The sequence below is a fragment of the Lactuca saligna genome, chromosome 1 (genome assembly GCF_052625555.1).
Source record: "Lactuca saligna cultivar CGN05327 chromosome 1, ASM5262555v1, whole genome shotgun sequence".
Lineage (NCBI taxonomy): Eukaryota > Viridiplantae > Streptophyta > Magnoliopsida > Asterales > Asteraceae > Lactuca > Lactuca saligna.
Window position 1 is genome coordinate 81,266,953 of NC_136417.1, and position 72,089 is coordinate 81,339,041.

General features: G+C 35.1%; 2 protein-coding genes across 2 annotated transcripts; both read left to right on the forward strand.

Moving 5' to 3' along the window:
• The first annotated feature begins 27,861 nt into the window (after positions 1-27,861).
• LOC145040456 (NAD-dependent malic enzyme, mitochondrial) lies at positions 27,862-34,082 on the forward strand. Its single transcript, XM_078988381.1, has 19 exons — positions 27,862-28,171; positions 28,399-28,495; positions 28,692-28,810; positions 28,907-29,074; positions 29,179-29,307; positions 29,532-29,592; positions 29,701-29,804; positions 30,414-30,497; positions 31,328-31,434; positions 31,516-31,627; positions 31,724-31,837; positions 32,540-32,605; positions 32,700-32,772; positions 32,862-32,948; positions 33,036-33,090; positions 33,181-33,252; positions 33,382-33,444; positions 33,531-33,645; positions 33,775-34,082. Exons 1-19 carry the CDS (start codon positions 28,016-28,018, stop codon positions 33,847-33,849), a joined length of 1,857 nt encoding a protein of 618 aa, XP_078844507.1. The 5' UTR covers positions 27,862-28,015; the 3' UTR covers positions 33,850-34,082.
• Positions 34,083-44,589: 10,507 nt separating this feature from the next.
• LOC145040464 (phragmoplastin DRP1E-like) lies at positions 44,590-50,965 on the forward strand. Its single transcript, XM_078988388.1, has 15 exons — positions 44,590-44,871; positions 45,174-45,237; positions 45,321-45,425; positions 45,488-45,589; positions 45,685-45,735; positions 45,823-45,884; positions 45,971-46,061; positions 46,157-46,221; positions 47,296-47,490; positions 47,555-47,674; positions 47,767-47,837; positions 48,557-48,782; positions 48,893-48,943; positions 49,425-49,892; positions 50,692-50,965. Exons 1-15 carry the CDS (start codon positions 44,731-44,733, stop codon positions 50,818-50,820), a joined length of 1,941 nt encoding a protein of 646 aa, XP_078844514.1. The 5' UTR covers positions 44,590-44,730; the 3' UTR covers positions 50,821-50,965.
• The last annotated feature ends 21,124 nt before the right edge of the window (positions 50,966-72,089 follow it).

Below are 72,089 nucleotides of genomic sequence, written 5' to 3' on the forward strand. Positions count from 1 at the left end.
ACTTGTTGTTACTTCTTGAGGTTGAAGTATAAACCAGTATTTGCTCAAGTTAGGGTTATCACTACTTTTATACAACATTTGTGATAAAATAGTTTTGTTATGCAAAGTTAACCAAAAAAACACAACTTATATTATGTTACAAATATCATCAAGAAAGTATGATTGTAAAACTACAAGGTTTTGGAAACTTTTCACTAAAAGATAGTTTTTCTAGCAAAAATAGTTACATTGTAGTCATTTACTATTTTGGTGGGTTTCAACCCAAAGATATCAAGTTTTACTTTCATATTTTGACACTATACAAGATAACATCTTTATATTTATATAAAAGATTATATCAATAGTCTCAACAAACTCACAAGATAAACTATAATTGGTATAGTTTGGAGAGTCACAAAACTACACCTTCATTTCAAAGGAACCATTTAATTTTCAAAGGTATAATTATTTTACAAGAAAAATGAGTCATAGTTCATGTAAATCTATTGATGCTCTTGTGAGACATTCCTTCACCGTACCTACCTAGTGTACACCTTAAGTCCTTCATTATAACCAGAGTCTCCTTGAGGGAGAATGAGATAGTTGTATATAGATCTATATGGGATTGACAACCCCACACCTCAGATGTTCGCTACAGTTAGACCGGCAAGTCTAGGGTGAAAAAAGTCTATCGATTCTGATGCCTGAAGAACTTCGTTCAAGCATATAAGTTATATTAAGCATGTTTATAATAACTCACATACGGATTAACAAAATGACTTGGTTTACAGAGTAACTTACACTTCATTTGTTTTATATAAAGATAAAAACAACATACTATTTCCTAGTACAGTATAACTTACATTTTTGGTCTTAGGGTTTAAGACTATACAATTCACGTTTAAGAAAATATTGGATTTTCTGGAAAACATTACGCTATCAATTACAAGGAAACGTTACAGATTTTATTCATACAAAAACACTTATGAACTCACCAACTTTAATGTTAACGCTTTTAAAATTTGCTTGTATTCTCCAGGAACCAGTGAACAGGTATTACGAAAACATTTTGAGGACAGACGTCACTACATCATGATTTCTACTTTTTAATTATTTGTACTTAACTTTTGAGTAAACGAAGTTTGTACACAATGTAAACTTGTATTCTCAATGTATGAATGTTTCTGATGCTATGATTCATTTGTATTCAATTGTTATGATATTATACATGAAGTCACTCCATCCACCCCCAAACGTTTTCTTCGTTCTGTTTTGGGGGTGTGACACATTAGGACTCAACCAATCCATGCCCACGATGACCTTGTTCCCACGCAGAGGAATGGGAACCATATCTACCCGATACCGGTCCCTGAACAACTTGAGATTACAACCCCAATGAACTCTCACAACCCTAACTATCCTATCATCAGCAATCTCTACATCAAGAGGAAGATCCAGCTCGTCCAGAGCTCCAATAAATCTCTTGCTAAGCTCAAGCGATACAAAAGATCGGGTATCCCCCGAATCAAATAATACCAGAGCAGAGATACCATTCACAAGGAACGACCCTAAAATAAATCACGTAAACATAAGCAATAATTCAATATAAATAAAGAGATAAGGAGAAGATCGCGCCTCCTCTTCCGTCAGATGGAAATCACTGCTCGTCGCCACAGGCACATCTGCCCGACCCTGACGACCGTCAGTAATGCTCAAAGTCGCAGGAGCGAGTGTCGACACTGGTCCTGCTGCAGCCAAACTTAGACATTGGGACTTCTTGTGGCCCCTCTAATTGCAATGAAAGCAAATCAAATCTGATCCCTAGGTTGTGGTAGCAGTACAATACCTGTTATAATGACCGGTCTGGACGCACTTGAAGTAGCCAGAACATCCACTACTACCATTCCTGCACGCACCCTTGTGTATCCTGTCGCACTTGCCACAATGCCTACGACCCTGATGGCCCCTCGATTTGGAACCCGATAATTTAGGCCTTTTGCCTGAACCCCCTAATGTTTGAACCTCATCTGGCTTCCTCTTCCTCTCCATCTTCAGGTCGATCTCCCTCTCCCTATCTCGAGCGATCATATCCTCCAACGTCTTGCAGCTGGATCGGCTCATAAACTATTGGATGTCGTTCCTCAGCATCTCCTAATATCATTCCTTCTTCATCTCCTCGTCTACCACATACTGCGGAGCCATAAGTGCCCACTCCCTAAACATAGCGGTGATCTTAGCCATCGTCTCAATAGTCTAGTGGAGATCCTGCAACACTCGCGCCAACTGTTGCACCTCAATAATTGGTGTAAACTCAGCTCGAAACCCGTTCAAAAAAATCATCCCAAGTCATCCCATCCACAACATCATCACCCATAACACTACCTACCTCTTCCCACCACTCTCGAGCCCTGTCCTTCAGAAGGCATGAAGCTAGTCTGACCTCGTCTCCCTCAGGACAACGACTGGAGCGGAAAGCATTAGCAACATCTTCTAATCAACACATACTCGCAATTGGGTCCTTCACCCCCATGATATTCTAGTGCTCCATAAGCTCGGAACTCCCTGAACATCAAAGATCGAGCTCCTGTTATAGTCGTCCTCTCAGAATGAAAAGAGCTCAATCGCTCCTCCAAAACCTCCAAGATACCCTCCTTGACCGAGTTGAAGATCATTGTAGTCTGATCGAGAATGCAATGAGTAATATCTGACGAGAGAAACTCCCTAGTCTGCTCATCGAGCTACCAGCCTCCAGGTCATGAGCCTAAACCTTCCCTGGCACCAGAACTGCCAACTGGTCTGCCCCGCAATACCACCATACTGAAAAAATAGACCACAAAACTATCAGAATACACATCAAAATATACTGGGGAATCACAATCCTACAAGCTTCCTGATTTATCGCAGCCCACCTTGAATTGAGTACGGATCATTTGCTTCCAATAGTACTGACCCATACTACCTTTCACATATATCCGTACATTCCTCGAGAATTGCTTTGACTCAACTAGGTTACTCTAAATCCATATATCCATCGCTCATAGATAAGGCTCCCATCGCTAGATATCCTCCTAGGTTTTCCTAGGTCCTCTCCATACCACTCTCCTCCATCAACTGCAGAAGGAACTCCCGCTATATCCCTCTAACTAGATCACGAATACCATCACATATCACTAAAACTAGATAATTCTTCGAATGAGAGGTCTCACACTACAACAGTTGGACTCGAACAAGAGTTGTGCAATTGGTTTAAAACCTAACCTTCTAAAATTATTTAGTTCCCATGATATGTAAATTAGCATATTGGTTTACAAGTTTGTTGAAACTAGTTAGAACTCCTAAAAGCACAAAAGAAGGAGCATTCGAGCCTCAAGTATCAGAACCAAGCATAACCTAATCAAGCCATCCTATCACTGACTACCAGTACTATCATTCAAGTCTATAAGCTCATACAATAGGCATACAAAGGAATCTCTCCTAGCATTCTACCATGCAAAACTAAGCAGATCTTTATCCCTAACTAGCATGCGATTCATAGATTCAAGCATATCAAATAACATGTATGGGTAATTTCGGAAAACTTACTTGTGCTCGATCGATTGCATGCACCACACCCTTTATCTCTTTTTAGAAATCCTTTTTATAAAACGTTTTTCTTTTGAAAATTATACCAAGTCCTTAGTTTGAGTAAACTTGTAACATCCCAAAATATGGTCCCAAAAATTTCATTTTTAAAATGATTAAAATAATATTTCCAAATATCATCCATACATCTCAAAATATCCAATGGATCATATGTCATAAAAATCAGAGTAAAATATCATATGCGGAATCCTAATGGTGTGTGCGATGCAGTCGACCTGAGCTCTTCCCTTTGCAACCGGAAGTACCAGAAACATAAACTAAAAAAAGTAAGCACAAAGCTTAGTGAGTTCCCCAAACTACCCCATACCATACATAATAAATCACATACTAGGCCCCCAACCGACATCAAGCCCTACTCGGTTTACGTATATGTTATTCTTAGGCATCGCCCGTCATTTAGCCTCGCCCACTATACACATACAATATATCACATAACCATGCCAACACATATAATGATCATAAAAACTAGCATATGTTCCAGTCCTCCAGCCTCGCCCGACATCGAGCCTTGCCCGGGATACATAGCAGCACATAACACATGCAAGGGTCACGCAGACTCCTAGCATCCTAGCATAATTAAAAAGGGTCAGAATTAGTGTCTTCGACCCACTAAACCGAGTGAGGAACCTCACCTCAAATGCTAAATCTAATAGAAAGAAATCCCTAGTTACTGCCCAAACGACTCCCCGAGCTATCAGAACAAAATAACTCCCAATCAGTACTTGGGTTTCAATCAATGTCCAATACTCCATACTTGGGTTAAAATGACCATTTTACCCTAAAGCCCAATCATATCCTTAGTCCAAAAGCCTGATTTCAGATTGCCCACTAAGGTCTAAAGCAACAAGTTTCAATAAATGGCCCAAACCGAAGCCCACATATGAGAAGCCCACTCTGACTGAGTACGCAGGGTGTACTCAGCTGTCCACAACGCGTACTCACTAGATGGCTTGTACGATGTGCGTACAGACTTGTATGCCCAGCGTACTCCTCTATTAAGCCACTTTTTATCATTAAGCACTTAATGCTTATACCAAAGGTCCAAACAACAGATCTGGGTCCTAATCAACGTTTAGACCCATAAAGTCACTGACTTGGTGACTTTGCATGCCTCCAATGAACCCAAACTCAAAATAGAACATTCTATTTCCATGAAAATGTTCCTAACTAATGTGTGAATAGATTTCAACCTCAAAATGACAAATTTACGACTCAAGGACCCAAATAAAACCAAGAGTGGCAACTCTAAGCTTCATAAACAATGTGGACTCATAAGATCCCATCAATGGGACCAAAAGGGTCCATAAACCCAAACCAAAAAAGATCTAAGCTAAAAAGAATCAAGTTCAAGACTTCATACCTCAAATGAGTGCCCAAAGGTGATGAGGTTCTGGATCTATAAGCGTTCACTCCTTCAATGAAGCTTCAAGGATGGACACATTCCTTCAAATCACCAAAATACTCTTCCAAATGTCCTTCTAGGCTCCAAAATCACACAAGATGGGATTAGGGTTCGAATGTAGGGTAAAGGGGACAAGGAGGCGGGTGAAATGAGGGTTTCAAGTCCATAAGGATTCTTATATAGTGGCTAACCCCTAAAATTAGAGTTTTCATTAATTATTACGTATACCCCGCGTATGCATTCGGGACCCCGATCACACCCTCGCATGAGTACGCTAAGCATACCACTAAGTACGCCCCGTGTACTCACTTCATCACTTGTACGCCAAGCGTACCTTGTTTTACGCCTCGCGTACAACTCAAGGGTCAAAAAATGGGACAATTTGAATATAAAAGGTCAAAAGAGGAAGTTACCGAGATTCAAGCGTTACATCAGGACACCTAGACAAATTGCAACTGTCAATTATAACAAACTAACAACTACAACTCCAGGTAAATCAATATAGTTACAATCACATCAACACAAAATACAATATTGTTATGAAATACATTTTGCTATAAAAACTCAAATGTGACACATTAAAGTACGATCCTATGAATCTCCCTCTTTGTATTAAGTTGCGAAATGTGACTTCACTTTTGTTCTTCAATCACTCCTCTTGCAACTACCATAAGAACAATTATCACTCAGATCCACCATCTAATTACTTCCGATACCCACTTAAAGTCTTCTTTGGTATTTGCTTTACACATCTCAGCTCTTAACAGGACAGTATTCAAGCAATCAGAACTGTAACAATGTTTGTCATCCATGTACAGATGCTTGTTTTACACTTTTGCTTCTTCAAGTACCTTGTAAACAATTATCCAAGGCTCTTTTTGAATGAGTCCTTTTGTTAATTCTTCTAATCCTTCAAGTTTATCTTGAGGTTTCACAGTGGATTTTTGTCTTCATACTCTTCGACACCTCAACATCCATCGTGCTCGCTTCCATTCAATAATTTCAGATCCTATGAATAATGTGCAAAAGTTGTGAACCAAATTTTGATTGATGCTTCTTCATAATTCCATAAATTATGATCCAATCATGAGAATTCATGAAATGGAGATCAGCAAGAGTATCCACATATCGATCTTTGTTTTCACTCCTTAAGATTGTGAATCTATAGTTGGGAAATTCATCAATCTTAACTTCTTCAATCTTTTTAACTATCATGATCCGCTTCAACGAATAGACTTCATACCGAGGTTAAGAGTTACTGAGATAAAAAGAGAAAAGATTCTTGTTGGAAACATTTTTGTACAAAGGAAGTATGGCCATATGATTGAAACTTTTAAACAAAATACTTTTCCACACATTGGTAAGTCCAATTGGCATTCTACAGTGTTCTCAAACAACATCTAATGAGTTTGGTTCAAGCTAATATTTCGCAACCTTCTTAATTACAACATCTTGCATTCTTTGCGTATCCTACTTAGGTCACAAAAGTCTTAGAGTAACATCTATTTATTCTTTATCACTCTTTTCGGCATTGATTCTATCTAGCTTAATCTGCATTTGTCACATCTTCACAATCTCTTCATCCTTTTTCATTTGTTCTTCATTCACTCCTTAACTAGTCCCACACCATCTATTGAAAATTTATGTGTAACACCCTTTCCCGAATCACTTTCCTAATTCGGGACTGTGGCCTGAGGATAGGTCATCATAAGGCTTAGAACCTTTGGAAAAGAGAGATCTAGACCCATTTAGGTACGGATAATTTTAATTGATGTGATCCGGGAGTTTGGGTTGTGCCTTGGAGACAAGGGGTATATCGGTAAAGTGGCAGTTCGAGCTCTTAATGAATTCTGGATTTTCATTCGGAAGGTTTTGAGGTGAGGATAAGTTGATAGATGTGTAGAGCTTCTTGCCACCTTTCCGTGGATATAAAGAACGTCAAAAATGGAGTTGGAATGAAGAAGTCATGGCCGTTTGAAGTTGCAGTAGTACGGGTGAGTGATCGTTGACTTGTTGATCAAGCCCATTTAAGGCTCACGACATGAGCATGAAGTGCTCACGACATGAGGAGCGCCTGATGCTCCAAAACCCTAATTTTTGGGTATTTAAAGGTATGAGATGATTAAGGTTGCTTCTCCTTAGCCTCTTTCACTCCGAAGACCTATGGATACCCTAATCCCAGCCCTCATTGAAGTCCTTAATCATTCTTGGTGTTATTCATGAGTTTTTGGGGTCTTTGAAGCTCATTAAGGAAGAAGGAGATCATTGTGGTGCATTTGTTGGCATCTTAGCTTCATCATCAGCTAGTTGCGGAGCTTTTGGACCTTTTTACGCACTCAAGCTCATGACTTTCCATTCCTTGCTTATTAGATCTAAGTTTCCATGCAATTTATGACTTGTATTATTGGCTAGCATGCATCGGATCCATAAAGTTGGCAATTTTATGGATCATGGTGGTAGCTTAAGTCTTATACGTCTCAAATCTGGATTTTGGTCATGGTTTTGGACTCCAAATTTGATTCGTGGACCTTTTTCCTTCATTTTGACATAAGTAGGTGTTTAAGTCATGTATTGGACATACGTGACTGAAAAGCTTCGATTTTTATGGTCCTTGGGGTCAAGGAAGACCTTCTAGACTGTCCCATGTTAAAGCTTAATGGATTAGGAGCTTAATGCTCATTTTTGGTCAGATCTAGATTCACGACATCAGGAATGAAGCCTCACAATGTGAGAGCGTGTTCAAGGAAGTTTCTGGGCCAAATTCACGACCTCACGATGTGAGCATAAGGTGCTCACAACGTGAGCATCACCTATGCAAGTTTTAAACTCTTTAACTGTTGACTAGCTTGGTATTGGACTTATCCTTTGGTTTGGGCTCGTAATGAACTAAGGATTTTTGAGTAATGGACTTCTAGTTGGGCTTGCCTTGTTAGGCTTGTCCTAATGGGCCTTGGATGATGAATTGGGCCTTAGTAGGCCCAATGTAGTTAGGCCTTAATTGGGCCTCATGGGCTTGTACCTTTGGGCCATTGGAAAATCATTGGTTTAGAAAAGTAAATGGGCTTTAGGGAAAGGCATATGTAAGGGTTTAGGCCCAATTTGGAAAATTAGGGTATTGATGGGTTTTATGGATTTGATAGTTTTGGGCTTTGGTTGTGAATCTTGTTGGGCCAGGGGTGAAACAATTATTTCACCCCAAGTATGGATTATGGATCATGGTTTGGGACCCAATTGCTAATTGGTTGATATTTTGGTAATGATAGCTCGAGGAGTTACCAGGACAACAACTAAGGATTTCTTGCAGTGCACTTCAGCAGTGTGAGGCGTGTTACCTTCAATGTATGAGTGGGTCGAAGGCACCAATGTCGGCTCACTAGCAGTTGTTTACAGTAGAGATGATTGTATTTGTGATAATTTCCATGTATGTCACTACCTGTTATGATTTATGTTCTTATTGTTATGTTATTGTGTGGTAGTGGTAGGGGTGAAATAGACCCCGTAACCGATTGGAATACACTGAAAGGTAGGTCGGGCACCCAGATATGCCTGACAGTATGTTTATGTTATATTATTATGTGGTAGTGGTAGGAGTTAAATAGTCCCCGTAACCGGTTGAAATAAACCGGAGGGTAGGTAGGGCACCCATATATACCTAACAGGGTAGGTCGAGAACCCATATATGCTTCATAAGATAGGCCAGGCACCCATATATGGCTGGCAATATGTGATTATGTGGTATGATGGGGGAAATCACTAAGCTTCGGGCTTACAACTTTCGGTTTTGGTTTCAGGGACTTATTCTTCTAATGGAAAGGAGTCAGTCTGATCACAGCGCATCACACTATGATTCTCTGCATATGAGATCTTTAGGAGTTGTACTCTGATAATATTTTCTATGACATGTTTTAGTCAATTAACATACCGATTTTGATATGGATTGGAACTAATGATGTTTCAGACTACTGGTTTTTATAATTACTTGTTTTAAAATTAAATTTTTGGTCATGGATTTTGGGATGTTAGATTATGTTTATCAAACACACGATCATCCATTTTCCTTTTCATTGATCTATGAACAATTTGAACCTTTGATGCATTAGAACCCTTGATCAATTTTGGAACAACATATGGACTTTTGATACGAATGGGTTCGGTTTTAATATTCTCAGTTGGTTTTGTCAAAATAACATTTTCTATCTCATCTCCCCCTTGTTGTGAAGGAGTATTGTTGCACGCAACACCATTTTTTATTGTAGATAGAAATGGAGCCACTTTCGCATCCAATAGCTATGATAGATAATCAACATAAGGAGCACCATTATTTTCCATAATTTGAACATGCCTTTGATTAATCTCAAAGTTTCTTTATTTGATCAATACCATATATTCTTATACCTTCTCAAACTCCTTCTTGGTTTGCTTTAATTCCAATTTCAAAGAACGAAGCTTTAATTCCTTCACAGTCAACTTGTCAGCCAAATTGGTTTCATAATCATAATGCGAAACAAGAGTTTTAATAGAGTTAATAACATCTTGATTATGTTGAGTATTGGTTGCGATAATAGAAGTCTTAAGTTCCTTTACTTAATTCACAATAGAATCAACGTTGGATAAGGCTTCATGAGATGTAGTAAGAGCAGATTGAAATTTTGTAGTCTCATATTCAATCAGTTTGATTGAGCATCAAACAACCATTTACTTTCACTAAGAATCATTTTTAAAGTGCTCTCATGAGTGATCATCATATTCTGAAACTTTGTAGGAGAGAAAGAATCGTCCATAGTAACCAAAGCATTAGCTTACAATTCAATATTTGATAGTCTTTTCTTGAGACAGAAGTTGCGGCAGTTTCATCATCGAGATCACTTTCATCATCTAGCAAGGAAGCAACTAGAGCTGGTTCAACAAAAGTTTGAAAATATCCAATTTCCTGAACATCATCATCATCAGGAACAAGAAAATCATCATTATCTTCATATTCATGCTCTTCATTCTAAATTAAAGGTGAATGAGGTATTGTAGTACTAGAAGTAGTGGTAATGGTTATTGATTGGGCGAAGATTGGTGGAGGTAATGGAATTAAAGTTGCAATGGATGAGACGGGTGGAGGCAATGGAATTAAAGTTGCAATGGATGAGACAGGTGGAGTGTAAATAATGGTTGAAATCGGAACAGTTGTAGATAGAGTATGTATTGATGTTGGAATTTGTGTAATAGTGGTAGTAGGAAGGAAAGTTGGAACAGTTGGTGACTGAGACTGCGATTGAGAAAGATTGATAATGGGTTCTTGCATAATGTTGTGATAAACCACCTCGTCGGCTTGAACAAGAATCAGATCCTCAGTTTGAATAGGAGTCGTAGTCGTAGTCAGAATAGAAGTATTCACTTGAGAATGCACATCAAAAGGCTTACTCGTATCTTTAATCACTATATTATCATCATTCTGATTATCACTAATTGTAAACTCATCATCCTCATTAATAATAAACACTTGTTTCTTCTTTCACTTTTTTTTCTCTTAGAAGGTTTATCAGAAACGATTTCCTCAACAGCTTTTCCTTTTCATTTACCGCCAGTTCGCAACTGTGGACTCCAAAGTGGCTTGCATCGATGGAGAAATAAATCTCGCACTAGGTTTGGGATTTTTCATGTATATCGAAACAACCTCATTCTCTGTTGGAACCTCCTTGAGCATTACTTCTGGAATTTCTCCAATATGATGAAAATATTTCACATTAGGAGATCATAACGTGGTAGTATTTATCACAACAAAATTGGCCATATGAACATTAGCCATGGTAGGAACCTTGAAGTGATCACAAGCGTTGCGTACCACAATAGACCAAAATATCACAGAGGAGATATTAGTATTATTAGTTGAAGATGAAATACTTTGGGTAAATTGAACCCATATAATTTGACCAATGTCAATCTTCTCACCAGAATAGAATGCATAAAGCAAAGTATGAAACACTTTGTTTGCATTGTCTGAACTAGTAATCTTCTCAGAAAGACAACAAAACAGAATGGTAAATAGGGCATTCCATACAGGTGGTAATAGTGACCTTTTAAACTTAGAGAGCATGATCACATCATCCTTATATCCCATTTGATGATAAGATTTGATAATCGAAACAAAATTAACCAATTCTAGATTTGAATATTCTTCACCAAAACGTAACCCTAATAACTTGCAAAACGATGATTTAGAGATCTGAGTGTTATGACCTTGAACCTCAAAGTTCATAACATCGAGCACAACATTGTAATTTGTAGAAGTATAAGCAAGTATAAGAGCATATATTGGAACCTATGAATAGGATGTTAGGGATTTCCTCATAAATGAATTCTTTAAACACACACTCATCAGTTTAACAATAGTAAGATACTTTCATTCATCAACATCCAAAATCAAATTTTGATTAACTTTCACCACCAAATGTGTTGATGATATAGATTGATCCATGAAAGATAGATGATCACTAGAAGACTCAACTAGTGATTCAGACAAACACGTTATTGATTAAGAAAATAAGAGAGAAAATTTTCTGCTAAAGCTTGTGAATCGTCTAAAAGTGTAAAGAGCTTTAGTGTGGTTTGAATGAAGTATTTATAGTTAAGAGAAACCAAGTGTCGACTTTGAATTTCGAATGACCAGTAAATTAGGAAATATAAACCACCAACACATCTCATCCCACTTCAAATTTCTAAAAATTGTAGTTGTTTCGTACGTAACGACTGAGTCTACACTTCAAATTTCTAAAAATTGAAATAGAATCCATTGGAATTACTACTAATGTTACAATATCTCCAAATATATCAAGGCTAAAGAAGAGTTTCATCTAATCACGGGAAGAATGACTAGAATCTTTAACTAGACTTGGTAGAATCTTGGCATAAGTTGGTTTTACTCATAACCTCAAGGATTCTAACGTAAAAGTGTTCCAAAGAATAAGATAGAATCAAATTATTATTTTTTTGAAAATCTTGTGATATCAAAATTTATTTGATATGAAAGCAATATGATATCAGGTAAAGATTATCTTCCTTCATAGTCAAGAGAGACTAAGAAGTGCTTGTATGGTTTCCCATTGAATTATAGTCGTCAACTTGTTAAGAATTTACGAAGGGCTTCATTTCATAAGGTTAAATGGGTAGGATCATCTCCAATCATATTTGCAACTCAAAATAAGTGTAGTGATACGAAATAAAACACTTGATTGATCGGTGTAATCAAATTCAAGTAATCATAGGCTTCGATTAATATTTAAGTGATAAGGTAGAAATGAATGTTCAGACGGAAATCTTGTAATTTAGAAGAAAAAAAATGAACCTATTTGGGTAGAAATGATCCGGAATCAATCAATTTCATTAAGGTTTCACATCATGAAAAATTGTGAGATTTTGAACATTAGGAAGTTCCGTAAATCCATGAGTGAAAAACTAGAGCAATAAATTATTCCCCGTTAATTCCTTATAATGCATTGTTTGGTGAGTCACTCTCCTCATGGTGATTATAATGATAAGATCATAAACACATATTTTTGGCACACCTCAATTCTAGTAGGTATTTACTAGAATCATGTCTTGGGATATGTATCATTATGTGTGCAAAGTGTAAAAAATATGAGATAAGAAGATAGAATCGAGTTTCTCATAATCTCCCGGTGACAATGAAATTGATCATAAAAATAATTTTTGAAATACCTTACTCCAAGTTGGTATTGACTCAGAATGTCAAGGGTAATCAAAAATCATGTTTGGTTTATAAAGGAACCCTATGCTTGGATTTGTATATATCCAAGACATCATCAGTTTCCAAGATTGGGTAAAGAATCATAGTACATCTGTTGTAAAATAAGGACCAAGCATACATCTCTAAACTCCAAAATGAGTAGAGAAAGGTAGCTCGGTGACTTTTGGTAATTTAGTCTAATGGGAAGAAATCCTTAGAAGATTTTTTTTTCATTAAAGCTTCATAACCTAAGAATCAATGAGGCTTCAGGCAACATGTTTCTAAAGACACCTAACTATTCAAATTTGGAAACAAAAATACCCGATCCTCCTGAATCCCGATGTGGTAGGCACTAACAACAAGTGGTCACAAAAATTTTGATCTTAGAAAAATTGAAAGAAATACAAGTGCTTTTGGATTTTTGAAAAATTTTATAAAAGAAAAAATATTTTTGGATTTTTGAAATTTTTTATAAAAGAGAATATTTTTGGATTTTAGAAAACTTTTATAAAAGAGAAAACATTTTTGGTTTTTTGAAAATTTTTATAAAAGAGAAAATAGAATACAACTCGTTGTGATCGATCACAGCTAGTCGCAGTTAAACAATAAAAGATAAAGCTATAAACAGAGAATATTTACCTATTACGACTCGATATGATTGATTGTAGTGAATCACAATTGAACAATAACCATTTGCAGTCACTTTCTGTTATGAGCCACTATAACTGATCGCAGTCAGTCGTAACTAAACAATAACTTTTCGCATCCTTATTTTCCGATAGAGATCGTAACCGATTATGCCTCCATCATTCTCAATTAGGGGTGAGCATGGTGCGGTTCGATGCGGTTTTTGGTCAAAACCGAACCGAAAACCGCAACTTCGGTTTTTTAAAATTTAGAAACTGCACCGTTTGGTTTTATGCGGTTCGGTTTTTGTGGTTTTTTTATTGCGGTTTTTTGCGGTTCGTTTTTTTTTTTTTTTTTTTTTGTGGTTTTTATTAGTTTTTTTTTTTCGTTTTGTCTTTTTATTAAAACTCAAGTAACTCAACGAGTTATTTTGACTCAGATGCAGAGTGCTAATTTTTTATTGGATATAAACCGATACCACCACCTTTTGGTTCGAAATCAAATTACATAACTACTCATTCAACATGTTTCTAATGCTTTAATATAATACGAATTTAATATAATATTTGTTTCACAAGTACATAGGATAATATCAATTAATGTATTCTTAAAAATGATACTATATCACTAGTACTATTCATATTTAAATGTTAAAAAAATGTCATAAACATTATTTGTTATTATAAATACCATTGAATGTATGCTTAAAAATATAAAGTCATCCTCCGATATATATATATATATATATATATATATATATATATATATATATATATATATATATATGCGGTGCGGTTCGGTTTTTTGCGGTTTTTGCGAGACTAGAAACCGCACCGCACCAAGTATTTTCGGTTTATGCGGTTTTTTCGGTTTTTTTGGTTTGCGGTTCGGTTTTTGCTCACCCCTATTCTCAATCATCGCAGTCTTGACAGACCCAAACATCTTCGGGATCGCCTCCCTAACAACCATGGTCACCTGAGTGGTGATTATCTCACGAATCTCATCATTGGTCAATCCTAGCATCGTCTGACCGCTAGCTCCTGATCCTGAACCCTTAGTGATCAGCATACTGAAAATAAACCGGGAAAACATCAGAAAAAAGATTCATAATCCAAACTACTATATCATCACGGAACTACTAACCCCTCGGGATTTGTGACTTCCTTGATATACGTACGGGTCCTATACTTCCAGTAGTACATGCCTATACTAACTTCCACGCCTACCCAAAATTGTTTTAAGGGATCATCATAGACCATCCGCCCTAAAGCCCAATACTAGGACACGCATACATCCTATACTCACTCTCTCGATAGTGTCTTATCATTCCTTATGTTGTTTTTCTTCAAACCACACTCACACATGAAACTTTCACTAACCTTGTAATCGCTCGTGAATGCTAATCAGCCATAACATTGGATTCGATAGACACACGAATACTTGATTCTACCCTAAGACCACAACCATACAAGGAACATAAATAAGGATAAATAAAACATTATTAGACTATACAATCTTAGTTATGTACAACTATGATGCATACACTAAGCAACACAATAATAATGATAGTTCCATATAGTATATCAATAAATTCTCCTAGGCTATCATGCATCATAAATCACATAATTCTATCATACAATTCCTGAAGATCCTTAGCCTATAACTAACATGCAATTATATCATATCATCAATTCACATAACAAGTGTGGGTACCTTGGAGAATACTTTCCTTTGCTACAACTCATTGTACACATCGCTTCCTTTTTGTCGTTCTTTTAAAGGTTAGTCTTGAAAAAATGTTTTGCTTTGTTTCTTTTGAATCTTTATATTTGAGTTTTGAATCCGTAGAATTTATATATGAAATTTCAGATTTTATATTAAAAAATTTAAATTTTGAATTTTATTTTTAGCCTTAAAATTTGATCAATATTCGGTTTTCAAACCAAACCAATTGAATTATAATTTGGGTTTTTGGTTAGCAACCAAAAAATTACAAACCCATAAAAAGCTTTAAAAAATCATAAATCGCACCGATTATCACCTCTTATTTAGACAAACATAATTATTTACATGCAATATAAATAAGTAGAAAATATTGTTTTATTGACTAATGCACTCTTACACACTATGTATAAATAGATGAAACATGATTAGTCTATTATACATGTATTAAATTAAACCAGATTGACTTGTTGCCCCACAAATAATCATAACTCAATTTAGATTTAAGATTGATAATGTTGTATATTTTCCTAATTTTGGCCTACTTCTTTTATAACATTATTTTTTCCTTAAATATCCAAGTGTGCTAGCTTGTTCATTGTCATCTCCAAATACATTGTATTTACCAGGAGTATCGGGCCTTCTACTGCTAGCTTGTTCATTGTCCTCTCCAACGATAGCCTTTTCATACAACAATGTGAAAAAGAAGCATGCAATCTTATCAAGTTGTCTATTCATTAAGATTTTTTATGGGTGCGATTATAATTAAATCATGTTGCTTATAAAGTATTATTTTTGTAAAAATTTATATTACAAATGCAAGAAAAAAGTCTTGGTAGGTATGAACAACTTGTGTTTTTCCAATATATAGAAACCTTTTTTAATGAAATGACGATAAATTTACAAAGAGGAAATAGGAATAATAGATTGTAAAACCAAGCAACCTAATTGATCTTACATCAAGTGTTTTTTTATTAAAAAGTCAAAAGTGAGATTGAGAAACAAATGATGTTGCTTTCCTTGGTTTCTTAGCTCCAAAAAGTTTTACAAAAATCTCCAACTATTTTTTTTCTTAATTTTATTCATATTTGTTTTAGAACTTCTTTTTTTCGAAAAATAATTTTTATAATTTATTTACATTTTTTACAACTTCATTTTATACGAATTTATGTTCACAAATTAATTTTTTACTTCTTTTAAATATTCGTTTTTATGTTTGTTTGTAATTATTATTATTTTTTACATACTTGTTTGTTAATATATACAATTTTTTCGCAACATTATGTGAGGTTTATCTTTAGTGAAATGACAAAATATAAGTATTGTTTACGTGATACGTGAGACTTATGTATTACATGGGTTAATTTTTTTAAAAAAAAAATAAATAAAATATAAATGTTAAAATATTTAAAAATTTTGAATTTATAATAAAATAAGAAAAATAATGAATTATTATTGGGAAGTGATTTTTTTAGAATTGTACAATACAACACTTTAATGTACAAATTGTTTATACACAATTATTTTTCTCTATACACAACAATTTATGTTTTATAGAATTGTACAATACAACACTTTAATGCACAAATTGTTGTGTATAGAAAAATTTTGTTGTGTACGAACCATTTCCCATTATTATATTATATTTTAAATTTAAACGGATAATTTAAATAAATAAAGAAATTAATGAGCTTTAATTTTAGAAAATTTGAAATTAAAAGGTAAATTCATTAATGAAATTCATATTCATTTATTACTATATTTATTGCAATTATTATATTAAAATATTATATAAAATTTAATAAAATATAAAAACTTATAAAATGATATGTGGAAAAAAATACTTCAAAATAACCATAAAATAACATTTGGTAAATTGAATGAGAGTGTGACAAATGATAAAAAAAAATTAAAAAAAAAAATTAAAAATAAAAAGTGTTTTTTATTAAAAAGTCAAAAGTAAACAAATGAAGTTGCTTTCGTTGGTTTCTTAGCTCCAAAAAGTTTTACAAAAATCTCCTAACTAATTTTTTATTTAATTTTATTCATATTTGTTTTAGAACTTCTTTTTTTAGAAAAATAATTTTTATAATTTAGAGTAAATTACACGAATGGTCCCTATGGTTTGGGGTAATTTGCACGTTTGGTCCCTAACTTATTTTTTTAACTCGGAAGGTCCCTACGGTTTGTTTTTGTTACGTGCTTGGTCCCTACAGTTTGTTTTTGTTACGCACTTGGTCTCTGTCTTACCTAAAGCGACTTTTATTTAAATAAGAAAAAATGGTGGGGTAGGTAAGGTAAGGTGAGTGGGGTGGGGTTGGGGGTGTGTTTACTTAAATAAATTAAAATATCAAGGGAAAAATAGTATATTTAGGTAAGACAGGGACCAAGCGCATAACAAAAACAAACAGTAGGGACCTTCCGAGTTAAAAAAATAAGTCAGGGACCAAACACGCAAATTACCCTAAACCATAGGGACCATTCGTGTAATTTACTCTATAACTTATTTACATTTTTTACAACTTCATTTTATACAAATTCATGTTCACAAATTAATTTTTTACTTCTTTTAAATATTCGTTTTTATGTTTGTTTCTAATTATTATTTTTTTATATATTTGTTTGTTATATATACAAATTTTTCGCAACATTATATGAGGTTTATCTTTAGTGAAATGACAAAATATAAGTATTGTTTACAAGATACTAGTTGTGAGATCCATGTATTAAATGGGTTAATTTTTAAAAAAATTAATAAATAAAATATAAATGTTAAAATATTTAAAAACTTTGAATTTATAAGAAAATAAGAAAAATAATAAATTATTATAGGGAAGTGATTTGCACACAATTATTTCTCTCCATACACAACAATTTATGTTTTATAGAATTGTATAATACAACACTTTAATGTACAAATTGTTGTGTATAGAAAATTTTGTTGTGTACGAATCAGTTCCCATTATTATATTATCTTTTAAATTTAAACGAATAATTTAAATAAATAAAAGAAATTAATGAACTTTAATTTTAGAAAATTTTAAATTAAAAGGTAAATTCATTAATGAAATTCATATCAATTTATTACAATTATTATATTAAAATATTATATGAAATTTAATAAAATATAAAAACTTATAAAATGATATGGGGAAAAAAATAATTCAAAATAACCATAAAATGACATTTGATAAATTGAATAAGAGTGTGACAAATGACAAAAATAAATAAATAAATAAAAAATTAAAAAAAAATAAAATTATAAATAAATAAATAAATAAAAGAAAACTTCATTTATCTATTAGAGAGGATTAAGTAAAATTTATTTACACATATGTTTGGAGTATGTGGATACTTGTAACAAATTGATAATATCATCATCGTCATATAAATCAAACGGATCGCATATAAGGATAATCTGTGGATAGTATATATTTCATGATCAAAAGCTAAAATAAAACCTGAAGTGTGGCATAAGGTAGTAATCCTTAAAACGAGAAAGGTTATAGACATTAATTGGCCCATATATATACTTATCGATTTGGACTATAATGGTTGATCTATACGAAAATATTTGGTTTTAGTACTTTTTTGTTATGTTGCATGTTTATAATCATTACGTGTCAAAGATCAATTGATTCTAAAAACATTTAATAAATCAAGCAATACAATAGAAATTTTAAACCTCAATAACGGCTACAATTAGAAATATAAAGATCAACAATCACAATCATAAGATGTTTAAATTTCAATTATAGACTTTTGACGTTGGAGAATAATAATCATGAATGTATTACCTCTATTGGTACCCACATAAAGCTTGAAAACAAATACTGTTAGCTAATTCAAGTGGTCAAATATGACCCTCTTTGTGGTTAGAACAACGTTTAATTACATCAAAGAATAGGAGAACGAGCAGACATCGAACGATTAATTTCTATTTCTTGTTATCGTGGAATTTGTCATCAAGATGGATCACCCTTACGCGGTCAACGAACTCATACTAATGCTAGGACTTGTTGCAAGCAAATTCGGAAATGAAAGAAGTCTACCGAAAGCTTTGGTACTTGTCTGATCAATCACACTGTTCAATAGTTCACTTCAATTTTGATTAGGGGATTTCACCGGTTACTAATCCAGTATCGGTATAGTAGGCCTCCTTGGCCACTCTATTATATATATATATATATATATATATATATATATATATATATATATATATATATATATATATATATATTAGTTTATAACCCGTGGAACCACGGTAATAAAATTAAAATTGATATATAAATCAAAAAATTGAGAAAATCAAGTTGTTAAAATAAACATATATTATTAGAGAATAAGGAATTATAAAAGAAAATTTTACAAAGTATTATTAAAAATAATAATAATACATATTAAAAAAAAATATTTTATAAACAATTTACAAATTTCTAAGAACTTCTTTCTAAACCACATTAGAAGTTTTATTTGTAAGTCTATCATTCTTATCTAAAATTTAACAATTTTAATTATTCTCTACTTTGATCTCTAAATAGGACAGCATACAATTGACAATGTGTAAAAATTAGACCTTTCAAAAACAAACCAACATTAGATTAGGATTGTCATTGGGTCTTGTTAATTGTCATTGTAAAACAAAGATATTGAAATCATTCTTGATGTTGTACATTGGTGATATGGAATGTAATTTTGATATGAAAGGTACTCAATACATATTAAAATTAGTTTATCATTACCGTATTTTAGATTTTTGAATAAGATATTATGTTGATTTGGTCAATGATGTTTGTTAATTTTGATATATCATTAATTTCTTTGAAATTTTGCTAGTTTTCAGGAATTTCGGGGTTTTTATATGAACTTATGATGTTTTTTTTTCATACGAAAAAAAAATCTTGTAATTAAAAACTTATAAATTCATAAAAAAAAGTTAAAGCATGAATATTTTAATACATATGCTGATCTAATATATCTCTGGTGGTGTTGAAAAATCTCAAAATCAACTAACATTAATATTTTTTTGAATTTCTTGAAAATGTAAACATAATAGGTGTAATAAAATTTGGTAAATATCTCTTAATTGCGGGATAGGTGTTTATGGGTAATATTAACATATTTTGACATATTTTGTTGTCATATAAAAATTTATGAGTATTTATGGATATGAGTTGTAAAATGAAATTCAAATTTGAGAATAGCTTGACACATTGCAAAATAAAATTAATCTTATTCATTTATTAAATAGGGGTATATATATATATATATATATATATATATATATATATATATATATATATATATATATATATCATGCTGATGGATACAACAACTTAAATTAGTTTAAGATTCACTAAATAACGTTGATCCATACAATAACATTTTAAGATGGGACAATCTAATATTCATAACAATGAATGCATGTGAATTTTTCTTTTTCCACGATACTTCATATTGATCTCCATAAATGTTATCAACTATGGGATATGCTCGTAAGAACATGGACGCAAGGATATTGAGTTTGAAAATAGCAAGCACAAATACGTATGTATGAAGTACTTCTTAGACATAAAGCAACATATATTATTTATTTATATTTAAAAAAAATACAAAACATTTCATTATTTAAAAAATGAAATGAAAATATCGAGATGTTTTTTCTTCTTCAAAAAATACTAAAACCTCTTCTGTAGACCCAATAAGAGCATTGCTAGTAGACTTTTATTCAGAATAAATGTTATTATGAATCTTATGATCTTAGAATGTGTTTTATCCTTCAATGTCTCAAGTTGTATCCATTTTCTCTGTTGGTCGGATTGAAATGTCTCAAGTTGTATCCATTTTCTCTGTTGGTCGGATTGAAATAAAGTTCTACTATCCACTATCAACATGGCGTGATGCATCAGTTTCTCATTACAAGATTCTAAAACAAAGCCATACTATGTTTGTAATCTGTCTCTGGAATTATGTTAGTTGACATAGTGAAAGAGGGACAAAACGAAAGAGGGAGAAAGTGATAGGGAAGCAAAACAAATATTAAATTGGTATAGAAATGAGTAGAACGAAGGGATTGAAAGGGGGTGGAGGTAAGGAAAATCAATTTAAACAAAAGATGGTCCTTAAAGCCACCCAAATGTCACGTATTAAGTAAATGGTTCTCACAAGTAGTAGTTAATGCTTTTAACAATTGCATTTAATCAACATGTTTACACTTTCGAACAATGAAGACACCACCACGTCTCATCTAAATTGAAATTTGTAGATTTGGATGTCACACCCCGATCGGCGGCGGAATCACCGAGCGGTGTAACTTCATCTTTGTATCACAGTTATATAATATACATTGAATAGTACAAAAGAATTTTATAAATCACATACCTTTATTGATGATAGAAAGTTACATTATTCATGTTTCCTAATGATTATTACATAGTATCTGAATTATCGCATACGTCATAATATATATGTTTCATATGAACAGAGAGGATAACTGTAAAACTTCTCCTGTTCGAGTAACATTCCAGCTTATCAAGTTTTTGAAAACACATGCGTTTTGAAAATAAGTCAACATAAAGTTGGTGAGTCCACAGGTTTTGACTCTAAGTAAAATAACACTTTTTCCAAGTTCAAAAGTATAAAATATAGTTTGAAAGTGACATTCTAACTTATATTTATCTCCAACATTTAGTATATATCCTATGTATAATAGTTACTTATTAAATAAGTAATATACCTAAAAATTCCTCGTACCTAGAGTATAAGTATTTGAGAAACTTATACTTAACATTAATACTTGTATAACAACAAAGTATAATGGTTCTAACAATTTGCTATCATGAGTCTATAACCATTGTTGTGACATACAAGACCTCTGACAAAAACCCACCAATGGTTACACGAAGGATTTCCACCATTGATGTCATAAAATTGGGCTACCACGAAGGGTACCACCCTTATAACGGGCTACCTTGAAGGATACCACCCATATAACAAAACATTGTATGCTTCATCAACTCCGGATCAATAAACAAATAAAAGGACAGTTCGTCACTCGCAAAAATTTGGATTGTAGCTAACAACCACAAGTGGGGTTGTCGACCCGTATAGTTTCATACACGACATTCTATCACGTGTCATGCTCTTAGACCGCTACATCTTCGGAAAATCATAATTGTTGCATACGAACTTCGTTTTTGATGTTTTTTATATCCACACGTAGGTATTTTCGAGTACTACAACTATCTTTTAGATTCCAAAAGTAAATTCTCACTATATTTTAATTTCTTCTTATTATAGAGATTTATAGTGTTAGAGTTTATCATAACTTCTTCACGCGAAGTCAGATTTAGATGTTCTATATATGTATGGACAGGTACTTTGATTTATACTATAAGGTAGGTATGAAAGTTCATATTTTTATTAGAATACTCCATGAACTACAAACTAAGTTTATTACTGCAACACCCATAAAAATCAAGCCAATTTAAAACTTTTTTAACCAATTAAAATCATTAATTATTACAAAGTGTTCAAAATAGTTTCATGTCAGAGTATCCCAGAAATCAAAATCATAAAGTGTGAGGAGCTGTACGATCACACCTTTTCCTTCCCGCGATCATCCGAAGTACCTGAAACTAAAAACTGAAATTGTAAGCCTGAAACTTAGTGAGTTCCCCCAAAATACCCATACACACAACAATATACACATAATCACAAACAACATAATATGGATCCAATCAACCATCAGGTTGGAATACCTTAGGCCCTCAACCATCAGGTTGGAATGTCAGCATACTATGGGTCCAGTCATCCTCAGGATGGAATATCCCATGCCCACAACCATTGAGTTGGAATGCCCACATACTACGAGTCCAATCATCCTCGGGATGGAATACTCATGGCCCACAACCATCGGGTAGGAATGCCCATGTATATTGGCTCTCGCACAAAGCAGATAAGCCTTAACCACCAATCAAACATGTGAAAATATATCAGATAGCCGCATAACAACCTATAGACAGACAAACTGATCTAACTGATCATAACAGCATAATAACATCCTACCTACCAGGATACCGATCTAACATATCTTACTAGCATAACATCATCCTATCTACCAGGATACTAATCTAACAGACCATAACAACATAACATCATCTTATCTACCAGGATACTGATCTAACAGATCATACTAGCATAACATATCAGGATAACAATCCAAAAGGGTTGTCGTTGGTGCCTTCGACCCTTGAGTATAGTGAGGAAGACTCACCTCACAAACGTCGAACTATAGTGATAAGATCAAACTCTCGAATCACAGCCGCGAACTCCACCATCTATATTTACCATATGACCACTTCCCTAAATTCCGAATTTACTAAAATACCCCTAGAAGTCAAACTGGTCAACCATTGGTCAAAGTCAAAGTCAACGGTCAAGGTCAATAGTCCATGTTGACCCAAGTCGTCGAGTGCAGCTCATTGACTAGGTCAGAGTTTGTCAGCGTCTTTTAAGAGCTACGATTGCTAGTCGGGATTTTAGAGTCGTACTTGCAATAATAGTTATTAGACTTATCCAAGTGGGAGACTGTTGGATTATGTGTCTAAGCCCATAACTATAATTGGTATGTACTTGACGCAAGAGTAACATGGTCTATTTCGGGTTGCATATCACAAGGACAATTTGATAGGATGGATACTTGAGTAAGACGTTACTTCTGATTTATTAATATATTATAAGTTCTAATATATTAATATGAAATCATATTATTTAATTAGTATTGATCAAGAATTAATTTGAAATTAATTATGTGATCAAAAGAGACTAATTAAATATATGGGGATTGATTTGGTAAATCAATGATTCTTATAGTGTGGGCCATTTGTTATTTAGGATGGGCTAAACCAATATGGTAGTTCATGGAGGTTTAACCCATGGAACCTAAGTAATATTAAAGGTCATGGGCATTAGGGTTTGCATGGATGTAACCCTAGACTTTTCCACACTATAAAAGGACTCCCTTAGAACCCAAAATCAGCCACTGGAGTTCTTGGAGTTCATTAGAGCTGATTTTGGAGCTAGCGACATCTCTCTCAAGTTCTCCTTTGTCCTAAGTGTGTTGTGAACTGTTTGAGGCATCACAATTGGGGTGCTAAGTTCTTAAAGGCCAAATACAGTTCTACAATCTACATAAAGAGGTAAACTCCTAACTAGTATTTTATGTTGTTAATGTCAATTGTATGCTAGTTGTAGGCTTAATGCTTTGGAAACAATATTGCATGTATAATTAGAGAAAACATAGATCTAAAGCATTTAGGATTGTATGTGCACTATAGGATGTTGTAATATACTAAAACCCAACAAGCATGGCGCTTCACATGCCCTAAACCCCCCTGAAGGTTAGAGAGCACGTCCCGATCAAAGCCACAATCTCAACGCGAAAAGCATTCAATCTCTCATCAAGAATCTCCAAAATACCCTCCTTGACCGTGCAAAAGGTCACATGAGTCTGATCAAGGATATTGCGCATAATCTTAGATGAGATGAACTCCCTTATTTGGTTATCAAGCTGCCCGACTTTAGAACCTGAGGTTGAACCCTCTCCAGCACCGGAACTACCCACTGACCTGCCTCGCAACACCACCATACTGAAAATAGTCCATAAAAACTATCAGAATACACATCAATACACACATCGGGGAAACCACAACCCAAAAGCTTCCTGATCTTATCGTAACCCTCCTTGAATCGAGTATGGATCCTCTGCTTCCAGTAGTACGAGCCCATACTACCTTCCACATCTATCTGTACTTTCCTAAAGAATTACTTTGACTCGAACGTATGTTGCGCATACCTCCTCATACGTTAAACGTACGTGAAATGCCTCTGCATTCCATAATGGACCATTACGCCCAACGTACACCATGCTTACGCCTAACGTACAACCTCAACAAGCCCAATTAAATAAGGCCCAACACCACTAAGCCCATACAATTTGCATAATTAAACAATTAGATAAAGGAAAAAGTTAAATAATACCTTGGAAGCATCAGGAGTTACAAAGAAACTTGAAGATTTTGATTGATGAATGACCAAGCTTGTGATGCCAAGAGAGAATTGACTGATGTGAGCTACTTGTGGAGGTTATTTATGTACGAAGAGAACAAATGGAAACATAGTAGATATCATTGATGTTCAATCCTTGCATAAGTGGCGCCCCCGTGCGAATGTCCTTAACCAAGAAATAATATGGAAAAAATACAATAGAAACTTGGTTAGATTTATGGATTTTAGCCACATAAATAAGATTGTTTCATGATTGAGGGACGAATAAGACATTGTGTAAGTTTAAAGGACGAGAGGAAGTAGGAAGAATGGTGTGACCAGTGTGAGAAATAGACAGTCCTTTACCATTTCCTAATATAAATTCATCCGGTCCACCATATTCTGATAGGGTATGAAACAACACGGGATTAGATGTAACATGCTGAGATGCACCGTTGTCAAACATCCAAGGTGGTGTTTGAGATGTTGATCTTGCTGAGGAGGTGTTCACCATTAGGTTTGTTGGTAGGTTTATGGATATGGTGATGTTGTTTTCCTTAAGAAAAAGTGCTAGCTTTCTGCAATTTTTAGTACTCTGCTCATTAATATTAGAATACTAACAATCACTAGTATTATGATTATCTCTCTGAGTGTTGTTTCCACAATATTGTCCAGAAGGATGAGATGGCTTACCAAAATTATTGTTTTTGAATTTGTTTGGAGTTCAATTTTCATTGCCTAACCTTGGGGGATAATGATGTGAGTATTTTTGTGTATTGTTAACTGTAGCAATGATGGGGGTTGACTAAGTTTCTTTCAAAGTTATTTCATGATTGATCACTTTGTCAAAGGGATCAGGAAAAGTGATAGGTGTATCTATGATTTTGAGAGCAGAGGAGACATGAGTGTAGTCATCACCCAATTGACCCAAAATATGAATAATCAAATCTTCTCCATGGACAAGACTTTGTGATAATGCAAGTTCATTAGCAATGGACTTCATGTCGTGGAGAAATTTAGTGATTCGTGTACCTTTAAGATTATTTACAAGTCATGATTTTAATGAGATTATGCGAGACCTTGAAACACTTGCATAACTTTCAGTTAGATATTTGAAGGCTTGGCATGGTATCTCTGCAGAAAAGACAATTAGTTGAATGGTTTTTGAGCAATTTCCAAGTAAAGCACCAAGAAAAATTTGATCTTGACGAAACCAAGGAAGATATGCCAGATTGGGCTTTGTGATTTTAGAGGGTAGAAGTTTCGGTGGGGCTTCAGTGGAGTCGCCGATATAACCATTGAGACCTAGCCCAGTTAGGGTTGCAAGGATTTGCTTTCTCAAAACAAGAAAGTTATTTGAAGTGAGCTTGATCGGAAAATGAGTATGTGCGTTGACTTCAACAATGGTTGACATGGCAATTGAAAGTAGCGTAGGACCGGAGCTGAAAAACTCAAGGGAGCTATTTGAAGCTTGGATACCATACAAGAAGGAAATAAATATGATTGAAAGATTTGATTTCATTCAGTGATTTACATGCCATATAGAGGCTGGTACAAAGTTGGAAGAGATCGATTCTACAAGAATATATTTAGGATCTATTTTACCTCTTTAACTAGACATTTAAATACATTTAAATATGCATTTGCATAAGATTTCTTCTACACGTGTTATATTGATGTCCTCGGTTGTTGTGTTGAGTCAATAGACTCTATATTCTTAATACAAACAACTTTGGAGAAGGTCTTGATGATGCTTCAACATAGAGTTAGTTTTAATGTATCACTAGTTGAGAGGCTCATGCAAATACAAAAAAAAAAATGCCCGGTCGTAATATAATATGTTTGGTGGGAATATTTTTCTTTTGGACACACTTATATATATATATATATATATATATATATATATATATATATATATATATATATTCAGTCATACATGCAGTCGTCAAGCAAATCACACATTTCCAGTAAACCGTGACATCCATGTAGTTTAGAAAAAACACTTGGTGATGTAAAGCGATGATGCAACACAATCAAAATCCTTACTATAATGGTTTAAAATAGGTTAGTCTGATTCCATTAAACTATCTACTATTGATGCCGATCTACTGGTGATCATGTTGTGTATTCCGATTCTGATATCTCTAATGTTTCTGCTTGAATCTCGTCATACTTCTGAGTATGTACCCAATGTAACAACATCACAAACTCACCTCTACCCCCACTAATTGGTGATGAATTCAAAAGTCTATGTAATTTTTGAAAGTCCAACTATCCTCCACGCTAAAGTTGTACTAGTTTTTGTTGTTGTTTAGCTATACACTTCTTAACTACATACAATTATAACTAGAATGCTAAGAAGAATGAAAGGCCGAGAAACATCCAAAACATTTTCAACAAAATCAAGAAACATTAAATAGAAACCGACATCTAAAACAACTACTCTTATTTTTCAAGCCAACCTTATTATTATCTCTTAATTTTTTTTAACAAAATTAATACATATTTTTTCTTTTTTACGATTTTAACACTCATAATCATTAGTTTGTAATGCTTTGTTACAATATATATCTAGCTTCTAATAATATAGTAACAACATAAAAAAAATCCATAAATAATAATCAGATTTCTTTGGACTCGACCCGACCCGACGGTTGGAAGAGTAAAAGGGCCTTCAAATTTGCCGACACCGAAAATTGTGAAGTCAAACGCGAAAATGTTTCAGCTTCCATGAAGGGAAAGTCTATGGTTAAGACTTGATTCTACCAAGATCTCCCTTCCCTCAATTATTTAGGGCACACTATTCGGACACTAAAATCTCCTTCAATCTTACTCTTCTTTCTTGCTAATTCGACGCAACAATGTCGAATTTCTCTCGCCAGATTCGTTTCACCTCGTCCATGATCAGAGGCTTACAGTACAGGATTTCAAGATCTTTCACTACGATTGAAGGCCATCGACCTACCATTATTCATAAGCAAGGTCTCGATATTCTTCATGATCCGTGGTTTAACAAGGTAAAGTTGCATGTCATTATGAAGTTCGGATCATGTTTTGCTTGTAATGCGAGTTGAGTTGCCGAGATTGAAGTGTTTTTTAACGCAGTTAGTGATGGATTTGTAACTTGGAACTTGAAGCTTAAAGTTTTAGTTCCTTATTGGTTACTGTGATAGTTTTGATTAGTTTATACACGAACTATGATTTTCAGTAAATGTATTGTTAACCAAAGCAATTTTGTTATCAGGGAACAGCATTCTCCATGACTGAACGAGATCGTCTTGAACTACGAGGACTTCTACCTCCAAATGTCATGAGCAATGAACAACAAATTGAACGCTTTAGTAAGTCACTAAAACAGTAAAACTTCCTTTTTTTTACATTATTACTAGATATAGATATGTTAAGCCTTCTATTGCACAGTATTTTGGTATGCCTAATTATGATACCAGATAATCAACCACTGAATTACTTTACCATAATCAATTGAACTACTTCTTTCATGGAGTATAAATCAAAACTATTTTGTTAAAATTACAGTGGCAGATCTGAAGAGACTTGAGTTGAATGCAAGAGATGGTCCATCAGATACAAATTCATTAGCCAAGTGGCGAATACTTAACAGGCTACATGACAGAAATGAAACAATGTACTATAAGGTGAGTAGTTATTGAGAGCTTAAATATATGCACTTTTTTGGAATTCTTGAAAGTTCTCCTTAACAAATGTCATATCTTTGTTATGACTTATGACAGGTTTTAATAGCTAAAATTGAAGAATATGCTCCTGTAGTATACACTCCTACAGTTGGACTTGTTTGCCAGAAATACAGTGGATTGTTTAGAAGGCCAAGAGGGATGTATTTTAGTGCTGCTGATCGTGGAGAGATGATGTCAATGGTTTATAATTGGCCTGCAGATCAGGTTTGTATTACACACAAATACACTTTCTAAGATCATAAATTTCAAGTTTTTATAATTGAAACACTTTTAATCAAACCTTCTCTCTTATTCAAAAATTTAATCAGGTTGATATGATTGTTGTTACGGATGGAAGCAGAATATTGGGTCTTGGTGATCTTGGAATCCAGGGAATTGGAATTTCAATAGGGAAGTTGGATTTATATGTTGCTGCAGCTGGAATAAACCCTCAAAGAGTAATTTTCACACTGGATTAATCTCACTACTTTAGTGTTCCTCTGAATATATATATTTATGAGTTAAAGGAGGATGCTATAAGCCACAAATAAACAAAGATATGTTGTTATTTCTTGAAAATAGCTACATACTTCTACTTATTTGTTTATTATAACATTATACTTTTGTTTAATCCTGTTATTTTTCTTTAATACATAATCATTTTTTCTTTTTATCAAAACAGGTGCTTCCTATTATGATTGATGTTGGAACCAACAATGAGGCCCTTCTTAAAGACCCTTTGTGTACGATTCTTCCAATACTTTCCCTATTCTATAATCTTCACATATAATTGTAGTTATTTTAATATCTTATATTCAAGATAATGATTAATAGTTCCATTTTTTTTATAGATTTAGGATTGCAACAACATCGTCTTGATGGTGAAGAGTACATTGCTGTTATTGATGAATTTATGGAGGCTGTGTTCACACGTTGGCCCCATGTGATAGTGCAGGTAGTCTTTTCCATCATGAAAATGGTTTAAATTGCTTTTCAAATTTCAATAATGTTAATGAAAATGGATTTTTGTGGGACAATGAACAAATAAGTAATTTTAAAACCTTGTAATTGCCAATTGCAAAATTGATATGTACTTTAATAAAATTTACCAACTGAATTGTACCTTTGATCTTATGCTATAATAACGTAATGTTAGATTAACTTTTGGAGTAAGTTACAAAAATGGTCCCTGTGCTTTTTGATTTTTATCGTATGCAGTCCAAAATCGAAACCTTTTCCAGTTTTGGTCCTGATTTCTAGGTTTCAATGTTTCATATGGATTTTGATACCTGGAACCTAGAAATAAGGACTAAAATGGATATAAAACCTTAAAAATAAGGAGCAAATCAGAAGTTCTATACACCAAAATTGATATGAAACTTTGAAATAAAGACAGAAATTGAAAATGTTTCAGTTTTGAACTAAACATCGTAAAAATTAGAAAGCACAGGGACTATTTCTGTAATATACTCTTTTTTTTTTCACCAGATGTTCTTGAATTCATCAATTTTCTGATGAAATGGTATAAAAAGATGCTAATCACTTGTATTTTTTTTTTTTTTAGTTTGAAGATTTTCAAAGCAAATGGGCCTTCAAGTTACTACAACGATATAGAAATAGCTACAGAATGTTTAATGATGATGTCCAGGTAAACACTTGATACAATTTCATCTTTTTTGTGAAATATATTCTTTAATATAGTTATATAAATAAAATGATGAATCTATGTTCTTATTTCTTAGGCCAAATTCCATAATAATCATTGTAGTGTTTTTTTTTTTTTTAAACCATTGATATAATTTTTCTTTTTCTGGTTTAACCACTGAGAGTTTTTTTTAACTTTATTTATTTTTTCCGGTAATGAATTGCAAAAGGAAATTGGAAGAATATTTTTCTGCTTAAAGTTGGTTTAAAAAAATCAAAGTTTTAATTTTTAAAGCATAAAAAAAATAGGTTAATCTCAAAAAAGACCTTATATTTTGTGTTTTTTCCGGATTAAACCTCAAATTTATTTTTTGCCTGAAAAGACCTTGTATTTTTTCATTTTTTCCAATTTGGTCCTTTTAGTCATTTTTTGCCCAAAAAATTGCAAAGTATGAGGATTTATTTGGAAGCATTTACAAGGCTGATTTTTTTTTTCTTCGGAACAAATTACAAAGTTGAGGGCTTTTTCGGAAAAAAAAAGTGAAATAATACAAGTTTAATTCAGGAAAAAATAAACTTGAGGTTTAATCCAGAAAAAACACAAAATATTATGTCTTTTTTGAGATTAACCCTAAAAAAATTTCAAATTCCAAACGATATTTGTTTTTATAGACTTCAAAGTTTTATGTACTCTTTTTAATGAAAAAAAAAATTTATATCAATGGTTACACCGGAAAAAAAAAAACAAAGTAGAGTGTTTTTTTTTATTATTATTTTTTTTAATAAATAAAATTTGTTATATTTCTTATTATATAATTTGATTTTGCTGAACAGGGAACAGCTGGAGTTGCAATTGCTGGTCTTCTTGGAGCTGTGAGAGCTCAAGGAAAGCCAATGATTGACTTCCCAAAACAAAAGATTGTTGTTGCTGGTGCCGGAAGGTTCTAGAATCTTCTACACATAACTTTCTTTACTAATTAATTATTTAAAAAAAAAACACTGAAATTATGCAACAACTTCAGTGCAGGGATCGGGGTTTTAAATGCTGCTAGAAAAACAATGGCTAGAATGTTGGGAAATAACGAGTTAGCATTTGAGAGTGCTGGAAGTCAGTTTTGGGTGGTTGATGCTAACGTGAGCCACATTTTTATTCATCAATAACTACTATTACTACTAATAATAACAAATATTCTATTTGATTGACCTTTTTTGATTTGATGGATAAATTAGGGTTTGATTACTGAGGAACGTGAAAATATCGATGATGATGCAAAACCATTTGCAAGAAAAACCAAAGAAATTGGGCGCCAGGGTTTGAGAGAAGGAGCAAGTCTTGTAGAAGTGGTACGATTTGAATTTCCTAATTGTACTGTATTTAACATGCATTGTACTGTTACTGATACTCATACTGATACTGATACTGATACTGATGTCAATAAAGACAAAAAGTTGCTGACTTTTTTACCCTACCCAAAAAGTGGGACATGGACCGGAGTGATGTCAATAAGACAAAAGTTGCATTTTTTTTTTTGTCTTATCCAAAAGGGTTAATTTCATAAAAGACCTTATATTTGTGTTTTTTCTAGATTAAACCTCAACTTTATTTTTCTTTTCTGAAAAAAGACCTTGCACTTTTTCATTTTTTTCGATCTATCCATTTTAGTCATTCTTTCCAGAAAAAACTTGTAAAATGTGAGGGGTTTTTCTGAAAAATACTAAAAATGTTGAGGGTTTTTTTCAGATAAAAAGACAAAGTTGAGTGTTTATCGGAAAAATGAAAAAATACAAGGTCTTTTTCAGGAAAAAAATAAACTTGAGATTTAATCCGAAAAAAAAACACAAAATATAAGATCTTTTATGAGATTAACAAAACAACAACACAAAAGTTATAGTTTTTTTATAGGAACCGAGACTTATGCCAATAAAACAAAAGTCTGTGCAAAAGACAAAAATGCCCTCCTCACCAATAATCCAGTCTTGCATACTATTAACTTCAAAATAGCAAATTTGTATACTTATTGATTAAATTTGGCTTTTATTAATCAGGTGCGTGAAGTAAAACCTGATGTACTCCTTGGATTATCTGCAGTTGGTGGTTTGTTTTCTAAAGAGGTATACTTTACAATATAATTAATAATCACTACCCTAAACCCTAAACCCTAATTTTTTTTTTCTAAATTTTATTTAATTTGTGCTGAATGTTCAGGTATTAGAAGCACTTAGAGGGTCAACTTCAACAAGACCAGCAATATTTGCAATGTCAAATCCCACAACCAGTGGTATGCATTTTGTACTCTGGGAGATAAATATAATATTAATTTTTTTTTAAAAATTAATGTATATTTTTATTTTTATTTTATTATGATAGCTGAATGCACCCCTGAAGAAGCATTTTCTATTGTGGGAGATAACATTATTTTCGCAAGTGGAAGCCCATTTTCTGATGTGAAACTTGGTTTGTTTTCTACTTAATTTCTTATATTTTTATTTTTTTCAAGTAAAAAAATCCCATTTATTTATTTCTATATTTTATTATTTACAGGAAACGGACATATTGGCCATTGCAACCAGGGAAACAATATGTATCTCTTTCCAGGGTTAGTTTTTCCATTTAAAAAAAAAAATCACGTATTTTTATTTTTTATTTTTTTTAAAATTACTTCTAATAATCACTAAAATTTTCACAGCATTGGCCTCGGTACTCTTCTTTCTGGCTCTAGAGTAGTCTCCGATGGCATGCTACAGGCTGCTGCTGAGTGGTAATTTTCTTTAATGACAAGGGCATTCACGTCTTTTTACACACTTGAGTAATTAATATATATATATATATATATATATATATATATATATATATATATATTTTTTTTTTGTGTGTGTGTGTTCATCAGTCTGGCTGCATATATGACTGAAGAGGAGGTACTTAAAGGAATTATATACCCTTCAATTTCAAGGTATATACATTTATTATTATTATTATAATAATAATTATTATTATAAATATAAAATAAAATTTGTATTTTTTGTTGTTGTGTTGAAGCATACGTGACATAACAAAACAAGTAGCTGCTGCGGTTATCACTGAAGCAATAGAAGAGGATTTAGCAGAAGGATACCGCGAAATGGATGTTCGTGAGCTTCGTAAGCTAAATAAGGTATTTTTGAAATTAAAAAAATTATATATTTTGACATATATATATATATATATATTTTATAAAAATAGTTTTTTAAGTCTTGGCAAAGTCAATAAAATAATCATTTTGAAATTGTATCGTTATTTACAGGATGAGCTTCTTTGCTACGTGGAGAACAGTATGTGGAATCCGGATTACCCGACGCTAATTTACAAAAAGGATTAAAAAAAAAAAGGAAAATGATTGGTGAAAGTTTGACCTTTCTGTTTTGTATTTAGAACTCTATATATTATTTTGTTCATTTGGAAACACGTGTAAAATAAACGAGTTTCTAATCCTTTATGTTGGTGAGTGGTGACAATGCTACATCTTGTTCTTGAAAATCGATGCACACATGTAATAGGTTTTGCTTTTTTACCTTTTTAATTTAAGTAATCGAGTAAACTAGTGTTTAGTTATGATTTATTGTTGGAAATTGAGGTAGAAAACATGGGTTGGTAATAAAAAAATTATGGATATAAATCATATAATATCGTATGATCACTTTTTGTATTCATATTTCTCTGTTATATGTTTGGGTTATTGGAAAATTCACCTAAGGAAATTTATATTTTATGTTTTTCGTTTGTAATTTCCGTGAGATCATGCGTTGCACTTGCACTTGCAATGTATAGGTATATGCGTTGGGAAATAAATGATTAATATTTTGTCTAAATGTTTTGAATTAGCAAGTTCATTATTGATTTAGACTTGCTTTATGTTTTAACATATTATTATGAAATGGTAAACTTGACAAATGGCTTGGGGTTTTGAAAAATGTATTGTGATTTGAAAGAGAGTCCTTTGAAATGTTAGTGTGTGAAAAAGAAATGATTCTGAAAGTGAAAATTTTGGAAAAATATATTCCATTATGATATTTAAAAGCATATATGGTGTCTACAACGCTCATGAGACATATATCTTACGTATTTTTTTATGACGTGTTTCAGGTGCTGAGTCGAAGTAAACGGATTATATCCTTAAATTGGATGCTTATGATGAACATAGATGATTCGTGAGTTACCAAGGAGTAAAGTAGTAGTTTATGCATTCGAACTTAGGTCGCTTTTGTATTATTGTGATTCACTATAGCTTTTGATGCTTCTGTAACCCCCATATTGAACATATTTATACACGTATTATGATTTTGAGACCTTGTTTCATTTCATTTGAACATGACATTATTGGAAATAATGTCGATTAATTAGGCTAATTTTCGAAGTTAAAAAGAGGGTATCACAAAACAACTCAAAATTAGTTGGAGACCGTAAATCTTACAAATATCATACCCAACAAACATAGCAAGTTGGAAAACTCGGTTGATCGAGCCTAAAAAACTTAGTTGGATGAATTTAAGCTTTCATCATAAAACTATAGTTGCCAAAATGCAATGAAAAATGAATACAATGCACTAATGAGAAATAATACTTGGTCTCTTGTTCTGTGTCCCTCTAATGTCAATATTGTAGGTTGCAAGCGGATATAAAGGGTCAAACACAGATCTGTTGGTCGATTGAACGTCACAATGCAATGCTAGTCGCTCAAGGTTTCAGTCAAGAAGCAGGAGTAGACTATTTTGAGACTTTCAATCCAGTTATAAAACCAACTACTATTCATTTAGTGTTGTTGATAGCCATCTCAAATCACTGGCGCATACGCCAATTGGACACCGATAATGTCTTTTTAAACGGGGACTTGCTTGAAACAGTTTATATGAGATAGCTATGTGGCTTTGAAGCTGTTCATAAACAAAATCACGTATGTCACCTGAACAAGGCTCTTTATGGGCTCAAATAGGCCCCCAGGGATTGGTTCACTAAGCTAAAAACATATTTAGTCCAACAAGGGTTTCATGCATGTCAATCATACAACTTTTTTCATGCATCACTCCTTATCCATTGTCATCTATATCCTTGTTTACATGGATGACTTGATTATCATATGTACCAATCCCACTCTCAATCAGAAATTCATCCAACAACCTGATCAAGTATTTGCTCTCAAATATTTGGGAGACTTACACTACTTCCTGAGAATACAAACAACTCGCTCCAACAGTTCTCTTACCTTACATCAGCAAGGATATATACTGTAACATCCTGTATCGGGTCGTCCGAGATTAGGGTTGTGGGCTGCAACCCGAGCATGAGGAAGTCTCAGGGATTGCGACGAGTTGCTGGAAGCGTAGAGCATTGTCACACCCCCAAACCGGAACGGCGGAAACGTTCGGGGGTGGATGAGTTCATGTGGTAACGTAACAAATGAATACATAGTAAAGAAATCAGTATACAACCATCATATATATAATTGAAAGTTTACATTGTTTAAAAGTGTACATGTTCAAAATCAATTACAATATGATGTCAAAATATGAAATTAAACTCGCACCGCAGCGTCCCTTCTCCAAAATCCGTTTGTTACCTGTAATTACTGAATCCCTGGGACATACAAGTAGTTTTGAAAGAGTAGATCAGCATTTAAGCTGGTGAGTTTCATAAGTATTTAATGACAATGTTTGTATGAAATGAAATGTTTTTGTTCCTTGTTTGCTTGTTCCTAGAAAATCCTATATTTTCTACTAGTATAAATGTAGCCTTCTTTTAAGACCAATGTTTGTTTCTAGTAAATGTATGCACGTATAAAATTTCCAATACGTCTAAAAAACCCCGTAAATCATTGTGTTTTTAATACTCCATGTGAGTTTTATAACCATGCTATTGACTAGAAATGCCTATACACAACGTTCTTCAGGCGTTGGAATGTTCTAACGTTTGTCACCCCAAATGGTGGCCTGTAGCTAACAGTCAGGGCGCGGGTTGTCAAGCCCGTATAGATCTATACACAAACACCATGCTCCCCCTCCAAGGGATTCTGGTATATAATACAGGACTTGAAATGTGTACTCGAACGTACGTGAAGTTAATGTCTCACAAAACTTAGCATAAAACTGATTTACGTGTGAAAACGTTCGTTCGTTATTGTATATGAAAGTAGCTTCTTGAAATAGTATTTCCATGTATGTAAAAGTTCGTAGTATTCTTGTAAAACTGTACCTATTATAGTTTCCTAAAAGTGTGCTTCATTTGTAAAATAAACCCTTAGTGAAAATGTTCACTTGTTATGAAAAGTGTAGTTTTTGTAGTGCCAAAACCGACACACAGAAATGTAATATAAGCAAAGTATCTGATTTATATAAATACATAAATCGTTTCTCATTTCAAAAGATAAAATGTTGTTGTGGTATAATTTGCATATGAAAGTTTCCTTATAATAGTTTTAAATCACGTGTGATTTCTTTGATAGAACGCGTATAGTCAAAGTTTATATAACACACGATAATAATCGAGTGTTTTACTTGTATTCCCCCCCTTAAAAGCATGTAAAAGTACTCTTAAAACATTTAAAAGTGTGAATTATAGGGGTATGAACTCACTTGTAAGATCGGAGGTTACGGGATGAAAACCGGACAGAATTTCGGCTTGAGAAAGTGGATTTCCTCGGGATTCTCGGGAATCTCGGGAGCACAAACGACCTTCGGGACTCGAGCAAAGTGATCGGGGCTTCGGGGTAGTACGGGCACGGAAAACGAGGCAAGATCGTAAGAGAAATGGGGTGTTTTTCCCGGAACCCTCGCATCTCTATTTATAGGGGTCTGAGAGGTCTCGTTACGTGGGGCGTACGAGCGTACGCGGGGCATATTCGTGCGTCATGCGTGACCGAGTCCTCGACTGCCTCGGCTTCGGATGGGACGGGTCGGGGTAGCTCGCATAGGGGCGATGTGGACGAACCGAGGCCAAGGCCTCGCGTTCGCTGGGTGTACGGGGTTACACGGGGCGTAACTCAGCCCTATCTGGTGACTCCTCTTCGGATAATATCAAGAATTTTTAAATAAATTTATATATAAATTATTTAATAGACTTCAAAAATTCATATCTTCTTCATACGAACTCCGCTTTCGACGTTCTTTATATCCACGCGAAGGTGAGACCATACTCTACAACTTTCGTTTAGATTCCGTCGGCAAATTCCGAAATTATTTTTATTATTTATTTTTAAAAGGTCGCGGTAAGAAAATTTCTTTAGAAATTCATAACTTCTTTATCCGACGTCGGTTTTTGCCAGACTTTTTACCGCTGAAATACCATTGTTGAGACCTTTGATTTGAGTTTTTAGCCATCTGCCGTTAAACCGAACTTGAAAAATTCCTAACTTTCTTATATGAAGTCGGATTTGGGCGTTCTTTTTACGTACGATCATGGTTTTGATGACTTCTAACATAATAGGTAATTTAATTAGTGATTTTTGGATATTTTATTTTCGAAGTTAATTTTATTACAACTAACGTGGTTACAATACTTGACTTTTTAGGTCGTTTACATGTAGTTGAAATAGCAGGCTGCACAAGCATTTTTACACCTTGCCGAGGACATGAGATTCATTGAGAAACGAAGTTATATCGAGGAAGCAATGGAAGTTTGAAGTTATGGCAGGATAAGTCCTTTAATTAAAAAAGGTGGCAGCGGAGTACGTTGGGCGTACGTGTGTGTACGCTTAACGTACTCATGTGAGTGACTTTTAAGCGGAGCCACCTAGTAAGCTGGGTGTACTAGGCACAAAAGTAAAACCCTAATTGTGAGGAGTATCCCCTATATAAAGAACGAGATGGCCTCATTCCTGGCCACCATCCTCAGTCCATAAACCCTCTAAAACCCTAATCCTCGTTCTTGTGCTTGTGTGTGGCCATGGGGAGCTTTTAAGTGTCTTGTGGGATTATTGGAGTGAAGAAGGAGCATGGAAGAGAATAGAGTTGGAACCTAGGCTTTGGATCTGAGCTTTTCTGTGGTTGGAGCATAATTTAAAGGTATAAAGCTCAAAGCTTTCCCATCCTTTTGTTTTGTGCATGATATGGACCATTTTAGGGTTTTTTGTCCCAAAGCTTGAGGCTTTATGAGTTGTTACACTCCAAAGCTTAATATCTGTCCTTTTAAGTGTTTCTAGTGGAGAGAATCCATAAAGATGAGGTCTTGAATGTGAGAATCAACCTATGCATGAGATATGAGCATTTTGAGTTAAGAGAGTAAGAGTTTTATGTGTTTGTGACCCAATCAGCTATGCAAAGGCTTAAAGTCACTGACTTTATGGAATAAGAGCTATAAGGGAGTCCAAATCTAAGAAATGAGCTAAGGTCTTAACGGGTTAAGACCAGGAGAATGGGCTAGTAAAAACTGAGCGTACGCCCAGTACGCCCCGCGTACTGGGTTGGTGTTCCCGATCAGTTTCATGCATGCGTGAGTATGCTGAGCGTACCAAGGGAGGTACGCCCCCGCGTAACCTCACTGTGGACTTTTGGGCTAAGTCTCATATTTGAGCCTTGAGGGTTGGGCCTGGATCTTTGGACTTAAGTATTAGTGACTTTGATCAGAGAAATATTATATTGTGCTTTGGGCCCTTGGGTTGGGCCTATCGTTTAGATTGAGAATTGGGCCTTGGGAGAGCTCATCAATTATTTGACCTTGGTAGGCCTAATGGGTTTTAGGTAATTGATGGGCTGGTTAGTGGACTACCTTTAGACCTAATGAGTGAGAGTATGGGATTAGTTTCTAATTGGGATATTTGTGGGTTTGGCACAGAGTTAGTGGCCAGTGCTAGCAACAACGTTTATAGAGGTTGTTCATCATCCGAGGTGAGTCTTCTCACTATACCTTACCATGAGTGGTATTTTGTGTGACAGAGATGTCTTATGTGCTTATCTGTGTATTGGGATACCCTGCAGTATTTCTTTGTGATTTACGATGTGTATTATTCAAAGTTTACAACGTTAGGATCGGAGGGTCCATAGAGTTAGGACCAAAGGTTCCATCATAATTGTGGGACTGGAGGGTCCCATTGAGACACATTGACCGGAGGGTCTTATTGAGTTATAGCCTTGAGTGGCTAATGTGTTGTTTGTGGTATTTTGGAGAGCTCACTAAGCTTCGTGCTTATCCTGTTATGTGTTATGTGTTTCATGTTCTTATCGGGATCGCGGGAAGGCATCGACTTGATTGTACACACCAGAGAAGGAGTTATGTTTGAGGATCCTGGATTATTAATTAAATAATTACGGAGATGTGTTTTGTAAATTAAATAAATGGGGATTTCCAGAAATGTGTTATGAGAATTATGTTATTTATAAATGAAAATTTTGTTTGAAAATTTACGGTGTTACAAGTTGGTATCAGAGCCTTGGTTTGAGGGATTCAGATGCACCTTCGGGAATATCTAGACTCAAACTGAGGATTTGAGAAATAAATTTCAAAAGAAATGATTTTTCTAAATTGAGCAAGAGTTTCTAAGAGAAAAACAAGAAGGAGCAGTGTGTAAAATCAGTCAGAGCCCGAACGGTGATTTCCCAAAATACCCTTACTTATTTATGTTATGAGATATTATTGAAATATTGGTGATGCATGCTAGAAGATAGGCTAGGTATTTCATATTATAGGGCTAGAGTTGCCTGATTTGTGATGCCTTAGCCTAGGAATTTTGCTATATGTGATGTGCTTTGAGTATATGCGGAGTAAGAGTATCCAACAGAGATCTTTAGAGAGGACTTGAGTAGAGGAGTAATATAGGAGAGATACATAGAAGAGCATCAGAGGAGCCTACTGAGACAGTGATCAGATACCCACGAGGTGTAGAGTTGCTTGAGTTCGGTGATACCTTTTGAGTGTGAGTAGAACAAGTGGAGTGGTAACCTAGAATGGTTTAACGTATTGGTAGAGATTATTCGATGCCCGAATGCTGCTTGATGTGTGCTTTGTGGAACTATGAATGATGGGAGTCACCTACCAAGCGAGTATGATGATATTTAAGAGGTAGATGGCTGGCATCATAAGGGGATCTTCAACAACTGATGGCAGAGAAGAGTGAGAACCTAGGAAGAGCCTAGGGAGTGACCTTTTTCAGATGAGTGCGCTGATATAGGAGAGTATTCGCAGGAGAGCGACCAGGTATGACGGGATCGATGATTGAAGAGGTTGAGCAGCTACTTAGGAAATCTGGGATAATCCGTGTGGAAAGTATGGGTAGATGTGACAGGTAGTATGGGACTGTACTACTGAAAGCAGAGGACCTATACTCGAAATAAGGAGAATACCATGATTCATAGCAGATTGAGAGGAAATAACATGGTTCGGGTACCATGATTCATAGCAGATTGAGAGATGATCAAATGGTTTGAGTACCATGATTCGTGGTGGGTAGAGCTTCTGGTTTTACCTGTTGTCCCATTGTGGTTGATTAGTCTGAGATCATATGTGATAGAATGTGGGCCAGAGGGCCATGTCGAGCGAGTTTTAAGGGAGCATACCTCGAGAGGGGAATCGAGCTATTTTGGAGAGATTTCAATGGTGAGATGCCAGTTGGATTCGCAGGACACATGGATGAGTAGAGATGAGACTTTATGGAGAATTGCGTTCCGAGTTGAGCAATCGGCCGATAGTTGAGATATCACTTTCTGAGACAAGAGTTGCGTTGTTCCTATTTCCTGGGAGAAGCCAAACAAGATATTGAGCTTTTGGTTTTTGCGTTGGACGAAAAATCCATGCGGTAGCATAGGGTTGCAACCTTTTCACCAGAATATTAGGGCAGTATGTTTGCTGCAGGGTATTCATTATACCACGATAGAGTTATTAGTAGAGACTGAGATGAGGACAAAGAGATGCCTTAGCCGAGTCAGACATGCTTTTAGCAGTGATTTCAAAAGATCAAGAGAAGTATTATGGGGCGGTGTCCCTCGTTGTCTATGTTGAGTATCGACTGTGCGAGTGAGGTCTCTCTCCTCCAGGATGATTTCTGCGATGGGAGGCTAGCTGAGAAATCAGAGACGAGGTGCGTAATGGCGCATTAATTCCAGATGGAGAGTCAAGATTGTATCGGAACAGTTGGGGATGTCCGATAGTGGGTCGGTCTGAGGCTTTGAGAAGACTAGTGGTAGTCACGTTGATAGGATTCTGAGATTTCGTACGAATAGCGGGATATTTGGAGTTGCTTGGTTCCCATCGGGAATATCATTGATATGATTACGTAGTACGCACCTGGTGGAACAGTTTATAGAGTAGATTGTTGGCATACCAGTTGGTAAAGGTTTGAACCCTGAGTGGGGGAGAACTGGGTAATTATTGAGAGGATCCATGATCCGTTCGAGTACGGTTAAGAAAACTGGTTATGGAGATCTGCAGTGTGGACATATGAGATCTAGGTTATTGGCGAGGTACAAGGTGGGATGATGTATGTGTATGTTCTTATGAAAGAATTTTCAAAATTTTATGGATGTTACACCTAAGCAGAATTGATTTGGATCAAACAGTTACTTCAAGAATTACATGCTCGAAAACTTGATTGCCCGTTAATTATCTATGATAATGTGGTTGCCATCTTCATGACAAAGAATCTTGTAATCAACAGTCGATCTAAGCATATAGCACTCGACTTCCATTTCATTCGTAAACAAATTGAATCAAGACAATTACAGATCTCACATGCGTCCTCTGTTAATCAAGTTGCTGACATCATTATGAAACCTTTGCACAAGGATTGATTCACATCCATTCGCAACAAGCTTCAGGTGTGATCCGCCCATTGGCTTGCAGGTGGTGACAACGATACTCTTACTTCATCAAACACGTGTACATAAGTCCCACATGTAAAGTAAATTAGGGGCTGTTTGTTTTAAACTTACCGGGTCCGGTCAGAGCTGACTGCTGACTCGGTCAGCAGTCAAAACTGTTTGAAACTTCATGTTTCTGTTGACTCGGTCAGTCTTGCTGACCCAAAATGCTTACTCGGTAAGCCTAAAATATTTGGCTGACTGGAAAAGAAAAAGCCCACACATCTTATTTTCGAGTATCTGCCCTCGCCCCTCACATGGAGACCTAAACAAAAATAACGATTGAACAAAATACACAACTTCATCAGCCAAGTCGACTCTTCCTCCTCATCTTTGACCGACCAGTTGCCCTCTTTACCATTAATTATCACGTCGACAACCTTCATCTCCTTTGGACGCGACAACTTTTCCCACCACTGGTTCTCCGAGGCCACCGCACCGTCTTCTCCCTCAGGCAGAGCCGCCGCAAGTAGCCGACCTCTGCCTCTCCTAAGCCAGTGTCGACCATTCAAGTAATTTCTTGGTTATTTTCTTCATCTGGGTAAATATCATAAATTACTTGTTTAATAGGATGAAAATATGTTAATTTATTTGATGTCGTTTGTTTCTGCTAAGAAAAACTCAAGATCCTCTTGATTTTGATTTTTTTTCTGCCAATAATCGATGATGCATAACAAATAGTCTCTATTCTATTTTTGTTTTTTTTCCCTGCCATTAATACAATTTGATGATGATAAATTCGTTCAATCTCTACAATGATGATAAATTCAAAATCAGCTACTAATTTTATTAATTATAATTTTGGGGTGGAAATTTTTGACATTGATCTTAAGCAATGAAAGTGATAGTGAAGTGTAATGAAATTGGGAATTTCTGATTTCTAAAGGACATACAAGAATTGACTTCCTACACAAAGTATTTAACTATTTGAGCAACACAAGAGACATTGGTAATGTTGTCATTGATTTCTTGTAAGGGTTACTCTGAAGAGAGGCAGAAATAAAATCAAAACCACACATGAAGATTTACATGCAACAAATTGGAATCACATAGTAACATTTAAATCCAAAAAACTAGACCAACACTAAAGGACAATGTCATTAACTAGTAACCAATTTATATATATGTGAAATCTTGTTTGTAGTGATATTAATGTTAGTTTTCTTGTTTATTGTAAAGATTGCATTATTCATCAGTAATTGACTTGATATGTAACAATGTTGTCAACATTTTTTTTGGATGATAAAGGAATTATTATATGTAAATGTCAGTCAAATGCAAAATCAAACAACACGTTTCATTTAGGAGTTAACTCAGTCAGAACTTCTAACTCAGTCAGCTTCTAACTCAGTCAACTTTTAACTCAGTCAGCTCTAACCCAGTAAACAACTATCAAACGACCCGTAGTCAATATATATAGTGTTTGTTTCTCCTTTGTAAACACAATTGATCAATATACAAAAATCATTCATAGAGTTTATAATAACCAATATCATATTAAGAAGTTATTTTATGAATAACAAAATATTAGCTTATTTCTTATAATTATATAAACATATGTTGTTATTTTTATGATTATTCTTAGTTTAACTTGTAACGGAATATATATTTTAATTTTTCAAGCATCTGTAATTAAATTATGTAGCTTCTTACATATATTTTTGTATATTGGATATTCCATGGATATTCTGATTAGTAATTAAACATCATAGAATTTTGAATTCTATTCAAAATTCAAAATTGTAATATATTGCTGTTAGGATTTTGAATTACATAATTATTTATCAAACAATAAATTATTTAACTACATTATCAACTCTTTCGTTATTTCATTTATTATTATTATTTTTTGTCCCCACTTAGCTAATTTTTTTCATTTGTATAACTAACACTAACCCCGTTCTTTAGTTGTAGCAAAGAAAAGAAGAGAAGAGAAAAGAAAATAAGGAGAGAAAAGAAGAGAAGAGAAAGGAAAAGAAATTTGTCTTTTATGTTCCCGAGTTTGAAAGAAATGGAAGGAAAGTTAAACATTTTGTTCTTTTTCTCCAAATCCTTCCAAATCGGAAGGAGGGAAAGTGATCCCTCGATTTCCTTCAACTTCCCTCGTTTAATGAAACTCGGGAACACCAATTTCTCTTACTTTCCTCTCACTTCCACCCATTTTCTTTATTTTCTCTCCTTAAATTGAACTCGGAAACCATATGTAAAGTTACATATAAATAATAATATAATCCATAAAAATATATAAATAAATTTTCTGAAAAATTCAGTTAAATTGAAAGAAAAGGAAAAGACTAACAGCAAGCAAGCGCCCATCCTCGCTGACGTTCACAGTCTCGCAGACATTCCTCCTTCTTCTACCGACTTCTGCATTTATCCACAATTCCTTATACAGACAAAAAGAGACAAACCTTTTAGCCATGGCGACTATGGAGAGCTTGATTGGTCTGGTGAATCGTATACAAAGAGCTTGTACTGCTCTTGGCGACTACGGCGGTGGAGACTCCGCTTTGGCTTCTCTCTGGGATGCTCTTCCGTCAGTTGTCGTCGTCGGAGGCCAGGTTTCTCTTCCTTCACTTTCCTCTTTCACCTAATCCAACATCCTACTTCGCCTTTCCCTTTTCTGTTTGAGAACACGATAGTTTTGAAGCTCAATTTTGGCGAAATCGATTTACTTTCTTAGAAGGAACGAAATTCGCTTCGGGAGTACGAATTGGGCTAGTTTTTCCATTTAATTTGATTGAGATGGGAAAATTTGTCGCAATTGAAGAGAATGCCCCTTATTATTTCTCTTTCTAGCTTCGATTAAACGTTTCATCTTGTTGTTTTTGCTCACTTGTTCTGTTACTGTAATTATCAATAGAGTTCTGGAAAGTCCTCGGTGTTAGAGAGCATTGTTGGGAGAGATTTTCTTCCTAGAGGATCAGGTTAACCAGCTGTTCCATTTTACTTCATTTTTGTTCTTTCTTTTTTACTCATATACTGAATCAGCCATTCATGGCTATTTCAGGGATTGTCACAAGGAGACCCTTGGTGTTGCAGTTGCAAAAGACTGAAGGTGGACAGGAGTACGCTGAATTTGGACATATGCCACAGAGGAAATTCACTGATTTCTGTAAGTTTTTCTTTGATTTGTGCATTCTAGATTTATAGTAGTTAACTTCATTTTTTCCATAGCTTTGGTACGACAAGAGATTCAAGATGAAACAGATAGAATCACTGGAAAGTCAAAACAAATATCTCCAATTCCAATTCATCTCAGCATATTCTCCCCTACTGGTGACTCTTTTTTTAATCTTACAACTATCATGAACCTGTTTTCTGCATTCTTTTATATGACACTCACATCTTATCATGTTTTTCTTGTTCACCAGTTGTTAACTTGACATTAATTGACTTACCTGGATTAACAAAAGTTGCTGTTGGTATATTTCTTGACCTTTCTATGGTTATCACAACATTCTCTCATTGATATAAACTTTATCTAATTCAGAAAGTCAACTTATTTGCAGAAGGGCAACCTGAGAGTATTGTAGAAGACATAGAAAAGATGGTCAGAACTTATGTTGACAAGGTAATTTTATTCTAAACCCTAAACTTGTTTCTCTTTTTTTGTTTTTGTTTTTGTTTTTTTCCCATTAAATGGTGTTTGAATTTCAGCCGAATTCCATCATACTAGCAATTTCACCTGCAAATCAAGATATTGCAACATCTGATGCCATTAAACTTGCTAAAGAGGTTGATCCATTGGGTATGTAATAATATAATATGTTATTCTTGAGTATTTGTCAAAATATTTGTTTTTCTTGAGTATTTTATCTTATGAATTATTCCTAAATTGATCAGGTGAAAGGACCTTTGGTGTGTTGACCAAGCTTGACCTCATGGACAAAGGAACTAATGCATTAGATGTGAGTTCTCTCTCTCTCTCTTTTTTTTTTTTTTTTTTTTTTTTTTTTTTTTTTTTTCTTATTTCAACTTAGGGGTTGTTTGTTTTTGACTTAATGAACATATTGGTTAAGCAATTCATAAAGACAGCTATACATGGCTGTTTCTTTTTCACTTAACCTGGACAGAATGAAATAATCGGTTAAGACACTAATTACCTATTTGCCCTTCTTTTTTCCTCCCAATTGCTCTCATGTTATTGTCAAAATTTGTTCTTTGGAATTGTAAGGGTAAAATGGTCATTTAGTCTCTTATAAACGGTTTATTTACTCTAGAAAAGAAACACAACTTCTGTATACAACATTATATCATTACCCACTCTTCCTCTTTCCTCCCAACTCCTCACATGTAAGAATATTGTCAAAATTTGTTTTTTTGGAATGTAAGGGTAAAATGGTCATTTAGTTTCATGCAAACGGTTTATTTACTTTAGAAGAAACACAACTTCTGTATACAACATGATATCATTACCAATTCTTCTTTTTTCCTCCCAATTCCTCTCATGTTAAAGAAATTGTCAAACTTTATTTTTTGTAGTGTAAGGGTAAAATGGTCATTTAGTCTCATACAAATGGTGTATTTACTCTAGAAAAGAAACACAGCTTCTGTATACAACATGATATCATTAGCAATTCTTCTTTTTTCATCCCAACTCCTCTCACGTTAAAGAAAATTGTCAAACTTTGTTTTTTGGAGTGCAAGGGTAAAATGGTCATTTAGTCTCATACAAACGGTTTATTTACTCTAGAAAAGAAACACAGCTTCTGTATACAACATGATATCATTTCCAATTCTTCTTTTTTCCTCCCAACTCCTCTCACGTTAAAGAAAATTGTCAAACTTTGTTTTTTGGAATGCAAGGGTAAAATGGTCATTTAGTCTCATACAAACGGCTTATTTACTCTAGAAAAGAAGCCCAGCTTCTGTTTACAACATTATATCATTATCCATTCAGCCACTTTACCCATACAGGACTTAACGGGAACAAAGTTGTCTTATATTTTAAAAAATTAATTCCATTTTTGCCCTTTTGAAAGGTTCTTGAAGGCAGAGCTTATCGTCTACAACATCCATGGGTGGGAATTGTGAACAGATCACAGGCTGATATTATAAAAAATACTGATATGATATACGCAAGAAGAAAGGAACAAGAATATTTTTATACAAGTACTGATTATGGACACCTGGCGAGTAAAATGGGGTCAGAATATCTAGCAAAGCTTCTCTCACAGGTAAGGGCACTTTTGTCTTTTCTTCTTTTAAAGCAATGATTTATAATATGAGTTTTATTTGTAGCATTTGGAATCTGTAATTAAAGCAAAAATCCCGGGAATTATTTCCTTGATAAATAAAGGGATTGAGGAGATGGAAGCTGAGTTGGATCGCCTTGGAAGGCCAATTGCAGTTGATGATGGAGTGAGAATCTTTTTTTATATGCAAAATGTGGATTTATTATTTTTAATTATTAAAATTATATTCTTTTTTTTTTTATTTTTATTTTTATTCAGGCTAAATTGTACACTATTTTGGAACTTTGTCGTGCTTTTGACAAAATTTTCAAGGAGCATCTAGATGGAGGGTAAGCAATACATTGTTTTTTTTCCCCTCATTTAGTGTTGTCTGAATAAATGACCATTTTACCCTCCTGTATAAAAGCAAGTAAATCATGTGTATTTCTCGAGTCAGGGCTGTATACACAAATTCTGTTTCTTTTCTGGATTGAATGATTGGGGGTCAAAATGTGAAATGACCATTTTACCCTTTGGACTGCATGAACTGTTTTAATACGAGTAAACGACCATTTTACCCTTCTGGTTATAAAAGTAAGTAAATGTGTATTTAGAGTTACTGCTGTATACACAAAGTCTGCTTCTTTTATGGACTGAATGCATTGTTTAAATATGAGTAAATGACCATTTTACCCTTCTGTATAAAAGCAAGTAAATCATGTGTATCCAGAGTCAGGGCTGTACACACAAATTCTGTTTCTTTTTCTGGATTGAATGATTGGGGTCAAAATGCGAGTAAATGACCATTTTACCCTTTTGACTGAATGAACTGTTTTAATATGATTAAACGACCCTTTTACCCTTCTATTTAAACACAAGTAAATGCTTCTCTTATGGTGTAAATGACCATTTTACCCTTGTGTTCAAAAGTGAACAATTATACTACTGTATACACAAAGTCCGTTTCTTTTCTGCACCGAATGAACTATTTGAATAATGAGTAAACAACCATTTTACCATTTCACCCTTGTGTTTAAAAGTGACATTTTGTGTTTTTCTCTTGTTTCAGACGTGCAGGAGGTGATAGAATCTATGGAGTATTTGACAACCAGCTTCCTGCAGCATTAAAAAAACTTCCATTTGATAAGCATCTTTCATTACAAAATGTGAAAAAAATAGTTTCAGAAGCAGATGGATATCAGCCTCACTTAATTGCTCCAGAACAAGGCTACAGACGTCTTATCGAAAGATCATTAAATTATTTCAGGGGTCCCGCGGAGGCTTCCGTAGATGCTGTAATTTCATTTCTTTTAAAATTTAACTTTTTCAATACCTTCCATAAACCCTAAACCCTAAAAATGTTATTTTATTTTCAACTTACAAAAAATCAATTTTTTTTTTTCAGGTGCATTTTGTCTTGAAAGAACTTGTAAGGAAGTCGATAGGGGAAACGGAGGTTAGAGTTATAACTTAGAACCCAAAGAACATAATTTACAATTATACCCTTATTCAAATTCTTCTTCAGTAAATGGTCCCTATGGTTTGGGGTAATTTGCACGTTTGGTCCCTAATTTATTTTTTTAACTCGGAAAGTCCTTACCGTTTGTTTTTGCTGCGTGCTTGGTCCCTATCTTACCTAAAAAGACTATTTTGCCCTTTGTTTTTTTTTTATTTATTTAAATAAACACACCTCCAACTCAACTTCCACCTCACCGTACCTTACCTTACGTACCTCACTTTATTTAAATAAATTACAAATTCAAGGGCAAAATAGTCTTTTTAGGTAAGATAGGGACCAAGCGCGCAACAAAAACAAACTGTAGGGACCTTCCGAGTTAAAAAAAAAGTTAGGGACCAAACATGTAAATTACCCCAAATCATAGGGACCATTCGTGTAATTTACTCATTCTTCTTACAAAAAAAAACAATTGAAACAGGAATTAAGACGGTTTCCATCTCTCCAATCCACTCTCGCCACCGCAGCTACTCAATCACTAGAGAAATTCCGCGAAGAAAGTAAAAAAACGGTCGTTAGGTTAGTCGACATGGAATCTTCTTATCTAACTGTCGATTTCTTCCGGAAACTTCCACAAGAAGGTGGACCCACCCCCACCCCCATCCCGGGTGACCGAAGTGCTGACCGGAGAGCTGTGTCGGCTGACCGAAGAGGTGTGTCTGTGTCTGCTGATCGGGGTGAAGAAAAAGGGAAGTACCCGAGTGACCCGTTGGGTGACCGATATGGAGATGCGCATTTTAGAAGGATTGGGTCGAATGTGTTGAGTTATATTGGTATGGTGTCTGAGACACTTAGGGTTACGATTCCTAAAGCCGTTGTTTATTGTCAAGTTAAAGAGGCGAGGCAAAATTTGTTGCATTACTTTTACATCCAAATAGGGAGGAGAGAGGTGAGTCTTCTATTCACATTTCACAAGCTTTCTAGGGTTGGTTTTATTGAAGGGCGTTTACGTCTTTTTACATAGATGAGAGATCTAGAGTGAGTTACTGTCCCATTGATATCAGTCACAGTTATAGATAAAAGAGCATCCACTAACTTTAATAACTTTAATTAATGAAAACCTACTACTATCATAAAACATTAAAACTTATACCAACATTGACAAATTGAAACTTTTTTAAATTAAATAATTATATCATTGTTTTATAAAGGTCCCTAGTAAAAAAAAATTAAGGGCATCTTGCATTTTGAAAAATAAATGTGACTTGATAGTAACATTTAATAAAATATACATGAAATTGGAATAAGAATAAGTCCCAAGTCTAGGGTCCATATTTAATGTTGTTTATCAAAATTAAAAGATAAGATTATTGCATATATGATTAAAAAAAAAAATTAAAATATTAGATAACCGTTACGAATTTACTTTTTACTATTGTAGATTGAAATGAAACAAGTTAACCGTTAAAATAATAATAAAGATTTGAGAGTTAAATATAATTAGGATAGTAAAATGAAATATTATTAAAACCCAAAACACAAAAATACATTTAGTAAAATATATAAAACCCAAAACACAAAAAAATAAAAATAAAGCATTTAGTAAAATCTAAGTATTGAGTTTAACTATATAAAAAAAAACACCTTTTGGGCGAGATAAATTGTAATTTTTGTACAATTTATGGGCTAGTATGGTGGTAGGTATTGAGTTTAATGAGTAATAAAAAAAATGTAAATAAATATTTCAGGGAAAAGAGTTGGGGGAATTGCTAGATGAAGATCCAACTTTAATGTCAAAAAGACAAGAAATTGCTAAAAGACTCGAGTTATACAAGGCAGCAAGAGATGAGATCGATGCTGTTGCATGGGTGCGTTGATTCATTTCAATCTTCAATCCTCAATCTTTCTTGATATTGATGTTGATATGATTTTTGATTTGTGTTGTGTGGTGTATATTTGTTTGTATACACTAATCACTAATCACTAATGCTTTCTTGTTATATAAATAAATTTGTTTGTGCATTTTCATTTGCTCTTTGTCTATTGTTTTTTTTTTTTTTAGTTAATGAGCTTAATAAGTTAAAACTGATCGAGACATAGACTGAGATAAATTATTTCGTGAGTTTATTGTAATGTATTTTTGTTGAGACCATTAAAATAGCTTAAAAAATAGTTTTTTGGAAAAAAAAAATCTACGATGACATCTGATATGCTCTTTTATGTTGTTATAAGTATATATTATTCTAAATGTTGTTTTTGTCATTGCATAATTGTTATCTAGTCTATCAACTACGAATACTATTATTTTATCAAACTACATACCAACTTATTACTCAAAAGCTACAACCTTAATCTACGTAATTATATATTATGTTGTTGTTTTTTATTTATTATTTATTTTTTGACATAATTTGCTAGAATATTTTGCTTGATATATAAACCTATAAAATGTTTGGTAAAACTGACTGTTAAAATAGCTAAAAGTCGTTTGTAAATGTGTAAAACTAATTAAAAATTAAAATCTAAAAGTTTTAAAAAACTAAAAGCTCAAAAAAAAACTATTTAAAATAGCTTTTAGATTTAAAATTTTTTGTTTAAAATAAAAGCTAAAAGATCATGCAATTGTATCAAACAAGAAAGACACTAAGGTGATGGTTATTAACTTATTATTGACATAACGTGGTTGTACCAAACAAGAAAGACGGTTTTTTTTTTTTTTTTTTTTTTTTTTTTTTTTGCATTATAAACAAATTACCTAAACAATTAATAATACCTATAAGATCTAAATCCTAAAGCTTAACCCTTTATTTATTAGATGAATAATTTGGGATTAGTTATTAATCTTTATTATATAATTATACATAAGTATAAGATTTTCTTGAGATCGAAATGAACAACGCAACAAATTTTATTTCAACAATGGAATCTCACTTTTTAGATTGCTGCTGCTTTAAGCTTACTCTTTCAATATTCTCTTTTACAATTTCCACAATTCACAATTTCTTTTATCTTAATTCATAGTGATGAAATAATCCTTTTGCATATTCGGTCTTTATATCATAATTTCATAACCTTTTTATCCTTAGGCCATCATTTAACACCACAACTGTTAATATACGATAATGCCCATTATCCTTGGGTTCTTCATCATCTTTGTCTCTTTCATTTTCGTTTGAATGTTTGACTTATAGGGTTTTGATGGAAGTTGGTTAGGGTTTCTTGAGATAAGATATGACTTTTTTTAGCTATTAATTATGCTTAGTGAATATTGAAATGAAAGAGATGAATACAAGGGCAAAATGGTCACTGCCATATATTTAACAGCTGTGTTATTAAATGATCCTCGGATTATGAAACCATGAAATAAGGCTAAAACTAAAAAAAAAAAGGACCTAAACCAAAGAAATTTAACTAAATACATGGACCAAATTTGTAATTTACTCAAAATTATATTGCAATTTTCTTTTGGGGGTGAAGTATAATCTGATTGATAATTTTTTATTAAAGTTTTAAAATATATTGATAATATAACTTGATGTATGTATCTAGATTCTACCAAGGGGATAGAACGATATCGCACTCCAATAATTAGAGGAATAAATCCCAATCTTAGCTATGCATTCCTCATAAGTTTCAAATCACATATGACAATAGCCTTTAAAACGATCTTATTTAGAACAACGTTTAACTAGATTAGTGCATGACAATACACCTACTTAGAAGGCCACATATACACACACACACACACACATATATATATATATATATATATATATATATATACACACACACACACACACACACACACACACATACTATGTTATTTTGTTACTTACATCTATTGTTTACCCTTAAGCACAATTTTGGACCAATGGATAAATAGAAAGGTGTTTTGGTCAATTAACCTATATTTAAAAAGGAAATTTTCGGATTTTAAGGGATAACTAATTTTGCTTTTTTAAATCTGAATTTTTTTAAATTAATTCAAATTTAATTATATTATAATTTCTAACATTAACCGATTTTATTCTGTAAGAATGACAGAAAGTCAAACATAAACTAGTAAATGTATTTTTGATTTTATTTTTGCAGAATATGGTTTATTTAATGTACTTTTTATAATTAACATGTTTAAAAAATTAAACAACATATTATTAAGAATAACATTTTCTAAAGAATACATATTTTATTTTTTAAGAATCACTAATTACATTAATTCGTAAAGAATAAGACTTACATTTATTCTTAAAGATTAAAACTAAGAATGGTTAAAAAAAATAAAAAGAAAAACATCAAAATCTAACAAAACCACTAATTTATTCTGAAAAAATATTATTGTTAAGAAACACTTTATACATCCTGGCAGAATACATTTGTAACGCCCCGTTCTTAAAGTATTTATGGATTAGTCCTTCAGATTTAAGAGAAAGGGTAGTGTTGGTCCTTTTATGGGAAATGGGTTTTATCCGAGAAGGATTCGGACTGGTGTATGTTGTTAGAAGCATAGGGCTTCTCGCCACCCTCGTGTGAATGCAAAGTTTATTGGGAGCGGGTTTAGAGTAGAGGAGTTGCGGCGTTTTAAAGATGATAATTGATTATAGCTCTTAATGGAAAAAGTGGAAAAGGGTCCCATGCAAGCCATGCATGTGTACTTGAGTTTGGCTGGGTACGCCCAGCGTAGTGAGGGGAGAAATACAGGGGGGGGGGGGGAAGGTGAGTACGCCCAGCGTACTCTCAAAAACCCCAAACCCTAATTTTAAGGGCCACCACTATATAAGGAACATGTTGGTTCATACCCTAGCCTCCATAGACACTCTTTTACCCCCCAGAAACCCTAGAAATCCGTATTCCCTCCATTGTTGGGTGTGTTTGGCCTTGGAAAGCTCATTTTTAGCAAAAGAAAAGCTAGAAGAAGAAAAGAGAAGTTGTCAAAGAAGGAGAGGAACGATTGGAGCTTGTAGATCTGGAGAGATATCATCCTTTGGAGCTTATTTGAGGTATAAAGCTTCTTGCTTGTCAATTATTTTGCATAGATCTAAGTGTTATGAAGTTTTGGCATCATTCTTGTCCCAAAAGTCCTCATCTTGATTCATGCTTTGTGTTGGCCGAGATTATCTGTCCTTTCAGACCTTTGGAGAGGTCTTGAGTGAGAAAAATAAGGTCCCAAGGGCTGTGGTTGTTCCATGTGTGAGATATGTAGGTCTTAATGGATTAAGACCTTGGATTAAGAGCTTTATGGACGTCCCAAGTGATAAAGTTTGAGACTTTATGAATTCTAATCATATTTGTCCTAAGGATCTGAAGTTTGGGATTAATAGCTTAAGCCATTAAGTCATTATATGATTTTGTTGAGCCACGAAGTTACGCCCCGCGTAACATGGGATTACGCCCAACGTAGCGGGCCAGTGCCCCGATTTCCATTTTGTGAGCATTGCTGTACGCCCATCGTACCAAGGAGGGTACGCCCAACATACTCCCCCTGTTAGATTTCCATTTTGGGCCTTAGAGTTTGGGCTATTTTTGGGCTGTTGGTTTATGGGCCATGATTGGAAAGTTATGGATAGAGTATTTTTGGGCCCAATTATTATTATTGGACCTTGGATCTAGGACCATTTGGTGAGGAGGGCCCAATTTAGTAAATTGGGCCAATATTGGGCATGTAAGAGATTTGGACTTTGGCCTTGGCCCAATAAGTGGATATATGTTTGGACTAATGTTTATTTTGTTATGATGGCTAGTTCGGGATTTTCGGTGAGTCGGTGATTCGGGAATCTGCTTCTTCAGTTCAGAGTTTCGGCAGTGCGAGGTGAGTTATCCTCACTATATCAACAGGGTCTAAGGCACCAAGGCCGGCCGTTTATCGGATTGAGATCCGGGTATTTGTTGTTATGTTACTGCTTTGATATGTTTGCATCCTGGTAGTTAGGATGGTATATGTTAGAGACCTGGTTAAGATCGGTATCCTGATATGTAGGGTGATGCTATGTTAGTGACCGGTTAGGTCGGTATCCTGGTTAGGATGATGATATGTTATGTGATCTGTTTGATCGGCTTGTTGACTGTGAACTGTTATATGATTGTATGTTTATGTGCACATGGTTTTTTGGACTGGAGTTGGGTTGAGGCGGGTCCTGCTTTGTGTTGTAGGCCAAGATACCCAGGGCAGACCGGTTGTCCCGAAGGCCCAACGAGCGGTCCGGATAGGTTGTAGGCCCCACGAGGGCGGACCAGACGTGCCGAGGCTTGGAGAGTGGACCAGGCCGACTGAAGGCCCGATGCGAGCGAACCAGTCATACTGTAGACTCAGAGAGTGGACCAGGTGGGTTGAAGGCCCGGTGCGGGCGGACCAACCACACTGCAGACTCGAGGGACATGACTAGACTCGGAGGGTGGACCCGGTGGACTGAAGGCCCGTTACGGCGGACCAGTCACACAGTAGACCCGATATGAATGACTGTTCTATGATTGGTTATGATATGACATGTTATATGTGGTTGGTATTTTGGGGGTATCTCACTAAGCTTTCGGGCTTACAGTTGTGGTTTAATGTTTTTCAGGTTCTTCAGGAGACTGTGGCAAGGCGAAGGCGTGATCGTACCACTCCTCGTGTTTATGTTTTATGTTATGGTTCTGGGAATACTCTGATAATAAATGTATTGGAAACCTTTTTGTAATAACGTGATTAAAATGGGTTGTTTTTGAAAAGTTAGATTTTGTTGAAAATTTTGATCGTTACAAGTTGGTATCATAGCCTTGGTTTGAGTGAATTGGAGGAACATTCGTGTGAATCCAGTCTCAAATCAAGGAGAGTTTTTAAAAGAGAATTTAAAATGGTTTTCAAATTAAGTAAAAGGAGGACGCAGAGGTACGATCAGGCGGAGCCAGTAAGTAACCCCAAAATACCATACATGATATTTGTTTTCGAGCTTTGATAGAACAACATGCTAGGACTAGGCTAGGGATCTTTAGGATTTCATGATAATGTTGCCTGTTTTATGATGCCTGCTAGCCTAGGGTTTCTTTCTGTATGAGATTTTCAGTGTTCCTCTAGGAGTGAGGATTGAGTGCTTGCTATGTATATTTGTCACTAGGGTGTTGTGGTAGTACTTCATACAAATATGGGTAGGTGTGGAAGTTAGTATGGGCCTGTACTACTGAAAGCACAGGACCTATACGCGCATCAGGGAAACCATGACCTCTAGGGTTGAGTTGGGAGTTGGTTCCCGGGTTAGTGGGAAGTATCTGAGATTTTGTGGTGTATTTCAGTATGGTGGTCACGAGGCATGCTGGGAGCGGATCCGGGTCGGGATCGGGAGCAGGAGAGAGAGGTCAGGGTGGGTCTGTACCGCTCGAGGTTGTTGGTCAGATGAGCACAGGCGAGTTGGATGCTTGGATACGTGAGATCCTGCACGATGAGGTTGCTGCGTTGTTCTGGGCCGAGCTGCCGGAACTGTTTGGGTCGATCAAGACCGCCATGGTTGAGTATTTTGATGAGCGTTATGCGGCTCTTGCAGAGACGGCTGCCGCGACAGCTACAGCGGCTGCAGCAGCTGCAGGGGGAGGAGTCGGTCGCGGTTTTCAGTATCGGGACTTCGTTAATACGAATCCTCCCACCTTTGATGGAGTTCAGGACCCGATTGTCGCTATGAGATGGTTATCGGACGTGGAGGGGTGTTTCTTCACGTGTTCATGCCCTGCTGATCAGAGGGTGAGGTGCGCTCTGAACCTGTTGAGGCTCGGGGCAAAGGATTGGTGGAGATTGACCATGGGGTCATATTCGGATGCGCAGAGGGTTGCGGTTTCATGGGATCATTTTAGAGAGATGTTCAACACTCGTTATGTTCCGCGAGTTGAGAGGGAGCGATTGGCTCAGGAGTTCCTTGAGCTGAAGCATGATTCGGAGTCGGTGATGGAGATCACCAGGATGTTCACTAAGAGGGCGATGTTTTGCCCTGAGTTTGCTTCGTAGCAGGCTCAGATGTCCCGATATCTGAGTATGCTCAAGAGGGATATCAGACAGTTCGTGTCTACGCAGAGGTGCGAGACTTTGTTGGAGTTACAGGAGGCCGCTAGGCGGCGTGAGTTAGAGATTGAGTTGCAGTTGCGTGAGCTGAGGCAGGCTCCGATACAGTTGCAGCCGACACCGAAACGGTCCAAGACCGTTGATTCCAGGGTGGGAGATCAGAGCAGCCACGCTTGTGGGAAGTGTGGGAGGGGTCACACCAGAGTTTGTAGGTCCGGTGGTGCATGCCGCAAGTGCGGTAAGGAGGGGGACTATGCGAGGGATTGTCGGAAATCAGCACCGGTTCGGGATCTGAGGATTTGTTATCATTGTTATCAGGTTGGGCACTTGAGGGTCAACTGTCCACAGCTTGCTGCGGGACCGGTGCAGGCTCCAACACCGGCCACTTTGAGGATCACGGGTGGAGGTCAGGGTGGTGCGGAGCCCCCAAGGGCTCAGGGTTTGATTATCTTGCGATTATTGTGGAGTATTGTTTATCTGCTAGTCTCATTGTGTGGTTTTTGGTATGGTATCTGTTGTTCCTTGAGGGTTTGGTATGGTTATGGGTTAGTGTTTGGGATTTCGTTGGTTACCATTCATGAGGGTTATTAGTGGAAATCTGGCGTTGGTCTGAATACCGGGTAGCATCTGCGGTCTAAGGAACGGTTAGCTGAAGATTGAGTTTTTTTCGAGTCCGGGATGATCAGTGTTGATGCGCGATTTGTGAAGGTTGCTCGTGTTAGTGGGAATCAGTTCGCATGCAAGAGATTGTGTCGTGAAGGGTTGTTGAGGGAGGTCGGTAATGGCGATCGGTGGTTGATAGTCAGTGCTCTTAGTAGGGGAGAATTGGGGAATTCTCCGGAAGATCGATGAGTATGAGAGGTTGTTTAGCTGCATGGGACTCGACAGTGTATCGGTCAGCCAAAAGCGTAGGCTGGTATGAGTAAGTGGCAGGTGTGCGGGGCGGGATACAGACCAAGGGTGATTGATTGTGGAAGGCCTAGGATCGGGCTGGGACTGAGTATGTAGGATGGAGGTAGATTTCGGAACCCTTAGAGGGCTAGAACAATATGCATGGGAGAAGTTTCCCGAAGGAGTAACTCGGAATGGTGATTGCTAGTTGAGCGGTCCGGATAGACTGAAGGCCGGTAGGCGTACCAGTCAGGCCGAAGGCTCGAAGGACGGTCCAGCCAGACTGAAGGCCCTGGAGGACGGTCCAGGTTGGCTGAAGGTTCTAAAAGTGGTCCAGATCGACTGAAGGCCTGGTAAGGCGGTCCAGTCATGCTGAAGACTCTGCATGTGTCGTTAGATCGGTGCGAGGAAATGGATTGAGTATGTCGCGATATGTTAGCGTTGAAAAGTCTGGCCCTGGGTATTGATCATGATGGGAGGTTGAGCATGGACTGAGAGTTTTCGCGAGCGAATCCAGAGTATGTGTGGTGCATAGGATAGCAGTTATGCTACAATAGCACGGTGTAGTTTTGAGTGAGCACCGTGACACTTGTGGAAGTGTCAAGGCAGCCAAGTGGGTTTCCTTGGTAAGGGGAAAGGAAGGGAATGTAGCCCCGATAGGGAGTGTAAGTTCATGGAAGTGAAAACAGTAGTGCAGAGTTATGATGAGAATCACATCCGGGTTGGATGGTTGCTGAGGCTCAGAAGGAATGCATGGATGGAATCTCGGATTTCCAGTTAGACTTTGTTTTATGTGGTGGAAATTCATCCTGAAGGATGTTCAGAAGTGTCATCAGTGTATCGGGTTTTTCCTAACCCGAGGACGCTAGAGCCAGTTCAGTATGGTTATGAGGTTGCGGGGAGAACTCGTGGAAGTTGCTCAGAGGCTGAAGGGAAAGTTGGGTTCGGGATTCGATGGTTGTGTCATGAGGAACCTGGTTCGGTTAATGCCAGTTGGTGCATTGCGGGGGTAGTTCTGGAGTAGAGTTGTCGCAGGCTTCGAGGACGAAGCCTAATTTAAGTGGGGGAGAATTGTAACGCCATGTTCTTAAAGTATTTATGGATGAGTCCTTGAGATTTAAGAGAAAGGGTAATGTTGGTCCTTTTATGGGAAATGGGTTTTATCCGAGAAGGTTTCGGACTGGTGTATGTTGTTAGAAGCATAGGGCTTCTCGCCACCCTCGTGTGAATGTAAAGTTTATTGGGAGCGGGTTTAGAGTAGAGGAGTTGCAGCATTTTAAAGATGATAATTAATTATAGCTCTTAATGGAAAAAGTGGAAAAGGGTCCCATGCAAGCCATGCATGTGTACTTGAGTTTGGCTGGGTATGCCCAACGTAAGCTGGACGTACGCCCAACGTACTGAGGGGAGAAATACAGGGGGGGGGGGGAAGGTGAGTACACCCAGCGTACTCCCAGAAACCCCAAACCCTAATTTTAAGGGCCACCACTATATAAGGAACATGTTGGTTCATACCCTAGTCTCCATAGACACTCTTTTACCCCCCAGAAACCCTAGAAATCCGTATTCCCTCCATTGTTGGGTGTGTTTGGCCTTGGAAAGCTCATTTTTGGCAAAAGAAAAGCTAGAAGAAGAAAAGAGAAGTTGTCAAAGAAGGAGAGGAACGACTGGAGCTTGTAGACCTGGAGAGATATCATCCTTTGGAGCTTATTTGAGGTATAAAGCTTCTTGCTTGTCAATTATTTTGCATAGATCTAAGTGTTGTGAAGTTTTGGCATCATTCTTGTCCCAAAAGTCCTCATCTTGATTCATTCTTTGTGTTGGCCGAGATTATCTGTCCTTTCAGACCTTTGGAGAGGTCTTGAGTGAGAAAAATGAGGTCCCAAGGGCTGTGGTTGTTCCATGTGTGAGATATGTAGGTCTTAATGGATTAAGACCTTGGATTAAGAGCTTTATGGACATCCCAAGTGATAAATTTTGAGACTTTATGAATTCTAATCATATTTGGCCTAAGGATCTGAAGTTTGGGATTAATAGCTTAAGCCATTAAGTCATTATATGATTTTGTTGAGCCACGAAGTTACGCCCTGCATAACATGGGATTACGCCCAGCGTAGCGGGCCAGTGCCCCGATTTCCATTTTGTGAGCATTGCTATACGCCCATCGTACCAAGGAGGGTACACCCAACGTACCCCCCCTGTTGGATTTCCATTTTGGGCTGTTGGTTTATGGGCCATGATTGGAAAGCTATGGATAGAGTATTTTTGGGCCTAATTATTATTATTGGACCTTGGATCTAGGACCATTTGGTGAGGAGGGCCCAATTTAGTAAATTGGGCCAATATTGGGCATGTAAGAGATTTGGACTTTGGCCTTGGCCATGTTTGGACTAATGTTTATTTTGTTATGATGGCTAGTTCGGGATTTTCAGTGAGTCGGTGATTCGGGAATCTGCTTCTTCAGTTCAGAGTTTCGGCAGTGCGAGGTGAGTTATCCTCACTATATCAACAGGGTCTAAGGCACCAAGGTCGGCCGTTTATCGGATTGAGATCCGGGTATTTGTTGTTATGTTATTGCTTTGATATGTTTGCATCCTATTAGTTAGGATGGTATATGTTAGAGACCTGGTTAAGATCGGTATCCTGATATGTAGGGTGATGCTATGCTAGTGACCGGTTAGGTCGGTATCCTGGTTAGGATGATGATATGTTATGTGATCTGTTTGATCGGCTTGTTGACTGTGAACTGTTATATGATTGTATGTTTATGTGCACATGGTTTTTTGGACTGGAGTTGGGTTGAGGCGGGTCCTGATTTGTGCTGTAGGCCAAGATACCCAGAGCGGACCGGTTGTCCCGAAGGCCCCACGAGCGGTCCGGATACCATACATGATATTTGTTTTCGAGCTTTGATAGAACAACATGCTAGTACTAGGCTAGGGATCTTCAGGATTTCATGATAATGTTGCCTGTTTTATGATGCCTGCTAGCCTAGGGTTTCCTTCTGTATGAGATTTTCAGTGTTCCTCTAGGAGTGAGGATTGAGCGCTTGCTATGTATATTTGTCACTAGGGTGTTGTGGTAGTACTTCATACAAATATGGGTAGGTGTGGAAGGTAGTTAGACATTAAAGACTTTTAATTTATTCTAACATAATGTAATACTCGAATCACTTGATCAAGTATTCCCTTAGTCACTTAATCCAAATAATTGACTTAATCTAATTACAATGATTCTAGAGCCTACATTGTAGATAACACATAGGACAATATGTTGGAAAAAGGTCATATTGTTACAAGCAAGAATGTGGGAAATATGACAGTTCAAAGATCACAAAAAATTTCTGAACAAAGTAGAAGTGCTAAAAATATAACTGTAACTTCCAATGTTCGAATGCCTGTAACTCAACCAATATTAATCCAATTAAAATCACTTTAGAACCTAACTTGTAGGTAACACAAAAGAGAACTTGCATAAAAAAATTTCAAATCATTCCAAGCTAGTATGAGAGAGATATGATAGTTCAAAGATTACAAAATAAATTGGCTGAAATAATTGATTCAAGCATTTTAGCAAACAATCCGCGTGCAAAATCGGATGCTCATATCTTTATACTCCATTTGATGAAACATACAACATATGTAATTAATAAATATATGAATGTGACTAAAATTTACAATAAAAGAGTGTATACCTTCAAATACTAACGAGTAATTTGAGATTCCATGCGATACAATCGAGATTCCATTATGATAGAATTAGAACTTGATCTTCCATTCCAGTAGAATTGCTGTCAGATACACCCATAATAAAAATTTTGTGGTAATTATCCAATCATAAGAATTAAAATTTTAAAAGGAAAGAGGTATAAAGGACTTACATAAACAAATTCTTTCCTGAAATTTTCTAATTTCACCGTCACCACCTGACATGGATTTCTAACTCCACTATTTTAATCAAGCCAAGAGAGAGGCAGAGGGAGAAATAACCCAAATGGTTCCCTACTCTTGGTTATGATTTTCAATTCAAAATCGGGAGCAGATGAAGATGATGGCGATGTTAGTGATTATCATTTATCAAACACATATACACATACTGACGGAGGCTTGAAGTGAATAATTGGGGTTCAGAAAGAAAGGTGAGGGCTTTCATCATCGTTTTCATCAAAGACCAACTCCGTTCTTTGTAATACCTTCTTTTACCACCTGTTCACTGGTGGTTGTGATGTGGCATTTGACGACTGCTGTGGGGAATGAACACGTTAGCAACAATAGCAATGAGGAAGGAGGATGATGTGGATTACGTTATGGTGGTTTGTGTAGGGTTTAAAACTGATTTCAATTTTATTGGGATTTGATTTGATTTTAATTTTGGAATTTATTTAATATACATGCAATATTACTAATTTACCCTTATTTATTTATTTAAAAATTTAATTTATGGTAAATTCTGATTGGTCCATATGTGCACACAATACTAAAACATTTGAACCTAACTCTCTCTCTTTCTCTCTCTCTCTCTCTCTCTCTCTCTCCCCCTCTCTCTCTATATATATATATATATACGTACACACACATCACACATTTAGTTCATAGATATATATTTGTCAATTGATGCTGATCCATGAAGCGACGTCTTGAATTGGGTCAATCCAATATGAATACATGTGAATTTGGCTCACAACAACAAGATTCATAATCATCTCCATCTCCATGAATATTAAGCAACCTTGATATTAGTCTTTATTCATATTTATTCCAATAAAGGGGCCAACTATGTATATTTAGACTAATATCATGAGTTTAAATATGTTAATATGGACCATAGTCACTTTGATGAAAATAACTATACTCTAAATGTAGTAATTAAAAACTAAAATAAAACTAGTTAGAGTTCAAATGTCCAAGTACTAAAATGATTACAAATAAAATTACTGCTAGTAAGATGAAGTATGATGGCTGCAACATGATCATCATACTTGGGATTTAGTATGGGCTTGGTGATATATATATATATATATATATATATATATATATATATATATATATATATATATATATATATATATGTTGCATTATGATATGGACGAAATTTAAGAGTCGCAACCTCTTTGGATTTGATGACACCGCAAATGTAATGACACTTCAGTTGGATGTTGGATGTGCCAGGTTCTCTGGGTCAATATTATATCCTTTGCTATTGTAATAACACCGGTGTTGCCACAAGTAGTTAGGGAATACTACAATTTTCAACCACACTCTATCTACCTGATGTTTATATTATGGGTTTTGCTGGTGAATAAAGGTGTTCAACATACAAATAACCATTCTTACACTTTATTGTTTATATACTGGTGGAAGGGATATGCTTTACATGAAGAGAATATTCTAACTTAACTATCCCTCGTCATTATAGAGCATTTCCAACTACTTCTATGAACCACTGAAAATTGCAATACACTTTGTTAGGTGCATAAATGCATCTTTTTTGGATGTTAATATCATGCATTGCATTTTATTTTGAATTTGCATACATTTCATACTTTCATAATTTTAAGTATTCATATGCTTTCACACTTTTTGTGGGTATTTCAAGGATTTTTGAATATTAATTCATGCATGGCATGTTGGAAGGAAGCTCTAGGTAAAGTTTCAGAATTTTCGGAGCAAAATTAAAGAAGTTCAAAAATTGGGTTTTGGCCATATCTCAGATTAAAACATAGGCCGTGTTTTGTTTCTTCATGTTATTACATGGATGTGTTTCAAGAAAATTCATTAGAAAATGTACATTACATGACTGTCCTTTCCCAAGAGAAAAACATTACACGACCATGGTTTACAAAATGCATCCAAATTTGAGCAATATACTTTGTTCCAGAAACTTGTTATAACAATGTACTTTTAGCATTACATGACAATGTTTTAGACGAGCCAAACATTACACGGGGTGTGTAACGTTGGATTAGATGTCTAAGCCCATAACTATATTTGGAATGTACTTGACCCGATGGTAGCATGGTCCTTTTAGGTTGCCTTCACCAAAGCAACTTGACTGGATTAATAATGGAGAAAGAGGTTATTATGCTTTATTAATCTATTATGTGAATAATATATTAAAGAAGAAATCATTTTGTTTAATTAACATTGGTTAAGAATTAATTTAGAATCAATTTTGTGGTCAAAAGAGGTTAATTGAATTAAGGGGACTGAAGTTGTAATTATAAGATAATTGCATAATGGGTTGAGGAACCCTTTGGAAAGGGTTGGACGAAATTGTCGGATTAGTGTCTAAGTCCATAACTATTTTGTTATGTACTTGACTCGATGGTGCATGGTCCTTTTGGGTTGCCTTCACCAAAGCAACTTGATTGGAGAAATGAATAAAGAGAGAGAGGATAATATGATTTATTAATATGTTATAAGAATAATATATTAAAGGAGAAATCATATTTGTTTAATTAATATTGGTCAATAATTAATTAAGAATTAGTTTTGTGATCAAATGTAATTAATTAAACTAGAGGGGCTGATTTGTAATTATGTGATAGTTACAAAATAAGGTAAGGATTATCTTATTTATATGGTGGACGAATTTAAGGTTGGAAAGCCTTAGAATTTGAGTATGATAAGGATTCAATGATTATCTTATTGGTTGCTTAATGGATAATCAACTAGATAAGGATAATGACTGAAACCCTATCTCTACACCTATATAAACACCCCTAGGGTCATGAATTCGTGTATCCCTTTCCAAGAGGTCCTAGATACGAATTCTAACCTCTCACCTCTCTCTTTATACCTTCTCAATTTGCTTATGGTGTTTGTAAACCATTAGAGGAGTGACACTTGTGACTCTAAGCCTTCCAAAGTCAATACAAGGAGATTTGGGATTGTTATTGCTACATAACAATCAAGGTAACACTATAAACTTATTCTCATGTTAATATGATTATATGTATGCTAGAATTAGGGTTTATAGTCTTGGATTCAAAGCATGTACAATAGAGAAACCTAGATCCAAGCATTAGGGTTTGTATGAGCACATAGGATGTCTTATGACCAAAACCCATCAGTGGTATCAGAGCCTGGCTTGGTTTCAATTGTATTGATGCATTGTATAACTGGAAAATCGTTTTTTGAGCTTTATGGCTGAGGAACTCAGCGAGTACCACAGTGTACTCGGCGAGTAGACCTCAACTCGGCGAGTACAGTGTGGTACTCGGCGAGTTCGAGCGTCAGATAATGCTTATCTCAGGATTTCTTGCTGTTTTTGCATTTGGATAGTTACCTTATCATGTTAGATCAATATAAATCCGATTTTATGATATATATGACTATATTCTTGACCTAATTAAAGATAATTATCAATTAACAAGATAATTGTTTCCTTATAAGATAATTGATTAATTATTTTGAGTAATTGATAAATTGTTTTGCAAGAAATCATTAAACAAATCAAATATGGATAATTATGTAACTAAATGTTAGTTTAGATTATTTGTTATTTGATCCTTGTAGTTATGAAAAGTTTCATATTTTCCCCTTTAGGTTTTATAGTTTAAATTTGAACCCAAAAGTTTTGAAGTTTTGAAATTTAAATAGTTAGAACCCTAATGTTTTTGAAATGTTTCAAAACTTGCCATCAAGTTTTGGAATTTTAAAAGTTGGTTAAAAGTTAATTAGGAATGTTAAATTCTAAAACCCTAGTAAAGTTTTGAAAAAGTTCAAATCACACCCTTATGGTTTTATTAATTAATTAAGGAGTATAATTAAAAAGAGATTTAATAAATCCATAAAGGTTTAGGTTAACCTTTTAATTGAATTAAAAGTGTAATTGTTAAAGTTAACCATATAGTATTTTAAAAGTGTAAAATACACCCTATACTATATATATAACATTAAAGGTCTAACATTATATGTATGAGTAAAAGCCAGTCTTACCGTTAGTAGGCCTCATTCACGAAGCTGGTCTATAAGGGGTGTTTAAGGAAATTGCCTATAAAATGGCGATTGAATGGGTATCCACTCTTACCCACCGCACTCTTGACTAGTGGAGGGTCGTTAGCCGAACGGGTAGGATAGGACGAAACCTTCCATTATAAGTATAATGAAATACAAAGTAACTAAATGTTTTTCAAATTCCCAATCTTAGTTACTTAGGCAAAAGTGAATTGATGCAATTCCATGAAATTACACTTTGTGCCCTTGCGAAGACGTTAGTGGAGCGTGTGTGGTTTACCGGCACACTAAATGGTTCTAAGCAAAGGTAGCAAAGGGTGACTCAATGTTTGTCATAGTTCGGTGGAGCGTGTGTGGTTTACCGGCACATCGAATAGGTGATTGTAACATGTGAGGGCACCATGTAGTTTGCATGGTTATTCACACCCGCTTTGTGATCCTCGGCATCCCAGTCACAAACAAGAGGGGCATATCGAGATTTAAACATGCCATTGAAATGTTCAAAGAATCTCAAAGGATCTAGGAGTTTTCATAGATTTAAAACTTAAAATTATTTTTCGTTTTTCAGGTGGAAATTAGTGAATCGTCATTCACTTACCTTCAAATGTTCTGCAATTTGGGTTACGGCATCCCTCTCCCGAGTTGTAGGATATTGTGTTGGGTCCTAGCCTTGGAATTTCATTTGGGTGATTTACTAGGGACTCAATCAATCAACTAACTTGAATTCGTTTTTCTCCCGATGTCAAAGTTCGACAACTATGGTCTTCTCAAATCCCGTGGAACAAGCATTCCACATGAAGATGATATTCCACGATTTGATCGAGGAACAAGAAATCATGCTTCACTTCCTCCTCCTCCTCCAATTATTCTCCCTAACCCACAAGATTGTAAAATTGAAAGGTTCAATATCACTCAAGCCCTTTTGGCAAGTAAACATAAAGAGGGCAAGTCGGTGTGTGCACACGTCTTAGGGATGAAGTCACACATTGATAGATTAAGAATGATGGGATCCGTTGTCGGTGAAGCGATGGCTGTTGATTGGGTTCTTTAGTCACTTCCCAACTCACATAGTAAGTTCGTAAGAGAGTACTATATGATGAGCTACGACGTGACCCTTATAGATCTCACCTATATGCTTATTGCTGCTGAATCAGCAATGGTTTGGCGCAATAGAAAAGCAAAGTTGATTGGTGAATCTGCCTTCAAGACCTCTATGGATATAGACAATGGAAATGAAAGACATGCAATGATCGAAAAGTTTGATCATAAGAGAAAGGCGATGTCTAAGGTAGTTCCATGTGTTGTTCCAAAAGAGTCAATTTGCTTTTATTGCCAAAAGAAGGGGCATTAGAGACGAAGTTGCCCTATTTACCTAAGAGATCTAAGAGATGGGAGAGTCAAAAGTATGACTACGATTTAGGTAAGAATCCACTATCTAACTCCATTAAGAACCTATTCATTGATTCTTAATACATGATGTGATAAGATTGCATTTGAATGTTTTGAAGGATTGGTGAAAAGAAAGGAAGCTTGATGAGAGAGCAAGATGAATCTAATCACAAGAGATGGATCTTGATCAGATGGACTTGAATATTGGATTTTGAGCTTAGATAGTTATGATAGAGTTATTAGAAAATTTTCCTCTTACATAGTTTTTCAATGGATTTTGCATTGTAAGGACAAATGTTTTTCCGCTGCTTTTATAAATAAAATAAATTTTGACTCACTTATTTATTTGATTATTTCCTTGCAATGAAATCGTTATGAAAATTGATGTTTGAATATTTCTACAACGAATGGATATGATTCTTAGTTATGTTATTTATGGAAGTGTCAAGAATTTACCAAATAGGGAGAGTTTCTCATCGCCCAAGTTTCAATTGGACCGAAACTTGGAATCATGCAACTTGGTTGCACGATGAATGAGAAGTTACGTATTTGGAAATTAGACTAACTCATTGACAAAGTGTCAAGTGAAGGACTAGGAGATCGAGTACACAAAGTTGTGTGTTGATCAAGTTCATCATAAGAGTAACAAAGATATTCGTCATGATTTACTAAAGGCTTAGTAAATATGATTACACTTACAAGATTAAGTGTAATTTTGAATTGATTAAAGGGTTTAGATCAATAGCAAAACGAATAAGAAGAATCAAGTAGGCAGAAAGATAAGAGTTTCTCCATTCTAAGAAGAAGGGAGAGTAGCTTTTATGCTTTATGATAGGTCTTAATGATTAAGAACCATATCTCAATTGATCCTCTAATGAGTCTTGGTATAATTGTATGTCCAAGAAGAGGAATCAAAGATTGAAGAAATGGTCAAATCAAGAAGTCAATCATACTTCGTTCCAAAACAAGTCTTAAAGTCAAGATTGTGACATTGAGTGAATAGTATTAAGAAGGTTTATAACATTCATCAATTGTGGAAAGTTGTGATGTCTTGAATAAGACAAAGACCAACTAAGACCAATTTATGAAGTGTTTTGATAAAAACTACACTAACTCTTGAATATTTGTCGAGAAATGTTTATTGACAAAAGAATATTATATGTCAAGGAGTCAGTGGGAGTCTTATTGGTCTGAAAAAGTTTCAAGAAAAAATCAAATAAACCTTATCAATCATCACTAGCACACGAGTTGAGGTTTACAACCTATCGTATTGACGTTATCTTGTTTCTGTGCTGTTTCCAATTGAGTTAATTATGCATGTGAGTTCTCATTTTGAACACATAAAAGGCAAGGTACCTTGATCAATGAAAGGTACATTGATAGGAAAAGGTGAGCTGCTTAACTACTTGGAGAACGTGGTGGGCAGCTGTGCTACCATAAGGCAAGAAATCAAGATTAAGAAAGTTCGATCCATATGAGTTTGAATTTGTCGTAAACTTTGGTTTTTAACAAATTCACATGGATAGGAACACATACACCGTTTAAATCTAAGTTTCATAAGATTTTCTCCTCCATGAAAATGATTGAGAGAAAATGCTTTCACTAAGAAAGATTTTAAAAGATAGTGATTGTAAAATTGCATTCTCGAATTCAATCATGGTTACGGTATCCCTTTCCATAATTTGAATTGTGAGGTTTGGCAATTAGTCTTAATTGTTTAGACACACATATCAACTATCAAAGGCAAAGGTGTACAAGTTCAAGAAGCCTTGATAAAAGATTATCAAAGCACTAAGTATTAGAAACATGAACTTAAGAAATTCAATAAGTATTGTTTTTCTGAAAGTTAAGATGTTTATAAATACATGTCGAAGCTAGTGGGAGCATAAGTGTTATGTTTTATAATAATCATCATGATAGTGGGAGCATAAATGTTATGATTGTATGATTATTAAGGCACGTATTGCATAGTTGGCAATATTAATTATAGAAAACAAGAGTCATACTTTGCAAAGTTGTAAGAGTTGAAAGGTTGTTTTGCTATAATTAAGGGAGAGAATATTACGGCATTCCTCTTCACAATTCGAATTTTGAGAACATAGCAAATAAAACATTGTGCATCGTGTCCCATACGCTTCGGGTATAGGATCGATTGCAAATGCTTTAATGTTTGACCATTCTAAAATTTTCCAAATGTCTAGCGCATTTAGAGGGAAAAGGGACTAGAATCGGTTTTGACTAAAATAATTAAACAACTATCAAAGGACAATCCAAAGTTCGACGAGGATTGGTTGCTTGTGTGTAGTTGGAAGTATAGTATTGGAAATTATGGAAATGTTTCCATATTGGATGGACAATATCGACATCATTATGAATAGATAAGATTCTATTAAGAAATGAGTTGTCATATGGAAAATATGGAAGCGTGTCCATATTAGGAAGTAAATATTGAAAATCTATGTCTAGATTAGAAACTTTTATGCAAAAGGATGTTCAAAGGAATGTACTTTGAGTGAGAGACATCAAATCTAAGGAACTGTCTTGTAACAATCTCCGATGGAGGACTTTGTAATATCATTGGCAATAGTCTTTGAGACTTTGGTGCAGTGACATTACAAAAGGATCGTTGCATAAAGTGTTAGAATCTAGTATATTCTATAAGTAACAAGAATTTGATATTCTTACACTTAATAAAATGGATTTGGAGTTGTAAAATGAGAATGATTGGAAATGTGTTCAATTTGTCTATTTCACAAAAAGTAAGAACCATAGGTAAACATTGTCTGCATGCTAGGAGCATGGGACAAGTGTAATGATTCAAGTAAAAAGTTGATTACCCGAAACGACAAATAATGAGTAGTCGATATGGTGATAAATAAAACGTGTTTTGTTTATACTCAAAGGTTTGAGGCCATATGGGATTAGTATTATTCTTGTGTTTCACTTTGCATGTTTTGACTTCCAGAATAATTGAGTTTATTAAGAATAATCGAATTATTCAAACGGGCCACAGTCGTTCATATGTTGGAAGTAGATATGAATGAAGACTGTTGTGAATTGGTGTGTGGATTGTCTAAAAGAGTATTGGACATAAGCAAATGTTTGTTGCAACGTTCATGAGTGCTTATGAATATGATTTGAGCATTGGATTAAACCCACGCTCACTTGAATCACTCCATGAATTGTATTACGAGTGATTAGTGAGACGATAACATCTTATATTCTTGAAACCGAGATGTGTGAGTTGTATCTTGCTGATCGGTTGCACATTGATAATATGTAAACGCACCAGTAACTTGGTGTTATAAAACATATTGTTGTGTGTAATTCGGTGAGTGAGTGCAAGCGAGCATTGTATCAAAGTTTATCCGTTCCTTTTATCCAAAGTAGGATAAAAGCGATATCTTTGGGCCCCTCGATGGTTTAGTGATGACATACGTAAATGCTCGGCCGGGCTAGGGCTAATTTGATTTGTTCAATTAGTCTGTCGTCATAAATCGGAAATCGAGATATAGTACAAAGAGAATGATTAGAAATCATATCTCATACGATATCTAGAATGGAGGAATATATGATCCCTTATCTAAGGACACGCGTATCTGATATGATCAGAGTTGACAGCGGCTTTGGAAAGCTACGATTGCAGATCGGGATCTGAAGTCATACGCAGAATAGTTGTTAGACTTATCCAAGTGGGAGACTGTTGGATTAGTGTCTAAGTCCATAACTATTTTGGTATGTACTTGACCCGATGGTGCATGGTCCTTTTGGGTTGCCTTCACCAAAGCAACTTGATTGGAGAAATGAATAAAGAGAGAGAGGATAATATGATTTATTAATATGTTATAAGAATAATATATTAAAGGAGAAATCATATTTGTTTAATTAATATTGGTCAATAATTAATTAAGAATTAGTTTTGTGATCAAATGTAATTAATTAAACTAGAGGGGCTGATTTGTAATTATGTGATAGTTACAAAATAAGGTAAGGATTATCTTATTTATATGGTGGATGAATTTAAGGTTGGAAAGCCTTAGAATTCGAGTATGATAAGGATTCAAGGATTATCTTATTGGTTGCTTAATGGATAATCAACTAGATAAGGATAATGACTGAAACCCTATCTCTACACCTATATAAACACCCCTAGGGTCATGAATTCGTGTATCCCTTCCCAAGAGGTCCTAGATACGAATTCTAACCTCTCACCTCTCTCTTTATACCTTCTCAATTTGCTTATGGTGTTTGTAAACCATTAGAGGAGTGACACTTGTGACTCCAAGCCTTCCAAAGTCAATACAAGGAGATTTGGGATTGTTATTGCTACATAACAATCAAGGTAACACTATAAACTTATTCTCATGTTAATATGATTATATGTATGCTAGAATTAGGGTTTATAGTCTTGGATTCAAAGCATGTATAATAGAGAAACCTAGATCCAAGCATTAGAGTTTATATGAGCACATAGGATGTCTTATGACCAAAACCCATCAGAAATCTTATGGGAGCCCATAAGGATTTCGTCTAAGGGATAGGGTTCTGGAAGATTCTTATGGGCTACTTAGAGCCTAAGCAACCGGATGAGATCTTTGATCCAAACCCTAATTCCTTACCTATATATAGAACCCTTAGGCATCCAATTTTCGGCCACTTGAACCCTCGAAGGATTGCTAGCCAAATTTTGAGCCTCCTCCCTCTCTCTCTAAGATTCTCCAATTTCCTTGGTGTTTGTGATTCATTAGAGGCATCACATTTGAGGTGTTAGGTTCTCATAAGCTCAAGATCATCAGGCTACAATCAAAGGTAACACTCTAATTTGTTTATTAGATGTAATTTCGATTTTCGTATGCCAGATCTAGGGTTTGTAAGCTTTGAATGA

Excerpts from the sequence above, each read along its gene's own strand:
- LOC145040456 (XM_078988381.1), top strand. The coding sequence starts at position 28,016 with ATGTCGAATTTCTCTCGCCAGATTCGTTTCACCTCGTCCATGATCAGA. Across the intron at positions 29,805-30,413 it reads GGCCCCATGTGATAGTGCAG|TTTGAAGATTTTCAAAGCAA; the intron begins GTAGTCTTTTCC and ends TTTTTTTTTTAG. Across the intron at positions 32,949-33,035 it reads ATTTTCTGATGTGAAACTTG|GAAACGGACATATTGGCCAT; the intron begins GTTTGTTTTCTA and ends TATTATTTACAG.
- LOC145040464 (XM_078988388.1), top strand. The coding sequence starts at position 44,731 with ATGGCGACTATGGAGAGCTTGATTGGTCTGGTGAATCGTATACAAAGA. Across the intron at positions 44,872-45,173 it reads TTGTCGTCGTCGGAGGCCAG|AGTTCTGGAAAGTCCTCGGT; the intron begins GTTTCTCTTCCT and ends AATTATCAATAG. Across the intron at positions 45,885-45,970 it reads TCAGAACTTATGTTGACAAG|CCGAATTCCATCATACTAGC; the intron begins GTAATTTTATTC and ends TTTGAATTTCAG.